The 72,089-nt window shown below is 40.3% G+C and overlaps 2 protein-coding genes across 2 annotated transcripts; both read right to left on the reverse strand.

Moving 5' to 3' along the window:
* Positions 1 to 22,333: 22,333 nt before the first annotated feature.
* On the reverse strand, positions 22,334 to 41,316 carry ubash3ba (ubiquitin associated and SH3 domain containing Ba). Its single transcript, XM_080749021.1, has 14 exons — positions 40,797 to 41,316; positions 32,239 to 32,292; positions 31,363 to 31,549; positions 30,220 to 30,418; positions 28,923 to 29,092; positions 28,123 to 28,331; positions 27,312 to 27,456; positions 26,467 to 26,587; positions 25,580 to 25,702; positions 24,953 to 25,045; positions 24,504 to 24,648; positions 23,633 to 23,739; positions 23,267 to 23,376; positions 22,334 to 23,051 (listed from the first exon to the last, which is right to left on the reverse strand). The coding sequence occupies exons 1-14, from the start codon at positions 40,925 to 40,927 to the stop codon at positions 22,914 to 22,916; spliced, it is 1,932 nt and encodes a 643-aa protein (XP_080605147.1). The 5' UTR covers positions 40,928 to 41,316; the 3' UTR covers positions 22,334 to 22,913.
* A 735-nt stretch (positions 41,317 to 42,051) lies between these two features.
* On the reverse strand, positions 42,052 to 52,670 carry f11r.1 (F11 receptor, tandem duplicate 1). The gene is made up of 10 exons (XM_080748896.1): positions 52,358 to 52,670; positions 49,338 to 49,397; positions 48,796 to 48,912; positions 48,466 to 48,606; positions 48,124 to 48,326; positions 47,891 to 47,993; positions 45,014 to 45,121; positions 44,643 to 44,655; positions 44,452 to 44,515; positions 42,052 to 44,268 (listed from the first exon to the last, which is right to left on the reverse strand). Exons 1-10 carry the CDS (start codon positions 52,407 to 52,409, stop codon positions 44,233 to 44,235), a joined length of 897 nt encoding a protein of 298 aa, XP_080605022.1. The 5' UTR covers positions 52,410 to 52,670; the 3' UTR covers positions 42,052 to 44,232.
* Between the last annotated feature and the right edge of the window lie 19,419 nt (positions 52,671 to 72,089).

Genomic DNA, 72,089 nt, shown 5'->3' on the forward strand with positions numbered 1-72,089 from the left:
TAGGCCATGTAAAAATCTAATGGGCAGATTGTCATGAAACATCCTGAGCACATTCATGCTTCCAGAGGATGGTCCTATGGCGTTTCCTCTAGTCTAAAGCCACCCTATAGGCAGAAATGTTCACTTGCATACAAGATAGAGTATCACAGTATCTCAAAATCTTATAGGGATATTGCAGGATGAACCGACCCCATTCATTTTAGTGGCCCCAAGGCCTTTCCCTATAGTGCATCCTTCAGTTAATAATATACAACTAGACCTTACCCGTTCAAAGATGTGTGCTCCAAAATATACTGTGCAGAGTGTGGGTTGTGGGGAAAGTTACTGTAACTGGTGCGTGCGTGAGAGCATTAGGGGTGTCTTCTAAAAATCGACGAATCGACGCGTCGTTTTAAGCCCCGGGAATCGACGCCAATTGTTTGAGTCGAAGCGAAAATATATATTTTTTTATATCACCAGTTAGCCTACTACTGCCAGTACTGCGGTGCACTGCTGGACTGGTGTGGTGTCATGTACTTCCAATGAGAAGTAGCAATTGGCGAACACGAACAGTTATTTATTGTCTCGCACCAGCGTCGGGTTGAAAGTGAGACGGAACGGCCAGAACGGTTCAGACCGCCGCTTCGTTAAAACATTCAGAGCCGGGACAGTGTTCCGTTAAGAGGAGGGAAGCACGCTGTCAAAATCCCATACTAAATAACCTGCCACAGCACAAACGCGCGTCCACGAAGTAGTAAACAATCTTCTAAAGTCAAATTAACATACACAAGTGTAGGCTACAAGTTACATTTTCTAATTAAAGTGCTTCTGAATTGTTCCAATGTTGTAATCCATGATGAATGATTGTGTTTCGCTCTGTTTGCGTCCATGACATGTCCACACTGCTGGCTCTAACGTAGCCTCGGAAACCCAGACTTTTAGCTCTAACGGGAGCTGTGCCTCCCCCTTTTTATGATCCGTTTCTGAAATGAATCCGTTCTCGACACTGACTCATTACTCTGTCAGTGCTCTGTGTCCCGCGACTGCGGACTGGATCCCATCGTTCATTTAAAAGAGCCGTTCAAGAGAGCGGAATCGTTCGCGAATGTCTCATCTACTGCACGCTGCCGAGAGACGGGGCAGAGTTGAAACAGCGGAGATTTGTTTTAACGGTGTGTTATAACTCTATGGTTGTACACTGCTATGCAGATAACATTTGTGCTCGCGCACCGATATCACCGAAAACACTGTGTATTCAATTCATCTCTTAATGTATTATTCTATTATGTTGACGTGGTTTAAAGCAACACTTTTTTTTCTCTTTTTTTTTTACACAAAGTAGACTATAAAACGATTCGTCGACGCGTCGGATTAACCCCCGCGACTCGAATCGACTTCATAAATCCTGTGTCGAAGACAGCCCTAGAGAGCATCATGTAAGGAGCAGCTCATGGAGGAGTGTATATTTATTTACCCGTTGGAAGATGAGACACACATCAAACGCACCTGGTGAAAGCGTGAGAGAGAGAGATAGAGAGAGAGAGAGAGAGAGAGAGAGAGAGAGCACATTCCTAACTGTGAGAGAGGGAGCTGTGTGTGTGTGTGGGGCTACAGATCCCATGGCCTGGAGGAACAGACCGTAACCCTGGCAACAGACAGTAGAAAACGCTAATAAACAGCTTTAATTTGGGAGAAATGAAATTCGGGCTTCACAGTTATGTCAGGTGTGTTCATATGCTAATGGTGATGCGATTTCAGATCAATTGCTCCAGCCACTGAGGAGAAACGCTGTTACAGACGGACGGACGGACGGACGGACGGACAGACAGACAGACATTCGCAAAATTATATGTTTGATATATGCCACCAAATCAAACTAAATAAATAAACAAACCAAATGTATCATGCACCACAAAACATTAAATGACCAAGTCTTAATTGGCATTGTTAGGGGGAGCAATTGTTGTGTTTTGGGGAGGGAAGCTATGCTAGTGACTGTTAGGGCATGAACGAAAAAGTCGACAAGTCGACTGAGTCGACTTCATTACACAAGTCGACTCCCACCAGAGAAAGTCGAAAGTCAAAGTTGAAAAAATAAATCCTTTGTATTTTTTCTATCATTATTTTTGCTCCATGTGTGCGTCTGTACAGCATTCAAAAAGTAGGATTGCTTATTGTCAAGGACGGAATGATCCAATATTACAGTGCTACATTACATTTGGTATAACATGGTTCTATTGTGAAAATAGCAGATCTACATGCTCACAACGGCGTTGTGAGCATGTAGATCGTCTATTTTCACAATTTCTGCCTCTATATATTTGACAATTTGGAAAATGTTTAATTTGTCATTTTAGAGGTATTAAAAAGTCCTTAAATTGGCACTTTAGAAATGCGAAGATACCCTCGATATACTTAAACTTTATGTTGGTTTGTTTACAGTTGAGTGAGAAAACAATGTTGCAAATTAAGTTAATCATCTGGGGGTCGTAATTTGGGAGGTCGTGTGTGATGTGATGATATCATCAAACGATAAAGTCGACTTCAACTCAACTTTTTACTGAGTCGAGTTGACTTGCAAAAATCACAAGTCGTTAATGCCCTAGTGACTGCTACAAGCTGGGGCGGCGGGGGCGGCGGGTGTTGAATGGGAGGAGGACAGGGCCGCGCTACAGTATATCCTTTCGGTTGCTAAGCTCCTCACTTGCAGGTGAGACAATAGGGTACAATAGAAGTGGCAACACAGAATGAGAGCAAAATGACTAAAATGAGAGAAAAAAGGGGTAAAAAAAAGTATTGGCTTCTATGAATGTATAAATAAACAAAGTCCTTCTTCTCTGCTTACAGAGGGGATGACTGTACCCAGAATGTCACTGTATCGCCCTGACACATGGTTTCTAGACCACTTTCAAGCCAACGAGGCATATACTGTAACATACTGTATAAACAGGGATTATCCATTGAAATATTTTACTACCAGCCACCCTCTCATTGTTTGCCTGTTTATTTAAGGTGAACAAGTGCAAACTTGTTAATGCATGTATAGCCCAAATCTCTACTTGTGGCCTGAGGCATCAGTCACTTTTTGTTCATGCAAATATCTGTTCAAGAGCAGAGATGACGCAGGAGCCAAAACTTGAGATTAGATTTGGAGATATATTCGGATTATTAGAGCAGTCAATATTTGGACAGTCTAATAGCCAAGAGAGTTCTACAAAGAAAGAATGTGCATAGGGAAGATGAGGAGCTGGATCTACATCTCACATACATAATATTTATTACTAGCCCTTACCCGTTCAAAGATATGAGCTCCAAAATGATGTGCAGTGTGTGGGTTATGGGATGTGCACTGTGCATACAGTATATGAGGGATGGAAAGTAACTTTAACTGGTGCTTGCATGATAATATGTAGGAGCATCAATGTAAGAAATACCTGTTTCGTTTAATGGCTACCCCCCCCCCCCCCCCCCCAGCCCGCCCGCCCACCCGCCTGTGCACACACCCGCCTGCCTGCACACACACACACACACACACACACACACACACACACACACACACACACACACACACACACACACACACACACACACACACACACACACACACACACACACACACACACACACACACACACAGAGAGCTGGTTAAACATGTTGCCTCATGCTAGATGCAGAATAGATTAGCCTCAAGCTAGATGCAGAATAGATAGTAGATACACCATAAAAATGCTAATATACAGCATATGATTTGTGAAAGTGACAAACGGGCTTCACAGTTATGTTAGGTGTGTTCATATGCTAATTGTGATGCGATTTCAGATCAATTGCTCCAGCCACTGAGGAGAAACGCTGTTTCAGACACTCAGACAGACATTCGCAAAATTATAGTATAGATGGTAGCCTACATAATGTCACTCATAGTAGGCAACCATGAAAGCGTAACATTAACATTCACTGGATGTACAATAGTCTTCGTAGGTCATTTTACTGTAGCACAAAACATGAGGCAATATCTCATCTAATGACTCACTGAAATTAGTATGGCGCTCCCTGATCATAATATTGGTTTCATACACAGGCCTGGACTTCATATTTGGGCATGCCTGACACAGAACTCCATATATGGGCATAAGACAGACAGACAGACAGACAGACAGACAGACAGACAGACAGACAGACAGACAGACAGACAGACAGGTACAACAGGTGTTGCATAACCATATGTCTTTGTGTCTCCATAAAGAACAAAAGAGGCTGTGAACCATTGCTGATCATAAAGTGATTGGCTTAGGAATGCAACAACAATAAAAAAGTCTCCATAGGGTGAGTAATCAATAGAAAACAAGTCATGTTGGGGTGAAGTAATTAAGGCCCCTTTGTTGTGCAGAAAGGACTTTAAGAGGAACAAGAGTGCTTTCTTTATGTATTTCTGGTAGCTTAACATGTTTACTAAGAAGCACAAAAGGTCTAAAATAATTCCCAAGCAGCTCATTTCTCTCGTTATTTTTAAAAAGAACTGAGGGAACAATACATTACATGCGCTCTGGATTTGTATTATTTATTTATAACGCACAGGCTCGAGGGCGTGAGAGTGAGACCTCAATGCAGATTATCATATCCTGATGTTAATGAGGAGTGTAGGCAGAGATCACTAGGGGGCTATGAGTTAAAGCCCCCCTGCACCCCTTCTCTTATTATCTGAGACAGTGTCTGTTTAAGATCAAGTCCAGCCCCAGAGCTTAGCTCTAGTGGGAGACCTCCTGCTTTTCTAGCTGGCCGACCAAGCTGACTGGAGGGCTGCAGCAGGAACTGGTTGAACGGTGAATACAGACCTGTAATTATGTCTCTCTCTCTCTCATACCTCCAGTGGTGGAAAAAGTACAAAAAGTCTTTACTCAAGTAAAAGTATCAATACTGCAATATACAGTATAATACTCTGTTAGGGTGCACACACTAGGGCATTCGCCAAATATTTGAATGTTTGAATATCAAAGTCACTATTCGACGTTGTTCACCGAAGTCGAATATTCACGTATTTTTTATTTTTTTATATAGTTTTCTCTTTAAAAAATATATAGTTTATAAAGCTTGGCTAGATAGGAAGTCAGAAGAATGAGTTGTCAATGCCCCTGGTGGATGAATTTGTTAATGCTCTATACCAGGGCTTCTCAAACTTTTTTAGGCTGTGACCCACAAAATAAACATATTTGAACTGGGGACCCCCACCCTGACAAACACTTGGAATTGTAGTATTAATGTGACTCAGTTCCACAGATAAATATTGTGAAAATAGCAGATCTACATGCTCACAACGCTTCGCAACGCGAGGCGTTGTGAGCATGTAGATCGGCTTTTTTCACAATGTTCACCTCTTTCTTACTTAATATTTGCCAGTTTGGCCAGTCCTGTCTAATATTCGACTATTCGAATACTTTGAGGTTGAATAATTAGAATACTAAAAATCACTATTCGTGAATGCCCCAGCAAGCGCATTCTGTTCCAAAGCCAGTGCCGCGCCTGTCAGTCACTTCCAGAACCCTCCCCATTCCGCCTTCGACTCACCCGATTGGACAGATGGGAAAAACCGGAGCTCCAGCATAAAGGCAAGGTTGGTGCGGAGATATCCTCCACTGACATGAAAACGCACACTTTCCATTGAAATACATTGGCGGAACGTAGATTCCTGTGTGCACCCTTAGGCTGCATCCACACCAAAGTACCTATGAGCGTGGATTCCCCATTCCACCAATGCATTTCAATGGGAAAGGAGCGGTTTCATGCCTGTAGAGGATTTCTGCCAAAAAAACGCTCCATTCTCATTGAAATACATTGCCGGAATGGGGATTCCACTCTCATAGGTACATTGGTGTGGGTGCAGCCTTACAAGTAAAAGTCCAGAATTCAAAATCTACTTGAGTAAAAGTACGAAAGTATTGGTATCAAAATAGACTTAAAGTACCCAAAGAAAATAGTAGATCTACAAGCTCACAACGTGTCGCAATGCGACGCGTTGTGAGCTTGCTTATCGGCTATTTTCAAATAACCTAGATATAAAATAGGGCTAAAGTGGATTGATGTATGATTTATAATATAATCATTTATATCTGCAAAGTAACTAGTAACTAAAGTTTTCAAAAAGTAAAAGTACAATATTTGGATCCGAGATGTAGTGGAGTAGAAGTAAAAGTACTGAAAATTGGAAATTCTCAAGTCAAGTCAAATATCTCAAACCTTGTACTTAAGTACAGTACTGTAAATAGTACAGTAAATGTCCTTAGTTACATTACACCACTGCTCACCACTACAGTTCTGTCTCACATGTGTTACCTGATGAGCGGTCACGTGTGCTACCTGAAGGGGATCAGGAAGAGAACATCTGGATATGTTCTAAGAGCTGTAATCCTAGGAGCTCTCCAACGCTCCTAATCCCCTCGGTGTACATTGTTTATTTTGGTCCTATTCTCTGGTCAATAGCCAGATTTCTGAGAAGTGCCCACCAGGTTACTGAGGCTGACACTGTGGGGCCCCATGGAAAACAAAGGAAAACCGGGCAAGTGTTTCCACATTACAGCGGCTATAGGCATTTTTACAAACAGCATTTGAGGCTGCATAGACGTTTTGTCCACGCAGCCTCAAATGCTGTGTGTGAAAGAAATGATAAGGTGCCAAAAAGGTTAACCTGTTGAACTACTTCTCATGTTTCAGTAAATGTGAGAATTCAGTCAGTTTGCAAATTGACTGGTACAATTTGAGGAAAAAAATACATTTCAACCACTCGTTTATCCATTCATTTTCCACCAAATTTGAGAGGAGGAATTGTCTAGCCGTTACCGTTAGCTGCTGGTTAGCTTGCCCTAAAAAAACACCTGCAGAAGAGCTGTTGTTTCGAAACAGATAATAAAACGATTACAATCCACCAAGGGGCACCCGCTGGCCTACTGTTCCAGGCGCATACCAATTAGGCATTGCCACATAGGCAATTAGGCATGGATGCCTGGCGGTGTCGTCGGTTCGATTCCTGATCCAGACGACCTTTGTCGTGTGTTACCCCCCATCTCTCCCCCCATTTCCTGTCAGTCTAATGTCCTATCATTGAAGGCATAAAAGCCCCAAAAAATATATAAAAAAAAAGAAAATCCACCAAAGTTTGCCAATTCACAAGGCACGCTAGTCGCTGCTTGAGGCCATCAGCTGTTCGGCGCACCGGCTCAGTGGTTCCGTCACGTCAAGTCTCAGGGCCTCGCTGCCGGCACGACTGCCTTGTTGAAACAAAACGAACGCTCCTCCTCCCACCAGTGTTAGCTTTTTCCTCAAATTGATTAATGCAGTCAGTCAGTTCGCACACTGACAGATTTCTCTCATTTACAGACATATACATTACAAGTTACAACCAAGTGTACCTTTAAGTGTGCCCCACTCCCACATGGGGTCTAAGCCTAACACTGTAGTTTTCTATCTAGTAAGATGCCTCAGGGCGACACGGCAATTCTTGGCCATCTGGCCAGTGATGTACAGTATATCGGACCAGTTACCTATATGGAGACCCCTGGTACCCATATATGGAGATCCATGTACTGTATATGGAGATATGCTGTGAGAGCCCAAACATGCTTACTCAGTTATTCTTTATGTTAAAGTCCTGATGTCTATGACATCTGACATCATACCTTTTTATGCCCATACATGGAGATCCCTGTCTGTAGAACCAGCCGTTAGTGTGGTATGTGGCCGAAGTGGCCTCCATGTATGGGCATTCCCATATGAAGTCCTGTTAGATCTGGGCTTAATATTGATGACATCAGGGAACTCCATATAAGGGCATAAAAGGGATGCTGTTAGTGTGATATCACAGTGAAGCCAGAGCGTGATGTCAGAGCGGCAAACCCAATCTGTTAGAGTGGTTCCCCTGACATCACAGTGACGTCAGAGCATGATGTCAGAGCGACAAACCCATAGAACCACAGTGTCAGGCGTGACAGACAACAAAGATACATACGGACAAGCTGTGACCGTTCACATACATACTAATCTGCGACCTACGGACGCAACAAGACTATAAGAGTGTATAAGCCCTTCTAGCAGTCCATGGTAAACAAAGGGTTTTCAAAGTGGGGACCGCGGCTCCCGTGGCCACCATGGGGTGCCATGTGGGCCAAATGGAAGAGAAAGCAAAATAACTTATAAAAATTGAAATAATAATTATATATATATATATATATATATACACATATTATTTATTTTAACATTAGAAAAAACTGTGCTAGACAGCTTGACCTTCGGCCACACTGTAAAAACAGAGGGGGTTAAAAAGACAAGGGGGGGAAAGCATATTTTACAACTGACAGCAGGCGTGTGGTCTAGCAGGCGGGCCAGGGGGTTAGTTTATTGGAGTTGTTTCGTTTACGAGGGACGGTCCTACCTAAGCAAGTGAGCAGGTTCAGACCAGCCATCTCTATCCAGTATCCACTAGAGACACCAGTAGAGGTCTCTATAAAATGACAATGCTGAATTAGTTGGGGTAGTCCACTGTATGTTCTATGATTTAAAATATGATTAATAACAAGTTGACAAATTGTGTTAATAATCATTCATAACATAGCTGAAATTACTTTAACGCTGCATGCATACATACATACAGTATAGAAAACCTGCATACATGCGTAAAGCCCAACCTGTCCTTATAGCCTAAACTGTCCTTCACACAAATAAGTAGGTAACCAGCAATGGACACAGCTATAACTAGAAGCAGTGCTCTTCCGAGCACAGGTCTCCACCAGGCCAGGCGTCCTGGTGGTGCTACTGTATAATAGGCCAATGTAAAAAGGGTGGCATGTGTTCTTCACCTTAGATCTTTCATGGCAATCCTGCAAACTTTGGAAGCCAATATTAGCCAATCAGGATGGAATATGAAATAGCAGACAGATCGGACTTGATCACATGACTATAGAGATACTGTGTACCGATTTGCGTGATTTTTGGATAAAATCTCAAGGAGTAATATCCAAAAATGTGTTTTACATAAGTCGGCCCAAAGGTGGCGCTATAAAATGCTGATGTGAAAAATGCAGGGCAAAGGTTTATCCTTAGCCTCTAGGGAGTGCGCTTACAAAGTTTGAAACTGATCGGTGGAGTTATAGGTAAAACCACAAATCGGCCTGTTATAGCGCCACCATGAGGCTGATTTAAAAAATGTTAAGTGGCATTTCTTCTTCGACCTAGTGGGAACGTGTGTGCGAAATTTGATGATGATTGCACTTTGCGTTTGGGATTTGAGGCATTTTGTTCCAAACGGCTCAATCCTACAAACTTTGGAAGCCAATCTTAGCCAATCAGGATGGAATATGCAAAATCGGACAGATCCGTGTCGATCACATGACTGTCGAGATACTGCCTACCGATTTGTAGGATTTTTGGACAAAATCTGTAAGAGTAGTGCACCGAAATGTGTTTTGCGAACATCGGCCACTAGGTGGCGCTAGAAAAGGCCCATTTGAAAAATTTAGGGCAGAGGTTCTAGATTGGCATCCAGGGAGTGTGTGTGCTCACTTTGGCAGCATCCGGGCCAACGGCGACTGAGATTAGGTGCTCACAAACTGCGAGGACGCACGGACGGACGGACGGACGGACGGACGCACGGACGGACACACGGACGGACGGAGGGGAAAACATACTCTCCCCCATGCCTTCGGCTGGTGGAGACAATAAGGGGATTTGACCAATCTGCGAAGTAAATCGTTACCAAGAGATTTCTTCACCAATGTGTTTCTAAAGGTGTGTAATAATATGTACTAAAAGGTTGAAATTCAACTCCCGGGGGAGACCTTGTAAAAAAAAACAGATTTGTGTTTTCTTCTTCTGTTTATTAAAAGAGCTGGAGAGACAGGGAGACCCCTGTAAATGAATAAACACCATATAGCAATGCTTCCTATAATAATATAGTGCTTTAACCTGCTTTAAACAAAAAAAACATTGTTTTAACAAAGATATCACTCATCCTACATTTTTTTAACCCTGCATCAAAATAGCCGATCCACAAGGTCACAACGTGTTGCATTGACACATTGAGAGCTAGTAGATCTGCTATTTTCACTTTTATTCATATTTTTTCCCAATTCATCGTAAGCGAGACATTCATTACTACATCATACCAGACAACCGATTATTAAGGTGCTCTCTTTTACTAAGAGCTCTGCCCAACCAAAATGAGATCGACCGCGCTGCGAGCTTGTAGATCCGCTATTTTTGAAAAGTAATGAAAATTTGTGCTAATCTTTGAATTTTTTTAAGCGAACATTTGTAACTCAAATTTTGCTTCTGGGGGGTCCCTGGGACTAAATATTTTGAGATGGCCGTCCGTGGCCAAATACATATCATTTTGGGGGTCCTTGACAAGAAAGGTTTGAGCACCACTGACATAAAAACAACAAAAAGGATTTGATATATTCAGACTTTTCACAAATCTTCAAAAATAGCAGATCTACAAGCTCATAGCGTGAGCTTGTAGATCTGCTATTTTTCAATAGTTAAAGCACAAAATAATGTGTAATAATGCGTTCCCAGTCTAAATGGGTTAAACCCCCTCCCACTATGAAGAACATTCATGGGGGGCCCGCAGTGAATCCTTGTACCCACTACCCAGGGCCCAGAATTTGGTGTGACACCCCTGGTGTCAAATTGTCCATGAGCAAGACACTCAAGCCCAACTGCTCCCCTCCCCGGTTGCTGTTCAACAGTTGCCCAACACTCCTAATTGTTAGGATGAGTTAGGCTGGGTTAAATGCAGAGGACAAATTACAGGTATGTGCAAATGAACTTGGCCAAGCAATGAACAACAACTAAAGGGGCAAATGTATCACTATTTTATGAAATGGAAGAAACATGTATCCACCAAACTGCCAGGCTCTTATTGTCTGAACAAGTGTGTATTCCATGAATACAGATGGATGCATACAGTAGACAATAATGACAGTACAGTATGTACCATCAACATACAAAATGATCTTCTCCTGCTACGACAGACTGTCATACATAAAGGTCATCAATCATACAGGGACACATTAGGATGACAACATCAAATCAGTTGGAGAATATCCCACCAGTGCTATTCTGTGGTAACAGTGACCAGTAGCCATGGCAGTGACCTTCAAGCATGCCTGTAGTTATTTTCCATAGAGGTCAGCAGTTAAGAATGTAAGGCATGCAAAGCCTGAAACATGCCTTTCTCCTCCCAGCAACCCCCCCCCCCCCCCCCCCAACACTTTTTCTTAAGGATCTCTGTCTCACATCTTCTAGTATAGTACCTATATTTTCATTTCTGTTAAAATGTTATCTTTGAGGCCTGGTACTCATGCCCACTCCTGTTTGTTTATCATGAATGCTTACTTTATTTGTTGATGATGTGCCGTATTCGTTTCTCTGTCCAATTAATTTTCTTTCTCCCTTTTTTCATAGTATTATGAACAGGATATTGTAACTAACTGAACAATATGTGTCATATATGTAAAATGGACCTGGGTTGATATTTCCAACAACACCTATCTTTGCAGAGACCTGTGAAAAAAATAGGAGGGCTATTTTAGTCTGTTTCCCTGCAGGATATCCTTGGACAGCAACACAGCATGCATGTTTTCAAACTGTCACACAAGATACACGTACATGAGATACACTAACATGCTTGGATTGATGACTAGCCATTCTGTGGGCACATTAACTTGTTGTTGATGTGGGCAATGGCATGTTGTATTAGGTTAGATTTACACTCAGTAGTAATAGTAGTGCTGATTATCCATATTGTGCAATCTGAAATAATTATGAGCTCAAGAAATCAGATGATGACTGTTTTATTCATTAGTGTTTAACATACTTCATCGCATGAATAGCGAAAATAGCCAATCTTCAGATCACATCGCATTGCGACGTGTTGAGAGCTTGTAGATCATCTATTTTCAATATTTCTGAAAATGTTTAAACTTTTCTTTTAAAGATTCTCCAAAATCTTTGCCTATATAATGACATCCCCAAAATAGGAATGCCAGGTTAAAAGTTATTAACCTCATTGGATAGCTTATATACTGCTGAATAATTGATTTCCACAGAAGGAAAAAAGTTCTGTGTACATAGAAATAACAGCAGACAAAATTCTAAGGTAATCTGTTTTGTCGAGAATAGTTGATAATATGCAGCACCAAAAATGTCTATCTCCATGTTTGACTGTGGCTATAGCCGCTTTATCACACCACTGACATAACCGTGGTAACTGAATTCACATAGGGGTGAAGAACATGTGGACAGGGAACTGGAGAATTTTACTCAAACTGCAACATAAGTTTCATTTCATTTAGAGGACCATACAGGAGGTCTAGCTTGATGTTTATCCCATTGATTACATCTTGGTATAATACTATCTGTATTTGAAATTTTCTAAAACATATCTGTCTTGTTTAATTTTCAGTAAACTATTGCATTCTATTCATTTCAGTACTGCATTAAATCCTCGTCTTTCTCAATCAGCTTGAGAAGAAACATAAGGGTAATCCAACACATTTTGGTCAAAGTTAAGTTATGCATTTGAAAAGGTCTAGGCAAAAATAGTTGCTGGATAACTAACTCATTAAACATCCATGAGTTTTTAAAGAAATGTTGATGGTTGCTGTTGATGCTGGCACCTTGGGTTGCATATTAGATAACTGGGCATTATATAGCCTTGCCTAAATCCAAATGTCACAAAGCAAAGAAATCTGATTATGCCAATATACAGTATATGTATATATTAAAAAAAAAACAATCCTGGCTCCTGGTCCCCATGAATTGGGGAAGGTAAAACGTCACTTTTCAGGTTATATTACCAATGTTGACTTAGGTTCTCTCTAGTGCATTGTTTCTATGGGTATGTGGAGGTACTGCATGAAAAGAAAATGGAAAGACATTGTTATGTTATGTTTAATGACAAAACATTGACCAATGTGTGAACATGTTCAATACAAATTCCATCAAAAACGTGACTGCCACAATTGTTATTGGATAGAAATTATTATTAATAGGTATTTGCACACCATGCCTTATTTTTTAAATTAAATTAAAACTGGACTTACTGAAATGGTATGGACACGGTTTAAAATAAATCTGCTTAGGAGTTACTAATTGCATGCAACACTCACTCTAGGGGTGGGCGATATGGAAAAATACAATGTCACGATATTTTCCCAAGCTGTATCACGATACATGATTTTAACACGATTCTTTATCGCATTGGTTTTTATGGTTATTTTTCAAGTTACTTGACAAAAACTAGACTCTCTGGGTTCCTTTTGGTAGGTCTAAATTGAACTTTACAATATATATAACTCTACGGGTCCATTTGGTTTCATTTGTATACTGTTAGAGCTAAGTGGAGACCTTGACATTTAAAAGTTTGAGAACTACTGATTTAGACCAAAATGCAGGATTAAATTGAATTCTGCAATGAATCTCTGTATTAACGCTTAAACAGGATTTTTTTGTGACGCTTAAAACAGGATTGTATCACGATATATACGATACCTCTGAAAAGGCATATCGTGGATACATTGTATCGTCCCAGGCTAGCGATAATTATCACACTATCGCCCACCCCTAACTCACTCCATTTCTTATTTGAGAGGATATATTCTTCAGAAAGTGGGTAATCATTCTCTCATTCATAGCATCATATGCAAGCTATGGTTCTCTCTTGCAGTTTTCAAAGAACAATTGTTCTGTAGTCACGTAAAGAGGTATTTGGATTCAGAAATCAGGAAAAGGGGAAACTGAAGCCAAAAACCTCTGAGAACCTGTTCTGCTGTAACGAAAACAATAGAATGAATTGTAGCACAGAAGCAACAGACTCATATCATGCCCAGATATATTGCTATACAACCCAAGGTTCAGCGTGTTATATATTGTCAAATCTGTGAATAGACAATGACATGTATGGATGTCAGATATTAGTCGATGAACTTGGTAGCTATAAATCAAAAGTATTATTATAGACAGTGCTATTATTTTTACATTACATTACAGGAATAAAGAAAAGCACCTCGGGCAACATAGTCGTTAAGAATAAATCATATCATATCTGTATTAATATAGCTACAGTCTGCATCTTGCTGAAGCAGCATTGGTATTACAACTTGCAATCTGTGAGCACAAAGTGGCTGTCAAGCTGCCAATTGGACAGTAGTATGACATTGACAGTGTCTTTAATGTGTGCTACAGTATACTGCACAATGAAGAGATCCCTCCCAGGACAAACTTGCTGACAGTTCCATCAAGTTCAAACAGGCTAGTTAGAGCTGACCATCATAGGCCAGCTCTAGGACTGTTTGTGTGATGGTTTTAGGAATAATACAGTATCATTTAATATAACTTGTGTTTTTGTATCCATTTTATGTTCTTTAATTCCTGTATTTTATATTATTATTATTAATGTATTAATATTATTACTGTTTTCCAATTACTAATTTGAATTTAGGACTATACACATAGTGAAACAAAACACCTTGAGCTTTACGTACAAACTCTTCATCAACTTTTAACACTACAGCATTGTCCTGTGCTCCTTCTTGTGTGTGTGTGTGTGTGTGTGTGTGTGTGTGTGTGTGTGTGTGTGTGTGTGTGTGTGTGTGTGTGTGTGTGTGTGTGTGTGTGTGTGTGTGTGTTTCTAAACATGTGACATGTCTGAACATAAAAGACAGGCATATATCCCAGGGCTGAGTGAGTTCAGTCCAAGAGTGAACAGTCAACACAGAAACTGCACTTGCACACTCCTCACGCACTTAAAACTGTCAAAAAGGAAAAACCTACAGAATATTGCTGCACAAATAAAGCATTGCAGAATCGTCTTTTAACTTTGACAACGTTTAACCATGAAGTCCAATGAAAACACTGTCACTTGCAGTAGGTACTAGCTAGCACTAGCAGCCAAACAAACTTACCTTTTTAGACATGCCTTTTCTCCTGTCTGTCAACCTCTGGTTCTTGCCAGTGAAGTTTTGTTCCTCAGATTTCTCTCCTCTCTCAAGATGGAGGCAGAAACTTTCCAAACAGTCCCTCTCTTCCCCAGCACTTTTGGCTATTATTTTTGTTCGTCTTTCAGATCCAGTTCAGCCTGCTTGCAGTGTGAGCTGCTAGCATGACAGCGATGATAAAACAAGACTTGGAATAAAGACAGAGAGACCAGTGAGGGTTACAACACGCAGGTGCATGCATTGCTCACTCTTAGCATAGAAAAACAGTGAAATGAACACAGCTCCTTCTCCCCACTAGCTCCCCTTGTGTGGGACTCCTCAACTCCACCTCCCTCCTCCTGTCTCTGCTGCCTGCAGTGGTGGAAAAAGTACTTAAGTAAAAGTATCAATACTGCAATGTAGAAATACTCTGTTACCAAGTCCGGAATCCAATTTTTTATTTGGGTAAAAGTACAAAAGTATTGGTATCAAAATGTACTTAAAGTAGCCTACCCAAAGTAAAAGTATTTGTGCAGAAAGTGAAAAGGCTTTTGAAAAAGGCTATTTTCAAATGGCTGAAATGTATAGGGCTGAAGTGGTTAATGTGTGTTTTGTAATAATAATCTAAATCTAAAAAGTAACTAGTAATGTTTTCAAATAATTGTAGTGAAGTAAAAGTACAATATTTGCCACTGAGATGTAGTGGAGTAGAGGTAAAAATACTGAAAATTGGGAATACTCAAGTAAAGTAAAAAATATCTCAAAAGTGTACTTGCTAATTTTATCTACTGGAAAAATATGGCACTAAATTATAGGGTTTTAGTAAAATTATGGATTATTGAACTTCATGCACCATGTATGCAAATTCTCCCTTTAAGTTACACCAGTCTCTCTCTCTCTCTCTCTCTCTCTCTCTCTCTCTCTCTCTCTCTCTCTGTGTGTGTGTGTGTGTGTGTGTGTGTGTGTGTGTGTGTGTGTGTGTGTGTGTGTGTGTGTGTGTGTGTGTGTGTGTGCGTGCGTGCGTGCGTGCGTGCGTGCGTGCGTGTGTGTTACAGTAAACAAACTAACATACAGTACATTAGGCCTAATTGCATACAGGGTAGGCCATGTGGCCTATACTGCATCAAAAATGTCAAACAATATTTAATGCCTCAACTCCTACAATTCCAAGTGCTTGTCAGGGTAAGGGGATCCCCGGTCAAATATATTTATTTTGGGTGTCACAGTCTGAAACATTTGAGAACCACTGGCACTGCTATAGTGGAATTAAGATAACCTAGCTTGACAGTTGTGTTCGCTGCTGTCTACACACCCAGGCTACCCATCCCATGGGAACCCCTTTTGGGGTGGTTGTTGCTGTACAGTATATTAGCAACATTTTCTTTTCTTTTTGTAATTTTTTGAATAATTGAAAACATTAGAAGGCATTTTTAGAATCGGCCTCAGGTCTAAATGAGTTAAGATTCTTGGGTCTGATTATCCTGATTTTACAGATTTCTGATATTTTGTCAAATAGAAAAGCCACATTTTATTAAAATGTTTTGCCTATAAATTGATATAGGGACACCAAGCAAGTAGGCCTAGTTAAGAATCGGGACAAATTGGCTGCAATTTCTGTTACTGTCCAAAAGGTCAACTTATTAAGGTCAAAAAGGTAAAATTATTACCAATATATGAGCCAAACCTGTTATATCATCTGGCTCTAAACATGACAGTGTTGTTGGCCCAATTAGCAGCTGTGTCAAACCCTATAGGTCTACAGGATGACTGTTCTTAGAGACAACAGGTTACATCAATGACAAATATAATAAAGCCATCATTAAGTCATATTTTTTCAAATGTTGTATTGTACTAATTGTTTATTTAGACAAAACATAACCAACAGTCACATTATGTCCAAAAACCTCAAACGAATGGAAGTTCAAAAGACCACCACAAACAATAACTGTCCTCTCTCAAGGTTCTCCAGTTCAAAGCTTTGGCAAGTACTGTGCTGCATGCTGAACTTCAAAACATTGGGGAGATTATCTGAAGGAACCCTCAATGAGCTCCCGACAGTATCTTCTCTGAGATGTTTAACGGTTTTATTTTCATATGTCTTTGTCCTGCTTGTTAGTTTGCTGGATAAAATGGATGGTCTGACTTCACAGTAAAGTCCTGTACTGTGTACAGACCCTTATGGTTGTGCAAATCTCCTTGAAGGTAACACCTTATCACAGTGTCTAATTGGTTAATTGGTCACCATGTCACAGTAGAGCACCTGTATATCCAGTATCCACCCCTTCCAAGTTCAGTTAATATACAATCAATTTATGACAGTCACATTGTCTGCAATTAAAACTCATTTCCTATGAACAATTTAAATAATCTTTGACCTATTAAGCCAGCCACTGATTGGATAACTCTACTTTACTCAACTTAATTAATTCACTTTAGTCATTTCATTCAGCATTTGGTGAGAGTAATATTATTGCAAATATGAGTAGCATTATTAATCATAAAGTTGCTTTGTGACAGTAAAATATTGGCTTATTAGCCAAAGGCTACTGTATGAAGGCATGAATGAATGATTTAGGAATGATTTGTGAATCTGATTAGTTGCTTAAAATGGTATAGCCTATGTGAGCTGACCATAAGAGAGAGCAAAGCAAGTAAAGTAAAATTGTGAAATTTGTAATAATAATCATATAAATCAATAGGATAGTGAGAATTAATGATATATGTAACTTCTCCAAATCTTAAAAGCTTTTAACCATTTAAACCCCCTATAGCTGACCAATTTGGCTCTGTATTTGGTCTTGGTCAAATGTTCACCCCAGAATAAGATAGCTGGTTCCTGTGGTTAAATTGTATAAATCTCAATTCACAGAGGCAGACATTTAAGTCACATCACAACTCAACCACATGTGACGTGAGTGTCTCAAGTTCAGAAATCTTCCAAAACAGAGGTTCAGATTCTAATATATTCAGTTTGGATCATCCTTGACATGACAAAAGTGTGTCTCAAACCTTATAAGTCAAGGGACTTGACTGGGGCTATTGTACCATCATATAGCACCACCTTGTGGCACTATGTCTCTCTCTCTCTCTCTCTCTCTCTCTCTCTCTCTCTCTCTCTCTCTCGCTCTCTCTCTCTGTGTGTGTGTGTGTGTGTGTGTGTGTGTGTGTGTGTGTGTGTGTGTGTGTGTGTGTGTGTGTGTGTGTGTGTGTGTGTGTGTGTGTGTGTGTGTGTGTGTGTGTGTGTGTGTGTGTGTGTGCACAACTCTGACTAACTCTCAACTCTGTTCTGCTAACGTTTTGTAGTACATATACACATATATATTCCCAATGGTCATGACAGTGTATATTCTTTTAAAAGACCAATGCATATTTTATTCATGATAAAAAATATTCTGCAATACTTACTGTACAAGTTTGTAGTACAATAATGCTACTTTAAACCAGATTTTTGCTTCATGCTTATAATCAGCTTTTTAATCACTTAGGCCTGATATGTGTCATCATTCGACAAGGTGAAAATAGCAATGTGAGTTTGTAGATCTATATTATCGAAGATTTATTTTGATTTTGGATTTTATTTAATTGTATTGTTTACCCTTTCACATACTGTATCCTACCACAGCCCAAATACACCAGCTTGACAGTGGTTAAATAATGTGAATAACTTAAATAAATGAACATTTTCATTACATTTTCATTTAATTTAATACAACACCAAAACAAGCAATATTATGGGTAAAGATTGTCATTTTTGGAGCATACCGATAATTCAAGCAAAACAGGTAAGAGCAGAGGCACCGTAAAATCCTGAGTATTTATTTAACACTGAGTGTACAAATCAAATTAAATGTACCCATAACTAAGGGTTAAATCAACATTGAGGATTTTACTGTGTGGACACCCTTATGATCAATATCAGTGAAAGGTATTTCTTATCTGTGAGTATCATTTATAGAAAATGTAATCTTTACATACAGCACTATGCTGTATTGCTGCAAACAACTCATTAAATATTAAGTTGCTGTCATGTTAATAACGTTCTCTCACTGAAGATCATCAAATGAGTTCAAATAAGAACAGTGTTGTTACAGAGTGCTATTGTAGCTCAAACTCCACTTCCTTCATCTTACTTCTTCATATAATTTTCCCCCCACACTTTTCAAAGAAAAAAAAAAGTATTGCAACTTGCAAGCATGTTGAAAGACTAACTGAGGAATGGCACATTATCCAATAAGGGTATGGAGGTGAACTGTGACATTGTTAAGAACATGAAATAATATAAAATGTCTTTACATTTCAATCAAACAAAACGAGTTATTTTCAAATAGTTATGTCACCACCAGCATGAACAATATGGGGCCCAAGCAGTGATTGACTCCAGGGCTCAAAGCCCATTTGAGTATGTTAAAGATGTAAGGCTGTCAGAGGTCAATATGTTGTATGGGAATGTTTGGAAGGGGTTTGACAATCACAGAAATGCTGTAGACAGAACAGAACAGAACATTTTGTATTTACACATGTATTTCCACTCAAATTGGCACTCCCTCCTAACCCTGGTCAATTTAGTTTGAAATGTTTGAACTGAGCAGGACATCGCAGGACATAGCAGGACATTTAGCCGCTTAAGTTTTGGACCGTTGGAACACCGTCTCCCATGCTTGACTGCGTGTGTATGTAACTATATATGTAACGTATACCACTGGGTGACCAGTGGCAGGCCTGAGTGGTGTTAAGCAGCCCAGGCGCACACACTCACACTCACACTCCTCACACTCACACATTCCTCTCTCTCACACACACACGCACGCACGCACGCACACACACACACACACACACACACACACACACACACACACACACACACACACACACACACACACACACACACACACACACACACACACACACACACACACACACACGCAGAGTATAGCTTAACAAAATGAACTGCTCAAATCCACTGCTCACTTCAAACTGGGTTTGATTTTTAAATATGAATATTTTTGGGATACAAATAAAAATGTGCAAGTATAAGCCAAGTCTGATTGGTAAGAGATGTATAGCCCTAAATGTTGGATGTGCTTTATGCTTTATCATAAATGCAATCGTGAAACTCTTAGGATAAACAACCTTTTTTATGTCATGTGCCCCTGTACTGTATGTACTTTGCTATGAATGAAGAAGTATACATGATAATAATCATTGTATAACAGCCATAATATCCAGTGGTCTTTGGTGATACAGTGGCCTACTTGACTGCCTTTCATACCAAGCTACATCACTGTCATCACTTAAACCACAAAAAGATTCCCTCTTGGGTATTATTGCTCTATTTTTGGACATTCTCATGCCAATCACAGTTCAGCAAGCTCCTTGTGAGGAAACACAAGATGTGTCCTCAAAACATCATGAAAATATTCAGATATTCAGATCTTAACAGTGCCCATTAAGCTACCCATTTCTGTTTATTTGAAATAAAGCTGTGGGAAATAGTAGGGAATAGCATTCTGATCCCATAGATCACTACTTACAATAAAGTAATGGAAGAATATTTCTAGCAATGTTACCGAACACATGGCACAGGCTGATATGTAAATTATAAAACTGCTCATCATTGCGCCATTTCTGCGATATAGAGTATCATTATTTTGGGAATAATACAATAAAATAAAATAAAACTACAGGTCACCAAAGACCTTGTAACACAATAAAAAAAAAGTAATGCATCAAATATTTGCAAAGCAATGTTACCATACAAGGCTCACAGAGGGTGACAGGATCTAATTACACATACATGGGCATGGGTTGTTGTTTTTTTTAATCAATGAAGATGCAATTTTGCCTAGATTTAAGACTTATTGTGTAACTGTATTCATACTATGTTTCCAACACAGATGTTCTCCCATTTGTCATTCCTCATGGTGGCTACCATAACAACAACCCATCTAACTACCATAAAATACAGCCTGTGCATCATGGCCATTACAGGGGTCTTCAACGTTTTCAGGCCAAGGATCCCTTATCTGAGAGAGAGATGAAGCAGGGACCCCCCTACATATTGTATAAAATTGTGTTGCAGATTAGAAATGTTCATAGATTTCTTAAAACAGCTTAGATTTTGACAGCACTGTCATCATGTTGGAGTAATGTGTATTTTCAGACATTTAACCACTTGAACCGTCAAATACTTTGCAAACCTCTTTGCCAAAAATAGCATATCTACAAGCTTACAACGCCTCGCAGTGCTAGGCGTTGTAAGCTTGTAGATCTGCTATTTTTGGCTAATGTTCCACTCAGAATAGGGATGCTAGGGTTCAAGTGGTTAATGTAGTAACTGTTAATGTAGTAACTGTAGTAACTCTGAGGACCCCCTAGGGGTCCCAGACCCCCTGTTGAAGACCCCTGCTTTACAAGATTGTTAGAAACGGGTTCACAGCCTGCGGGCAGATGAATGTGAACTTAAATAAATCTCTCATGATATGAATTTTAACCTCCCTCCTCCCTTATTAAGGAAAAGCTCTAACTGGTATGATTGTCAAAATTGGTGTTTCTATTGTGCTTTTTTATCTTCTTCTCTCTGTAAGGTTGTATAGGAATAATGAGTCAAACGTAATACTTTCTGGCATGATGAGGCATGAAATATAATTTCTGGGGTGCCACAAGTCTCTTGTCACAGTGAATGTGGAGGCAGTTACACGTCCCCCACAACTCGAAACGCTCGACTCCCAAGCATGAGGATGAGCGCTGCAACTTCTCATATACTGTAGCACAAGACCTGAGTTCAATTTGTTAACTCCTTCAGCAGCCAACAAACGCCAAGAACCATCTCTACATGTGCTGCTGAGATGTTGAACTGGGAGGATGCTGAGCCATGTTGAATTCCATATGAGAGTAAGACTAAAGGCCCATTCCCACTGGGCCAGATAACAGATAAAAAAATCTCTTTCTCCAGATATTTTTCCATTCAAAGTGGATGGTAGCTACAGATAAAAAAAATATTTGCCACAGATAAAAGTATCTGTGGCAAATATCTGTGGTAGATATTTGTTTTATCTGTATCTACCATCCACTTTGAATGGAAAAATATCTGGAGAAAGAGATTTCTTTTATCTGTTATCTGGCCCAGTGGGAATGGGCCTTAAGAAAGTATAATAGCCAGCTGTCTGAAGTTCTTCTGATGCTTTTAATTCATATACGCACGGACAGGCACAGCATACCGGTGCGTATAACAATGCCCATATAGACCTGGAAGGCATCTGTGTCACTTTAGAAGTTAACCACTTGACTTTAACCATTATGTTATACTTTAGCTATTCAAAAATAACAGATATACAAGCTCATAGCGCGGCACCGAGTGCCGCGCTATGAGCTTGTAGATCAGCTACTTTTGAAAAACCTGAAAATGTGGGCAAATCTTTGAATGATGTTGGTCCCTGGAAAAAAATATTTTGAGATGGGGGTCCGTGGTCAAATACATATAATTCTAGGGGTCCTTGTCCTTGACATGAAAAAGTTTGAGCGCCACCGATAAAGAAACATTTTTTTTTTTTTTCATTTTTATCGTCCTCAGGTCTACCAGAAGTACCAGAAGGACTTCGGAGTTCTGGCTATTACTTTCCTACTGTGAATCTTCGTAATCCGTGCACCCGGAAAACTGCATTATATACAGTCTGAGAGTGTTTGTTTTTAGTTTTCTACCGGAATCCCATATGCCACAGCGTAGTTTGACCAGTTAATCACTCTTGCGCCAATCACCATACAGTACCTTCTCAGTCATGAGCAGCGCATTTGAATAGATTTAACTCAATGAACGAGGGATTTCTTCTTTCTTCTTCTTTTACATGGCATTAGTGATGGAAGCCAGACATTTCATTTGGATTGGATTTAAAGCAGTGGGAAGAGAATAAATATTTGTTCAGCAGTTCAGGGCCAGTTTAGGGCCAGGCGACGGAGGGCCGCAGGGCACATGCCTCAGTCCTGCTGGAGCATTTCCCTCCAGTTGAAGCTGTGATTGGGTCCATGGGTCAGAGGCAAGATGGGTGGATCGACCAGCTGCCACACCCCTGTCTCTCCCACTTCCTCGCAAGCACAGAAACCCAGGTAGGGGATCTACAGATGTAAATACAGGAGGTAGATGTATTGTACATAATTCAGAGATATATATCAGAGAGAGAGAGAGAGAGAGAGAGAGAGATAGAGAGAGAGAGAGAGAGAGAGAGAGAGAGACAGACAGCATAAAGACAGGCCGCGGGGGCGAAATGTACAGGCAAGATGAGAAAACATGTCTGGAGTGTCTAGAGATAAATAAGGATCAGCTGACTGACCTTTCGAACAACTTGGACGAAGTCCTTGGAGTTCTGAGGGCTGAGGCCTTGCATCTGCCGAGTACAGGCCTCCAAGGAGGAAGCATGGGCCACGATCAGGACTGAGTTTCCTGTGTGAGGGAAGTAGACACAAAGGCACCACACACACACACACACACACACACACACACACACACACACACACACACACACACACACACACACACACACACACACACACACACACACACACACACACACACACACACACACACTGTTGGCTTACACTATATATAGAATCCTAACTAAACTGGGAACTTGCAGCACTGTTTTTCTTCACACATATTTTCATACAAAAAAAAGATGAGGATAGTAAGTGTGGATTACCGAGGTTTTTGCATTCGGCTAGGATGTCTCGCGTCACCTGGAAGCTCCTGCTGATGTATGTGTCGTAGGACTCTGACACTGCTAACTTACTGGCAGGGATATGAGGTCTTCGGGAGGGGAGAGAGTAGACAGCATCAGTAAACATCTGTTCACGTACAGCTGAAACAACTGAAACCCTTGAACCTTGAAGCAGAGATTCTTAACTTTTTAAAGTTTCAAGGATTGCCCCCGTAAGCCATGGACCACCATTTGATAATATTTTGTATCACCTTATTCTACCAGTAAACTGTAAAATCCAGTGTTCATGGAACTAGGAGTTATTCTCCATTTTTACACAGACCAATAAGGGTTCCTAACTATCAAATACTCAAGTAAAAGTACTCAAGAGTAATCCTTTTGAGGATCTGTACTTTTAAAGTAATTTTTAAATGCTCTACTTTTACTGTTACTTTGAGTAATTTAAATAGTAAATACTCTACTCTTACTTTGAGTAAAAAGAAAATGGACAATGAGTAATGAGTAAATGAAATTCAGGTTTTTGACATATGAATGCATTGGGACTGCTGCTCGCTAACCCCAGCAGGTGGCAGTAGTGCAGGAATTATGTGTCAGACCATGAATATTTGGTTGAGGTTGTTTTAGAACAAAGTCTCTACTTTGGTTACCTTACCTCTCAGCTGGGAATGTAGCTAATGCCCAGATGTAGAGCGGTCTATCTAGTTCAGAGTTATGGATGGGACCCATATAGACTCTTACGTTGATGCTGCAACCAGAATCTGCGTGGAGAATTTATCCACGAGAACCAGTGCCTTAAAGTCTATAGATATTATAATGAAAAGTTATCTTCACTGTTCTGATTGAGTTGGTTTACCGGTAGGTTGTGTCCACACTCAGGTTAGCAGCAGCTAGCTCAGCTGCAGGGATCCAGATAGGTAGTGCTGTGCCTGAAACCCACTTGGTCCACTCAAACAATCCAGGCTCTAATCGGATTGTTGTCTTCCCCTCCAGCTGGAGACCTGATAAATATTGTCTTTTAGTTTCATGTGAATGTTATTTCTGGACAAGAATAAGATCACAAATACACGTCACACCCCATAAACTTGAGATTGGGTCATGTGTCATCTGTATAATAGCAGGTGGGACTTGTATCTATCAAATCTCAAATGGATTTAACAACAAAGAGAGTGAAAGTGGCTAAAATGGCTAAAAAATTAAAAATGCTGGAGGGTAATTTGTTCAAAAGAAATAAAGAAAAGCTCCTAGAGCCCACAAAGAGAAAGAGTGGCAAACATGATGGTGGTTAAGACAATCAGATCCTACCTTGCAGAATATTCTGAGCAGTTTGAACACAGCGTAGTGAGGGAGAGCAGTAAACAAAGTCTATTTTTGTGTGGCTCTCCAATAAGGCTTCACCTGCGAGGAGCACATGATAACAAATACATATATTATTCATGATGAAAGCATTGCAAATGAAAAACAATTGCCATATCAAAATCCCATGAAAGAAATTCAATTGAATTCCTTACATAGTCTCTCCTGTAGCTATGCATGTATAGATTGATTAATGAATACGTTTTCAAGAGAGTCATTTGTTGTGTTTTAAGGTATCTTCATTACTGGCAACGGCATGCAAGTATGTTTTTCAGATTCGAATGCACCAGTGACTTACATCATTTTCCAGTATAGCCCAACCGTTGGGGTTGGGCTATGCTGGAAAATGATGTAAGTCACTGGTGCATTAATGAATTCCTTTCATTTGTAAGATGGAAAGTGAGGAAAGAAATCCTCCACTACCAGACCAAAGCTGGGTTTCCTGTTTTTTCTTGTTATTATATTTAACTAGAAACATTGTTTGCAGCATGTTGAAGCAGTAGATTCCACGCACACACACCCTATTTCCAGGTGTCATACCTAAATAGAAATTATTTAAAATGAAGAACTACCAACCTACAAGACGGGCCTGGGTGCAGCCAAACACAGTAATCGGACAATCTTTATCATAGTCCCGGTATCCTCCACTCCGTACTGGCAGACTGGGGGGCATGTTTAGATTAGAGCGAACATATCGGCCTGCACAAATAAGGAGACACACAAGACGAGAGATAAAGAGAGAGAGTGAGAGAGAGACAGACATAACATTTTACTTTACTAAGTAAAAGCATACAGACCAAGGAACAAAAAGGAGGATTGCCACTAATAAACAAGAACAAATGACATAAATGTCAATTATGACTGTGATAACAGTCTGAAAACAGGGCGGTCCCTCAAACTCCCCAGAAGGCGTTTTTTTCGTGCCCAGGCCGGCCAGGGATGTGCCTCGAAAGCCCGGATCCAACGAGCTGACCCCTGTCCCGGTAAGACCCACTGCCGGAAAGTATAGATCTACAAGCACCGAAAAGCCACCCGTGTCCTCTCTGAGGAGCACAGTGGGCTGCTAGGTTATATGGTAGCACACTAGCAATAACTAAAGCTATACAAGCACATATACATGAAATATACAAAGTTTTTGAAGGCTTGCAGATGATCTTCTAACATTGTTTCTGTTATTATCCTGTTCAGTGAAATGTGTGATTTCTAAGGTCACAGCACTCTGTCTGCCATATCGAAATCTGTGAGCGGCCCTCCAGAGCATCAAGCCATTCCGAACTAATAATCAAAAAGTCCTGCGACACGCCCAAATTATTAAGAAACACCCTTTTTTCGTGAAGAAACACAATTCTTCCACCAGCTAAATGTAGGACTGGTTACCCCAAATGTAAGATGAGAATATTCATTTTCACATTAATGTTTAATTTATCGATTTTATTTGTAAACAGAATTATGGTCAGACCCACCTTTGGAGTCAAAGCACTGAGCCACCCAATGTTTCCCAAACACCACGTCCATCCTCTCACCATGGCGACACACAAACAGACTCCTCTTCGGCAGGGAGGACTGGCTACTTGGCCTCAACATCTAAGAAAAAGAATAGAACCTTTGTTATTGCTACAGGTAGCCGTCAGATCACTGTAATAGCTTTTCTACATACTGTACCATATAGGGGAAGGAATATCATACAAAGATAGCACTTTGAACGGATTTGGTGTTCAGGACAATACCCATGGTGCATCTTGTGAACAGCCAGAGCAGGATAAGTTCAGGCATCAGTTTGTTTACAGATGCACAATTTATGCGTTTGGTGTGGTTATTATGGTTTAGGGCAGTGGTTCTCAAACTTGGGGTCCCCAAATTATTTTGGGGGGTCCCCAAAGTGTATAAAGGGTATCTGCACATTTATAAAGTGACAATTTAAGGACTTTCAAGACCGTTTAAATACCAAACTGGCCAAACTGTCAAATATTAAGTAAGCAAGAGTCGAACATTGTGAAAATAGCCGATCTACATGCTCACAACGCCTCGCAACGTGATGCGTTCCGAGCATGCAGATCGGCAATTAGATCTTCTATTTTTCATTAAATGTAACACCTACAATTCCAAGTGCTTGTCCCCAGTTCAAATATGTTTATTTTGGGGGTCACGGCCAAAAAAGGTTTGAGAACCCCTGGTTTAGGGTAATGATCAGAATCGAGATTGTGCTTCACTCAGCTTCACTTACTGTATAGCTCAAATGCATGCTGGGTATCGTCCTGCTAACCTACCTAACCTAACCTAATGTCTACCCTTACACACTGCACTGTACCTGGAGTGGTGGACAGAGAACAGTAAGGCTGGGTGGATCTCCAGGGTTCTCCAGGAGACCACCATCCTGCTGTCCATCAAATAACAGTCCAGCCACAGGACTGGCAGCGTTGGATGGAGAGGCACAGTTGAGAAAGGAGTGAGACCTGAGAATGAGACGCACACACAACTGAGCTCAGAGTGAAACGCTTAACCACTTAAGCCCTATGTAATACTTCTACAAGCTTGTCTACAAGCTATGCATTATTGTGAGCTTGTAGATCTGCTATTTTTGAACATTGCTGATCGTTTTCACCCATAATGGACAAGCTCAAAACAGGGATGACAGGTTCAAAGCTGTTCATGAAAATGTATAATCTTTATTATTACATTTAAAAGATTTGTATTGTCAAAGAGAGTGCCAAACTAAGCTGACGGGCTAATGAGGAACCAGTGTTCATTTAGACTGTGTTCATCGACTACCTTTTTTCACTAGTGAAAATTAAATAAAAACCAAGACTAAATATATAGACAAAATGTTATGGAGGGACTAGTGGAGAAGAGATCCAGTAGAACTAAAAGTCAAGTCGTTTTATGTTTGCTTGCACTCGGGTGTTGCACTCACTCAAATAACAGATCTAATAGTACAAGGTCACAACACGTGAGCATGCAACCACGTGTAAAATCAGCCAAAATACCATTAATTTTCGTCTACAAAATAAACTGTAGATTTAGTCGACTGAAACTAGACTAAAACTAAAAGCTTTCAGATGACTAAAACTAAATCCAAATCTGCTGTCAAAATGACCACTGTGTGGAAGGAGTGTCCTTACCCGTGGACCACCCAGGTGTCGCACTCGTCGGCACGGCTGACGTAGTTCTCAGGCAGGAGGCCAGACAGGCCGGTGGCCAGGGAGGTCCCGTACACCCAGCCCTCGCTGGCCGTGCCCTGCTCCACTGGGGACATGAAGATGAAGTCCCCCTGCAGCAGCTCCAGCTCATCCTCATTCTGAGGCGCGTACGGGTACATCACTTGGAGCGTCTGGAGAAGGACAGAGTGTCACCCGGTGGTCGGAACGCGAGAGTTGATGTACAAAGTAACCAACTGCTTAGGACAACTTTGTTTTTTCTTTACAACAAGGGTTCGTGTTTTAGATCAGTGGTTCTCAACCTGTGGGTCAGGACCCCCAGGGAGGTCCCCAAATTATTTTGGGGGGTCCCCAGCTGATTAACTTAATGTGCAACATTGTTTTCTCACTCAACAGTAAACAAACCAAAATAACGTTTAAGTTTATAGAGGGTATCTGCACAATCCTAAAGTGACAATTTAAGGACTTTTTAATACCTCTAAAATGAGAAATTAAACATTGGCCAAATTGTCAAATATTGGAGGCAGAAATTGTGAAAATAGCAGATCTACATGCTCACAACGCCTCGCAACGCGAGGCGATGTGAGCATGTAGATCTGCAATTTTTCACAATAGAACCATGTTATACAAAATGTAATGCCTCAACTCTTAGTGCTCGTCAGGGTGGTGGGGGATCCCCAGTTAAAATGTGATTATTTTGGGGGTTGCGGCCTGAAAAGGTTGAGAACCACTGTTTTAGATAGCATTGGTGCAAAACCTTTTACCTCATGATTAGCAAAGCGAATATCCCGGGAGAAGAGCACGGCCAGCCAATCAGAGCCCAAAGAGACATCGATGCTCTTGGCCAACTTCTCCAACACCGTCAGGTGACTGGTCTGGAAATGGTAAGCCAACGTGAGATGGAATTGCTTTTTATTGAGTTCCACATGAACATCTAGACAAAAGGAGAAATGGAGACAGGGAGTCATATAGAGGCATTTTAATGCTATAAATACATACATTTATGCCACACGTAATAACACATGCAGGGGAACACACTATTCTTCCCAGTTCAGGACCCAGACTGAACAGGCATGGTGAGCAACCTGTAGGAATCGCTATACGACAGAGATCTCCCTCCCTGCCCCTCTCCTTAGCCTGGGATCCCGTCACTTTTTGGGGTTTGATCCGGTCGGCAGCAGAAACCACTCTATGTCATGTTGTAGTCCTCAAAGGACTACAATTTGTCCAGAAAGATCAAACCGGATTCAGTTTTAACCCAAAATAATTCCCCTGCGCTCAAGGACATACTTTTAGGGCCTACCTAATAAACCCCTTGATGCGAGGTAGTTTTGCTTTTGGGAAATTCGTTTGGTATATGCATCTTTTAGTCCAACTCGTAGCAACTGGCAAGACTACACTACTTAGGCTACTTGAGCATTTTAATAGGGATTGGGGAAACAAACGGGGTAACCAAAACAAAGCTCGTGGTTTCCGCCTAGACCGGATCAAGCATCTCATAAGCGCAGGATAATGCACTGTGGGCTGTACTTAAAATTTAAGTACAGCACACAGTGCATTATCCTGCATTTAATGGTGTAAATGTAACACGTTTTTCTATAATTTCTATTATTTTCTCAATACTGACTTCCTCCCAGCGCATTATCCCTTCTGTAGCACCCACGTACCTATTTTGGGCATGTCATATTAGGCGAAATGATGTCCAAACATTTCAACAGTTTTCCAACGTTTACCAAATGTACAAGCTCGCAACACATTTTGCAACGCATTATAACGTCACTGTCGGGCAGAAACCTTGTATCTCCAAGTTTCAAATTTGTAGTTTTTTTTTTGTAAAGTAAGCCCTGCTTCATCATACAAGACTGTCGCACAAAACTAGTGAAAATAGCAGATCTACAACGGTGCCAAGGCGTTGTGTGCTTGTAGATCGGCTATTTTCACTATAATTCATTTTCAAAATGTTAAATACAAAACAAACGTTTTTGGACATTTTCACCCGACAACGAAGATAAGCTTGTAGATGGGCTATATTTCCATATTTTTTTAAATTGGGGCTCAAACCTGCTTTAGCAGCCGCCTCAGTGGCAAAGTCAGCAGCGAAGGTCTGCAGCACCTCGGCCACTTGCTCCTCCACAAAGAGGCCGATGAAGTTTGAGGAGGTGTAGAGCTCCAGGGGGAGGGGGACGGGGAAGCGGCCCCTCCACTTTGCCACGGTGGTCTGGAGAGCCTCACACAGAGCCTCTACCTTGGCATCTGCACACTGACCACAGGGGAGGGAAGAGAAACAAGCAGAGAGTCAGTCAGTCAGTATGAACATATTCCAACGGTTAAAATATCGCTGTTGTCGGGTGGAAACCGTGTACCGGACCCGGTATGTCCAAAACCGTTCATTTTGTATTCACGATCGATTAACCTAGTAATTGATAAGCAGCGTTTTTTAGGCCCAAATGGAAAACCGAAAATGAGAGCAGAAACATAATTGCCTTGATGTATATAACATTAACGAGCTTCAGCTGGACACAGACACACACACACCTCCCCTTTGCAGTGCTCTATGGCAGAGGTTCTCAACCTTTTCCAGTTGTGACCCCCAAAATAATCATAATCAAAATAATAATTTGGGGACCCCCCCATGGGGGAAACTTGGAGATACAAGGTTTCTGCCGACAGTGACGATATGTCAATATAACTATGTGATAGCTGGATTACTGCTCTTTAGAAGTATATTCGTCATTTTGCAATGTTAGTCACTCTCTCTCTCTCTCAATGGATCTGGCTTCTTGGACCATCTGATGTTTATGATAAGAATGAGAACCATGTTGGATTGACTAACATGGCAACTTTACTTTCTCAAAATAATACTCAGATCCAGGACTGAAATGAAAACAAACTCTGGGACATGACATTATGGGCCCTATTTTCTTCCATGCCTTACTCCTTATCCCTAAACTTCTTTGCCTTTTTGAACTATTTTGATATATTTTTTTAAATAGTTCAAATAGCTGATCTACAAGCTCACAGCGTGTCGATGTACAGTAGATCACATGAGGCATGGACGAAAATATAGCTCTATGTGTATAACCCTGGAGCATGCAACAGCCTAATTATCCTATATATACCAAATCATATACAGTATATCAATATAAAGGTACCAACAAAGTGATACTAATTCAGTTAGAGAGAGAGAGCAAGACTGAGACTGACCATGAAGAACTGGCAGATGGTGATGTGAGGGAAGATGTTGTGGGCCTTGTTCTTGCCACAGCTGAGGCGGGACTGCTGCCAGAACTGTGTGAGCTGTTGGAGCAGTGGTCCACTGGGCCGCAGATACAGGACATACTCCCTGGGCAATGGGTCATCCAGGAATGGGTCGTCCACATGGGAGAAGAGCCTGGACCAATGGACAGGACATGTAAATGTGTCATTGAATAGGGAGGAAAATGGGTCCAGCAGAGGGCATCAATGCTATACAGCTAGTTTAGTTACACCTGAACCAATAGATCAGGGGTCTTCAACGTTTCCAGGCCAAGGACCCCTTAGTCGAGAGAGAGCTGAAGCAGGGACCCCCACAACCTGTTCATAGATTCCATATAGTTTCATTGTTTGAGAGCACAATCATCAGTGTATTTTGGATTCATGTCAATTTGTGTTGTCAGATAGTATTTTTAACCACTTGAACCGTCAATACATAACTTGACATTTCACTCTGTACTTAGTCTGCACTTTTCCCCCTCTACACCAAACGTCTTTGCCGAAAATAGCCGCTCTACAAGCTCACAACGCCTCGCAGCGTTGTGAGCTATTAGATCTGCTATTTTTGGCTAAAGTTCTCAGAATATGGATGCTAGGGTTCAAGTGGTTAATATTAAAAAGGAGAAAAAAAGTTTCTATTCACATAAAGATTTGGAGGACCCCCTGTAATAACCCTGAGGACCCCCTAGGGTTCCCGGACCCCCTGTTGAAGACCCTTGCAATAGATTGAATGATTACCATTTTGACAAACGTGTAATATTGCACTTCATTCATGTATAAATAATATACAGTTATACACGACTGTGTGAGATGTCTGTGTGTTCTCACCAATCACACGCCGCCTGAACGTTTTTGCTTCCTGTGGACACCAGAGCTTTCAGCCTGCAGAGAGAACAGAGAGCCATCAAAACACTGCACAAAATCAATGGTTACGGTGTCCTTTCACAATAAAGAAAACCACTGCCCATGTCTTCTAAAAACACAATTTAAAAATACTACTACTGGACCAAATGATCATTTTAATCCCTCTCATATTATCTCTAAATAATATGATAACGTGAGCCGCCACTGCCACCACTGTTGCCACCAGGAGGTACACTGGTTCCCAGTTCGATCCCTGGCTCCCCCTGAGTTTGTTTTAAATGTCCTTGAGCAAGTCACTGAACCCCTATGCTGCTGCCAATGGACAGGTTAGTGATTTGCATGGTTTCCTCTGCTGTCGGTGTGTGCATGTGTGTGTGAATGTAATGCACATAGTAATGTGCTTTGGATAACAGCACCATATACTGTAAAGGTATTATTTACCATTTCACCATATTACTGGCTTTAGAGGAATTGTTGCAAAATAGGTATTATTTAAAATGAGGTAACTGCAGGCCTATGTGTTTCTAAATAATGCTGACAATAATATGATTATCAGATATGTTTGTAAAAGGAATTTGGCTTGTCGAGGTTGGTGCATTACACTGAAGCAACAGTATAGAAGAAACATTTAAAATGTTTACAACTATTTACTCAAAATGTTCAAGCATCATGAGGAAGTGAAACCATATTTACATTCCACATAGCAGTATACACATACCTTCCCTTGTATATGTTTGGTGTATGGGGGCCAGTGGGGTATGCCTTCAGATATTCAAAAGTAGACAATATACAAGATTGGTCTGTCTTGTAGACAGGCAATTTTCAAAACATAAAAAATGTAGAAAAAGTGTGAAAACTTTTGAATGATTTTGAAACGTTTCAACATGAATATTCTTATATTTTCCGTGGCCAAATACATATACATTTGGGGGTCCTTGACACGAAAATGTTGGAGAACCATTGGGACAATAATCTCTCGAGAAGAGACTTATCTATGAAAAGGAACAAAACAGCGAGGGCGTTCCCTTTGATTTGACGATGGTTAGCCAGATTGCTGGGACAATGACTGAAAGTGCAGTTTATCCATTATCTTCTCAAGTGTCTGTCAGTAGGTTTACAAACAATAACAAATTACATAAGTAATGTCATCGTGACTGGTATACCAGGTTAATTACACCAACGTTGTTTCATTTTGTGTAAGCGAGCCCATCTGGCCAGGCACATAGCTCGGCATACAGGAAATGCTGTTAAAATGTAGCCTATACCACATTGCTGAATGTATTTGTTCCACATTATACATTAATTTACTAACTAACCAGTAAGCTACTGCTCCTGTTAACACTAGTTATTCTATTAGTGACACGCACAGCAACTCTTTTCATATGTGTAATTCTTTTCTTTTTTACCTTTATTTATATAAAGTTGAAAATCCCACTGAGATCAAGATCTCTTTTACGAGGGAGACCTGTTCTGGAGCTTTCTTTCCTGAAACAAGGAAGAACTGATTACAGTATTCTTAAGTGCTCAAAAACGAATTAGTGTCTTTTTATAAAACCTCTGAAACCATGGGCTGCCTCTTAAGGGACTTACTGATAAGACAGCTCTGACATGATTTGATATCCCAGAGTATTATGGCATTCAGGCCTTCTGAAACACACCCTGGCCCACTGACCTTCTCATAATTCTGTGGTTCTCCAACTTTTTTATGCAAGGGAATCCCCAAATTGAGGTGATGAAAGTCGGGGGGACGGAGATACACCTAAACCTAACCTTAACCCCAACCTCAGTAAACTAACGCTGGTGAAGGCTAACCTGGTGAAATGCTAACCTGCCGACGCTGGTGAATGCTAACGTGGTGAATGTTAAACTGGTCGGACCAACGGTGCTTAACCCTGTTGCTTTTTTGATACACTCGGACTGAAATACCTGCAAAAAACACTCTCCCGATAGCTTAAGTGGTGTTGTTAAAGTAAAGTGTCAGTTGTACTCTGCAAGCCAAAGAGTACATCTTCATGATGTCACTGATCACATGACCCCACAATCAATCCTCCACTTCTAGGCAACACAGAATGGGGCGACTTAAAAAAGAAATAGAATATACATATATATATATATATATATATATATATATATATATATATATATATATATATATATTATATATATATATATATATATATATATATATATATATATATATATATATATATATATATATATATATATATATATATATTATATTACATTTGTAAACTGCAGCCAGCGGTATTTGTCACCAACAGACCAAATGCAGCACTCCAATTGGCTATAACGTCCCCCAGTCCAGGGGATCTTAACGTCCGCCCAGCCCATGGATCTGTAACCCTACACCAGCCCATACAACAAGCCTGCACCAGCCTGCAAGCAGCTGTTGTCACGGTTACGCTCCACCCAGCCCACGCTGGCCACTCCCAGCCCACTCAGCCCACTCAATCTCAGAGGCAGCTGATCCACACAAGAAAGATTTGCGGACAACACCGGAAGTGCGTCCGGCGGTCAAATATGTCCGACCGGAAATGTGCGCTGCGGCACAATAGTTCCGCCACAATAGTTCCCCCCCATTTTTTTTTTTTTTTATTAATTTTTTTTTTTTTTATTATTTTATATACATTTTAAAACAAACAAACAAATCTGTTGGAATCTGTTGGAACAAATCTGAAATTCCATAAATAAAAATGTATAATTAAGAAGTAAGGAAAATAGCCGATCTACAAGCTCACAACGTGCTTAGATCTGCTGTTTTCACTCGTTTGGGTCCCAGGCAAATGTCTCATTTCTCTTTGGGGTCTCGGGCTAAAACGTTTGGGAACCACTGGCCTAACTGACGGATGGCTCACAGCTTGCTAAACTCCCTCACCTCAACCAACTTTTTGGCAGACAAGCTAGCTTGCTAAACGCCCTCACCTCAACCAACCTTTTCTTGCATACCTTTAATGGCATATATAAGCTTTAGTCTGTGAACCAAAAGAGAAGAATATGATTGCCACTCCTGTTCAATTGAAATATTTTATAAATAGACCGCTCCATGCAAAGTCAAGCTAAAATGAATAACTGTACTGGACTTTATGATATTACTGTATTCCTGGGCCTGTGTTTCTCAAAACCTTTGTATATGTACTATTAAGGGACAACGATGTTCACCGGTCACCAGCAGACCTCCATCAGAGAGGAGAGAACTGTGAGTGTTGTGCCACTCTTGATGTTCACATTGAATGAGCTATTTTTAAATCTACCCCACTGACAGGGCCCTAGATACGGCAAAGTCTGCTAACCCTGGGGCACTGCGCCCTGCTAGAGCTACACATGTTAGCTAGGAAAGCCCTGGCTTCAACACCCGACCAGATGGCTCACCCAATTTCACACAATGCAAAAATAACACCCATATGCAGGCCACACTTTAATAATAAGGCCACAATACACACGTTCAAATGACAGACTTTTCAAAATTCTGGTGCAAATCTGCAGATTTCTTTTTAAATGGGAACATTTTTAAATTCACTTTATTATCCATAATCTCTATCATGCCAGATTATAGACACTAAAGTCTAGAGAAGAGGAAAAGTAGCTGATATTATTTAATAAAGCATTGTAGGATTTACCAGAATACAGCTGTGACTAACATCAAAAGACTGTATTATAAGATTGGATTGCTTGCAGTACATACTGTAAATACTATAAATATAGTAGACATACAACAAATATAATACTTTGATAGCCTAGCCGAGATAGGCCGTCCAGCCATTGAGAAACCATGAAATACATGAGAAACAGTGATGGACAAACTGCCCTAAATAAGTATGTGTCTAACCCATAGGCCTCTCCTTGGCTCTAAGCATCTGAATGATTTATTTATAAACTGCATTTCCTGTTCAAGGCTAACCAAGGATAAAATGTTTGGAGAGTGAATGATGCGAGGGAAATCTCTCTGGATTAGGAATAACTCTAAAGCCTTTCTTATGATTTTGGAAGGGGGGGGCATTATGCTTAAAACTTCAACTACAAAACAATGGCCATTTTATTTGTTTCAACAAATGACAATGACCGTCAAAAGACTAAGGCTTCTATTTAATCTGTAAGCCATTACTGAAGCCTTTATTTCACCTGCTCATCATAACTGCTAACAGGCTCTTGTTTCAACATCAAATTGTACCTTTGTCATCATGACTGTCTGATGCATGTTTCAAAGTTTGAATGTTTAAAAGCAGTGTAATCTCTTTACTAGTTTCTTATTACACTGTTAAAGGGTGCATTCTGTTACCCAAGGCAATGTTTTTTAGTTAAACATTGTTTACGCAATCAGCATAAACCTAACATAGTTTGATTTCACTGTACCCTATCAATATCTGCTACACAAATTACTACGCTTTCACTACTAGACATTGATTGAATTCATAGATTACCCTAGTAAAAACAACAGCAATGCCAATGTGGTAGATTGTCTGCACTGAATTCAACCATAGACCACCCCAATAGAGCAACACTCATGTGCACATTTTGACTGCATGTATGCAACAACACACACAGCTCCCGAAGGCCCCTCCTCTACTCAGCTCTATGGGGAAATACACACTTCCTGTTTACAAGCCGACAGCAAGCACACATCACTAACCACTTATCACACTAACAGTATACAGCGAGACCCGCTAGTGTGCAACACTGAACTGGACCTTACACTCTCAGGAGAGGCCTTTCAGCAGAGGAAACACTGGTCTCAACCCAGTCTGGTCAGCTATAAATGGGCCTGGTGAACTCACTCAGAGCCAAAGGGAAGGCAAGGCACTTCTTCCACTATTTGTGGGTCTTTTCAATGACTAAGTGAGATCAGCCTAAACTGGCTATGAATAACACAGGACTGCTCTCTGACTGTATGGTCAATATTATATGATCCCTCATATAATTGTACTCAGCTTTTTTACTTTACAGCTTCAAGCAAAATAGGCTTTGAATTGGTCTAGTTGCATATCCCAAGCAGGTCCAGATGAGCGAGTTGTTGTGGCCCCTTTCCATTGCATAGTCCTGACTTGGCAAGTCACGGCTCTAGTCTAGACAGTTTTTTGCCTTTCCCATTAGTACCTGGAAATAGGTACCAGGTCATTTGAGGTCATTTTTAGTGGTGTTGTGCCAAAAGTTCCAAGCAAGTCAAGTGGGGCTAAGCTTAATAGGGATTTGTAACACTGCTGACTACTGAATAATCCTCATTAGTATCACACAGACATGGTCATGGATGGTCATGCTTTCTATTTCCTCTGAATGGCAAGGTAATAGTGACCCAAAGATTGTTGCAAGAAACAAGACTATAGACCCAAGAAGAGAGAGCTACAGTATGTAGATCTATTATAGATATATTATAACATTGTATACATTCATGAGAATTTCTGTAATGTGCATTTATGTTGTGTTGCATCTTTATTCTACTAATGGCTACTGTAACAAATTAATTTCCAATAAGGGATCAAATGTAATGGACTAATTACAATTTTAAGAGGAAGAAGAAGACCTTAGATCTACTGTATGAACTGTTGTTACCTACTGCAGGACTGTCTTCAAATATAATAAAGAAACAGGATCATCTGCAATAACACAGTATGTATGTCTACTACTGCGGCCCACAGTATCCCAGCGACTGAATTGGCTTTCCCAACAAACAGTATGTAGTTCGATTTATTTTTTAAAGTTAGAGTTTGCGGACCCTAATGCTGGATAGGAGGGAGTGGAGGGCGGTGATCCAGGAGTCCCGAGTTGGTGTCGGCTAGCCTGTATCCTTACATTGCATTGCATGTTTACATGTTTGATAGCACACAAAAGACAACTTTGAGTATGGAGTATAGTAACTTTAGAGCATATTTATCATATTAAATCAAAATAAACTGTATTCAGAAACAGTTCATGAATGTTTTTATGTATAAAACACAGTTACTCTCTAGGCAGAGAGAGGCGGCTATATCATATACACTAAGTATAGGTATCATCAAACTCTTCACAGAATAAGTGATGGATTGTTTTTAAATTTCTGATTAAAGATAAACACAAACAGTTAACTATGTTCTGCTTGCATTTCACAAACAAGTTTGTCATCACCCCAGACTAAGATGTTCATTTTTATCTCATGACCATCTTCTCACCACACTCTATAAACAACTATAGAATATACAGCTTACATCAGACCACTGAACAGGAAATGAAAACAAGAGGCATTGAACAACTTCAGCCTTCGATTGAATCATTTGTCATGTTCTCCGCTGGATTCAGGCTAATCTATACTTCAGCAAGTGTGCATCATGGTTGCGAAGAAATGTAAATTAGTTTTACGTTTCCAACCTGCCTCAAACCACAACATCCTACACAACAATCCCTCCAGCAGCACAGGGAGGGATCAGCGACTATCTAGCTGGCTCCCATCTGATTAGACCGGTCAATTCCTGAATGATTCAGCAGGAATTCCTCCCATACAACAGAAGGGCTTTTCAGATTCATGGTTCCTATGGTTCAGGCAATCCCCAAACACAATGTGACTCTTGTCCCCTGGAGCTATGACAAGCCAAGCCTCTGATATTCCTTATCTCAAACTGTGTAGAAAGTGAAGTTCAGTTTGCCTCTGTGAGCGTGTGTTATGAAAAGAATGTTATGCCTAAACACACTCTGAAAATGCTGTCTTAACTGATTGCAGATTACCTGTACAGTTATAAACGATTAACTTGTTATTAATAACACGTAAGCGACAGCGACTGATTAATTGTAGTTGTTACTTGCTTGATGACTATGGTTCCTCTTTGTTTAAACCTGAGTTGTTTTAATGCAAGCATACTGATATGGCAGCCACTATGGCTTGACATGTATATGCAGTTGTATTAACAAGTTTGTAGATGATCAATGTCATTTTTCTAATACTGTTAATTATTTGATATTTAAAAATCCAATATGCAATACATTGGTTAAAATGACATTGTATTGAAAATAATGTTGGTTTTATTGCTACCAGAAAATTATGACTACTGAGCACACTTTGCTGTCATCTTCACAAATATTGTTCTTTAAGTATGAACAGCATGCACTATTTATTATCACAAAGCTCCTTTTATTTGTCAATTAATATTATAATATTGGTGCCCATCAAATGTCTATTGTATTGATATAGCAAGTGTAATAAAAGTGATAAAGAGATACAAATCATAGTGTTGTGACTTGTGAAATCAATTAAGCAGAGGGACATTTTTATATTTGTTCTTCTTCATATCTCACCTGAATGGTGCTGCTGTCTTTCGGTAATTTTTTGTAGCTGCCAATACGGTAGTTGCCAATTCTATTTCCGCAGGCCACCCTTCATGTCCAACCACAGGGTCGGCCACAGCTCTCAAGTTTTAGTATTTGCACAACACTTCAACAAAACTGACACAATAGTCTTCTGGTTGGAGCAATATTTCTCTACCACACTGCCACTGACTTATAGCAGTTAAGACACTGACATAGTTACTTCTAGAGACTCATGCAATTGTTTGACAGCCACTATAAAGTATGCACAACCAAGGTCGAGTTATTGTATTCAATGTGCCAGTCACAGTTCCTAGTACAGGAAAAGATGATTCAGACATGAGGCTGAGCACTGGAACAGGATTCAGTTGAGCTCAGTCGGTCCCTTCCCAACTTTGTTTGGAATAACTATCAAGAAACAGAAAGGTTTGTTCATCATCATCCAACCTGGTTTCTCTCGATGTCATATGATGAAACCATCTGTTGAGTTTGTGAACATCCTGTGCAGGGTCCAGGTTTTATCTTGCATGGGTAGCAAAAGTAGTAGGTAATATAAAGACGTGCTTTGTAATATAGCACAATGGAAAATAAAAAAAATCCTTGATTCACCAACACACAAACACCACAATGACATCAGTGTTAAGTTAACATTATTATTAGGCTATTATTATTATATTTTGAAACTAAGTTGTTGTTGTTAATGCAGCACTAGGCAAAATGTGAGGATTCTATGCTTATTATAAATATGAAGCCACTTCAGGCAGCCCTATATGTGTGTGTGTGTGTGTGTGTGTGTGTGTGTGTGTGTGTGTGTGTGTGTGTGTGTGTGTGTGTGTGTGTGTGTGCGCGTGTGCGTGTGTGTGTGTGTGTGTGTGTGTGTGTGTGTGTTTTGCAACGCGTTGTGAGCTTGTAGATCTGCTTTTCAAACGTGTTTTATACATGTTATACATTTGAAAACTTGTGAAACAGGACATTCTACACAATGAGTACTTTCTACTTTTGGTACTTTAAGTAGGCTACATTTTATACCAATACCTTTGTACTTTTATTCAAGTAAAGTTTCATTCCTGACTTTTACTTGTAACAGAGCATTTCTACATTGCAGTATTGATAGTTATACTTGTGTACTTTTCCCACCACTGCTATGAGCGTCGGCAGCTGGATCCACTGTTGACTTGAGACAGTAATAGCATCATAATAGCACCGGTAGGAAAGAGAGACAGGCTCATACTCACGCCCTGGTCTTTGGGAAGCCCATGGACAGCAGCACGTCCAGCGCAGACCCATGTTTGATGGTACCTGGTCGGTTCTGACGCTGCCTCCGAGGAGTCACTTTGGAGTACAGATCTTCTTGTTTAGCTGCCATAATAATAACTCAGATGTCCAGTGGCATGTCACTCTTCTTCGGATCCACTTATATAAAATATGGAAGCAGAAAAGAATTCAATACGTGCTTATTTGGCGTGTTATTATTATTAAGCGGAAGAATCTACCACACACACACGCCAACCCCTGGGAAGAGAAGAACATGTTTTTTCTTTGCCAAAAGGTCTGAACATAAATAAGCTGCCTCCTTCAGATGACTCGCACATTACAGCCAGAACCATTAGAAGGGGGTCAGCCATCGGAAGTCACTTTTGCTCTTTCACCCATCATCGGCCCGATTCACATTCCCCGACCGAGAGACGAAAATGCACGGTTCCTACTGGTCCCTGGCATCCGGTATTCCGAACTAAATGGTCAGATGTAACCATACTTCCCTTTATCCTCGAGAATGTCTTATTTATGAATGGATTTTTTTTTTGAGTGAACGACGATTCAGCCCGTAAAAGGTTGCAGTGCCGAACAGCCGCTGCCCCACCCCCTTTATTTAAAGAGACAGTATCCTGTCTACTCTGTACCATAGGTCTGTTACTCTGTAGCGATGCAGTGGGACGATGGAGGGAGATCAGACACATTTAAGTCATCATGTAGATAGAAGAACTGAAGTCATCTTATACAACACAGTTAACAATCTTTTAGTGTGAGTTTAGGCAAATGTTGTGGAAAAAATTGCGTCTGTTTTTATTGTCCAAACTTCCTGTCTGTGTGGGCGTTCACCCTTCCGCATGTGTCGTCCCCATCAGGGTGGGCTGGGCTCCACGAACACTGGAAGAACCAGAGTAGATGGTGAGCGAGCCTACTCCACGCGACTGCCTGTTACCATAGAAACCAATAGGCGAAACTCATTCTTGCACAATATGCTCTGGTGAAAGTGAAGGGGTGGTGTATTTGACACTAATCAGTAAGCCCTGCTTTGAGCATCCCATGAACTCTTTTTGAATGGCCATCCACTGAATGTGTCAATGAGTAAGCCAGGTTTCGTGCAGGTGAATGACACTGACACATTGAAGAAACATTATGGTAAAGTCAAGGTAACACTTATTGTCTGTGAGAAAGAGCAGAGATAATACTGAGTGTTTATGTAGAAATGAAAAACAATAATTAAACAACACAATTTTATTATAAAAAAAAAACGTCAAAGTTAAATGTACAATCAGAATCAATCAAAAAAAAGTAAGCAAATCTATACAGGCAAGATGTGTACAGCAGTGCAGAAAAGTCATTCATTGGACAGCAACCTCCTGATTACTATTTCCTTAAAGATTATATGAATTTGTCGTAGGCCTATCTATACATTTGTATCTCAACCTTAGTGTTTTTGGAACACACAGTAAACTGTGTGCCTTTTGGTTTAGTTACAAATAACCAATATGAGAACCCTCATCCAGGGGTTGGGAGCTGAGGGGGAATGAAAACCCAGTGTCTTTATGACAGTAACAACACCATCATTGATGAACAACCATAAACAATAGTTACAGACAGGTTATCATGCAGAACACTGTCACAGGACATTGTTAGGCTGGAAACAAAACAGGTTCTCCATTGACTTATTTTCTCAAAGCATACCATCAGCTTAATCTGCTGTCCTACTGGCTATATATAGCATTTGATTTTCAAGTTAGTGGACTGATGCTTTTATGTACAGCACATATTGATTACCATTTGTGTAAGATATTTTACAATATCTCCCACTGGAGGTGAACATACTATATTTATAGGAAAATTACTAGAAATTATTAGAAAATTAGTTTTTTCCACAGGCACGTTCAAATAGCTAGCAAACAATGCATTTAGTCACCCACCATCTATGGAGACACATAAAAACAATTGCTCTTAAGCCGCAGTCCGCACCAATGTTTTGTAACACAACAACTTGCAACCACTCCACTTGCAACATTATTCAAAAATTGTGCAATTTCAGACTGATGCCAGTTGTGAATCATTGATGTGCACTGGGCTTTACTCCATTAGCTAAAATTCATGTGTACATTTCCATAAAAACACAAAAAAGGGGGAGATTGAAAACATGATTTGTGACAACAAAAATAAGTTGCAACAATAACTGTATGTCTACCGTCATAACCCACACACTGCAGTAACAAACAGCATGTATGGCTATATAGAGTTCCATAAACAACAGCTTCACACTACTTAATTTACACTGACCAAGTTCATGACCATGGAATGTTTAATTTTTTTTTGTTCTTTTTTTTGTATTTTAGAAAAAACAGCTTTCTAATAGGTGTGAGAATTCTAAAACAGCCATGGCTGAAATAAATTTACTTTAGAATTTTGTATAAATAAAAATGAGTCAAGCAGATGTGCAAAGTAAATAAAAACAAGCATTAGAGAAACATAAAATACCTTTCAGAAACACACTCAATCATCTATGCTGGCTATACATGCACTGCACTCAAAGTGATTACATTTTGGATCTTCACAAGGATAAGTTATGGGACCATTGCAGGGGAAGTGCTGCAATGGTTGTCAATCACATTCTGCCTGAGCTAGTCAATAAGCCAAAAATACATATTTCAGGAATGTAGTTTCTCGTGTTAATCACTGGTAAAATATAATGAGGAATGTGGGAGTGTAAAAAAGAGCTTGTCTGAAGGACCAATTATTTAAAATGTGTTAACATTGGATATCAAAGCTGACACAGTTACCTGAAATTGCAACACGTTTACATATTGTTCAATTCAATTGTCATTTAAATTGAACAATGTGATGGGAATTATCATGCATATAAATCTCCTATTAAAAAGACCATCATATTTTTTGTTAAAGTTTCAAATTATGTTTAGCAAACTATGTTACCGAAATCAATTTCTTGATTACATCACATGTAACATACTTTTAATTAAAAAGATCTAATACAAAAAAGGGCAAGTCAATTTTAATTAAACAACTAGGACAAATATAGGAAGCAGGATTTCAAAGGCTAAAATGAAACCTAGGTGGCCATTTATCACTGCTTGTTATACTAATAAATCTTCCAGGTGCAATAAAAACATGGATTGATATTATGCTACTGTATGTACAATACTAACCATAACATTGCAATTTTGTACCCCTACAATGTTCAGTATTTATGGCAACAAATCGTGTGAATGAGAAAAGGCCACCTAAATGAATCATAAAGGTCTATGAAAACTGCCTGTTAAAATCAAATCATAAACAAAAACAAAAAAACATCTGCAATGAGTTGAAGGACAGGCACAAAAAGAAGAGTTCCCACATCACAAACGTTGCTAGAGATATTTGATGCACTCTTGACCTTTTGGCAGGCTATACCACAAAAGATGACTTCTGTCTGAATTCCCCCTAAGACAGAAAAAGATCAAATGTCATAATGTGGACATCATTTTTGCTGCAAACATTGACCTCAAATACATACTGTAAAACTGGTCTGGACACTGTACCAGCTAAATTGACATATCAGAGAAAATAAAATATATAGTATAAACGACAAAAACAAAGCACATTGATAGACAGGGCCAGACTTACATCTTCTTCCTCTTCACCACCGTACACGGATGGAGGCTGGTAGACCATAGAGGGTTTTGATTTGCTGTGGAGAAGGGGGGAACAAAAATGTAATTCTGTAAACAGGTAATGAAGGGAACATGTAATTTTCGTAATGAAAAGTGGAGATAAAGACCAATCTGCAAATACATTGTTTTGAATGAAACTCTTACCTTTCGCTCCTCTCTGTGAAGGGGGGGAGAGGAACAAAAATCAGTAAATCAAGTATCTTTTATATCCTGCAGAAACTTCATGTGTATCTAGGCACATGTCAATATCCTGCAGAAACCTCATGTCTATTTTTGTTCTTAACTGTAACTGATAGCCATGTGTAGGATGTACAATCTAAGCTATTTCATGATCCTCGGGGCCACACCATTGATGATGTTATGGCATTTCTGGCACCCAAGATGATCAATCTCATATAAAGATTGTGAAAGACAACATGAACAAAAATAACAACTAGATTATCTGTTCACAGACTCACAGGATTGAGAACATAATCCTATGCATTGAATGAATGAATATTGAGATTTGTACTCACTAGGCAGGTATCCTTTCTTGTTGGCATACCAAAGTCCAAATGCCAATAGGACCAGCAGGAGGATGGCCACGATCACTCCAGCAACAATGCCTCCAGTATTAATATCACCTTAAAACAGTGGACATGAAACATAAGTAGGGCTGTCACGATTATGACATTTTACATGACGATTATTTGTCACTCAAATAATTGCGATTAACGATTTAATTGTGTCTTTGTCGTTGACAATGACATTTATGTTTGGCTTTTAGGCTTTGAAGTTGCACATGGTAGATATGACACATAACCTAAATATACAAAGAAATTACTGACATATTTGACAACTTTATACTTAAAAAGGAACATTGATAGTGGAAATAGCCGATCTACAAGCTCACAACGCGTCGCGATGCGACGCGTTGTGAGCTTGTAAATCAGCTATTTCCACTATTTTTGCAAATGTTTGAAAATATGAACATTGTTCAACATGTAAACGATTATGACGATTGACAAAATAATCACGATTATGTCAAATAATGGCGATTAGACGATTATGTAATAATTGTGACAGCCCTAAACATAAGATTACCACATACTGAGATAATTATTGTTAAACAGCAGCATAGTTATCTCAATTTAGGAATTGATTTTCTTCAAATACATCAATACTAATAATCTTTATAATGTAAAAGTGCTGTATTTGAAGATAATAAATTCCTACAATGAGATTGCATCGGTTTGATCAATACAGACCATTCTCTTTAAGGCAAGTTAACCACTTATACCCTAAATCATTGACTGTATTCCCATGTGGTCTATACTTGGTCCACTCCTTTTCTCGCTCTGCATCAAATCCCTTCACAAAAATAGTTGATCTACAAGCTCTTGTGACACCTTATATACAGTACGTATATACAGTATATTATACTATATTCACAGAATGTTCGCCTATTATGACATGCCCAGAATAGTGATTAACTTAATGCCACAGAGGCCTCTGTCGGTGCCAATCTCTCTACTATTGGCCTTGGTAATATTCTTGGTAATATTATTATTAATATAACAGTTCAAGTTTAATGCTGTAACATTAAGTGTACAGCAACAATTGTGTTTGATTAATTAAAAGACCAGTATTTTCAGGACAAGTTTCAGCATTGTCTCTATCTGGTTACATCCCGCCACTCCGACATGTCTCCTTTCCGACATGTCTCCATTCCGACACTAACCCCATCTCTAACCCTAACCTTGACCCCTATGGGAGTGTCGCCACTCCGACAATAAGAAGTCAATTTCGGAGTGGCGACATGTCGGAATGGAGAGAGACTACCGGTGCTACTAATATACACAAGGTTTGTGGTAGTAATATTTAATACTATTTACTTGAGTTAACGCTTAAAAGCATAAATCTAAACATTTTAACACAACAGGCAAACAATAAGAACCGTTATCGATAAGCAGAATCGATACCCATCTTTACTTTGGTGTCCGCTCTCCATTCCGACATGCTACCATTCCGACATTGACTTCTAATTGTCGGAGTGGCGGCACTTCCACAGAGGTTAGGGATAGGGTTAGTGTCGGAATGGGGGGGGATGTCGAAAAGGGGGGAATGCACTCCTTTACTTCTGACAGACATGGGAGTCACCAGCAGTTTCCTTTCACTAAAAGGTGTTTCAGATATGATATGAACAGATCTAATCAACCAGCAGGGGTCCCCACTCCCCAGTGCTGCGAAACAGACGGTCCCTTGTCAGCTTGCCTCCCCTAGTGCATTCCACCAAGCTGCAAGCACCACAGCCAGGTATTCAACTGGTTTTCCCTCTACACCACCTCAACACCACCCAGCTTTGCTTAACTGCGGTACAACAGCTTAGCTAAAAACACTGTAGAAACACTGTAGAGCTCAAGACCCTGATGTTAGATAGGAAGTGTGGAGGGCAGCAATCCAGGAGTCCCGAGTTGGTGTTGGCTAGACCACACTCTCGCATAGCATCATCGCACCACCAAGACACTCCAATCAACAGACGATTATAAAGCAAGTTTTCAACAAGTGTTCACAAGTTAATTAGGGGCATAGAATCATTAAAAGAGAACTCTCTTCCGCTCTGATTTTTAATGCTGTGTTGCAGAATTTTGTTCTACTGACCTTTATCATGACAAGAACAATCACAAAAGTTCAAACAATGTGCTTCTCTTGATAAAGGTCAGAAGACCAAAATGTCAACAATGATGAATTCAGGTAACACGTGTACAGGAATTTCTTTCACTCATCGATGAACTCGATTTTACAGGGATATACGATTTCCAGCTCCACGATAAGAAGATAGTAATGTGTATGTTATTGAGCTGACTATGTTCATTAAGTTGTTTTTTTGCCCCAACACTACCACTAAGATGATATTTGGTGTGTGTGCATGTTACTCTACTCTTCAATTGATTGACACTTTAACAGCTTTAACTTTCTACAACAATTCTTTAAGTCAAATTAAGGATTTCTGAATGTTCCTGCCAACATGTTAAGCCAAACTGGTTTACTGAATACTGTAATAACAAATTAACTCATGTGTCTTTGTGACGGCACTAAAGACTCCAATTTGTTTGTCACGACACCTATTCAGTGGAAAGGCGAACTTGGATATTATATGTAGCGTGGACCCCCATGTGTTAGACTCTTTTGATGAAACTCCTTGTTGGCTGGTGATAAGCGTCCAATGGCGACTCCTTGTGTATTGGAGGAAGCATGTGGTAGTCTACTCTACAACCTCCCCATGCAAACAGTGGGGGTTAGCAGCAACAGGGGCTGCAGAACACATGGGGAATTGGCAACAACATTGGGAGAAAATGGAGGACAAAACAGCCAAAAGACACATTTGTGCACTGCAAGAAACAAATACTTACGGATTTCCATTTTTTGAGCTTTACTGCGCTGAGGAGGGCCAGCTTCATTGACAGCCTCACAGGAATAGCTTCCAGTGTCTGCCTTGGACACAGCGGGAAATTCCTGGGAAGGGGAGTCACAAACAGCGCATTTGAAATATCTGCTTGTGAAGAACTTGACTGAAAAAGGCACTTCAGCGAGTGCCATTGTCTATGCCTGCTGGTGTGAATGGGGATGATGAACATTAACTGACTAGATTGCCATTGGCTGGATTCATCTTGTAGGTGAAATTTTTGAAGGCAGAAAACTGGCTGGGATTCTCAGGCAGGAGCGTTCCATCTTTGTACCACTTGTAGGTCGGAGGAGGTGAACCATCACTATCATGGCATGTCAACAGGGCAGTCTTGCCAGTTGTCACCGTCTGAGGGATTCTGACCAGGGGTGGAGATGGTGGGACTGTTAGGGACAACAAGAACATACATTTAGCTCATAGTAAACTCACATACACACACTACCTTTTGATACAATGATTCTTTTATTAATTATACATTTAAAGAATTTTAAATGGCAGAATTTAGGTAGTTCACAATCTTACCTAGAACAGTAAGCTTCACTTTCACTTCCCCAAACTTGGCACTGCCAGATACCGCACAATCATATTCTCCATTATCCTTGCGGGTCACTTTGTTGAATCTCAAATTACTGCCGAAAACGGTGACTTTGTCCCTATATTGAGCTGTGGAAGAAACGTACAATTACCAATTCATTCCCATGTAATTATTTGAAATAAATGGGTCACGTGAGGCATACATGACCTATTTGGCTCCCATGAAAAATGTGGACACATAATATTCTAAAACAACAAGTATCATTCTAACACTAGACAGAGATGAGGTGTTTTGCATGTATTCACTATTTCACTTACCTGTGATTTGCCCACTATAATAAACATATGTCGTTGAGCCTTTCTTGTCTACAAACTTCCACTCAATTCTTGCATCTGAACCAAAGTCAGCCGAGTAAGAACATGTAAGATCAGCACCTGAAAAGAAAAACGCAATCAGAGCAGACAAAATAATGCTGTGTCACAAATCCTGTAAGCTCACAATTGGCCCCATGACAAGAGGCTTGTATCAAGAGCTGAGTATTACAAATAAAGGTGGCTACATTTGGCCAGTGTTAATAGCCCTAAAATGTGACATCTGTTAAGGCTACGCTTAACAAAATTGTATTATTACAACAATTGCATAAGTGAAGTCTGATAAGAATTACAGGAATTTAAACAGATTGTGTACATTTGTTGTAATTACTGTATAAAAGTGTAAAGTCGCTAGTGCAGTATAAGGTGTAAAGTTTCCAGGGGTTTGTGCTGTATGTGCTTGTTATCTTTCTGTGTTTTGTCTTGTAAACTGTGAATTCTGTACAAGGCATAAGCATTCTGTCTAATCTTCTTTCAGGAGGACTCACCTTCACCTTCCTTGGCACGTACATTTGCATTTGAGGTTGTCACTGTAAAACCACTTGCACCTGGAAGGGTGAGAGTCAAAGGAATCACGTCAAAGTGTATTATAAGGATTAGGAACATCAAATCTAATGCAGTCATGAGGGCAGTACCTAAATATTAAATGACCTAAAACAACATACAATAAAATATAAGACTGGATGAAATTAACAGATCAATATACAGAAACACGGACAGAAATGCCATGGGCCAACAAGAACAGACCTAGCCTAGCACAGCTAAACAATCCACCCATGTTAAAACAAGGCAGTTAGTTAGCTGCATTAGTATATAGTCAGCTATGCCAGGCTAGAGCAGACCTGTGTCTTGGTTAACATTTCCCTGTCAGAGATCAAAGCCAAACAAAAACAACTAACAAACACGCCCTAAAACTTTGAGCAACAGCCAACCAGCACACCCTCAAGCCTGAGGGTTTAGGCTTTTTTTAGGGTGTACACAACCAAAGTGGTTTTCTGCTGACACACAACACTTCCAATGAAACCCTTAATGACCAACACTGGGTTATAACCGCCTGAGAACAGCAACAACCGTCAATAAGTAAACAACTAAACATTCACTGCAAGAGACCAGTCAGTCAGTCAGTGTTCGTAAAATTATAGGATGCTACACTGTTGTTAAGGATTTGCCTGTTAGGGTCAGCTTTAAAATTACTACTTGGTAGTCTAGTAACCCACTATAATCCAGAATAGCCACTACAAATTCAACTACAGAAACCAACAGCAGTCAACTGCCAGTCACTGTCTGAGTCTAAGACAGATTTTCCCATAAAAGAAACTAAAGACAGAGCCTCTACGTTTTGCATTTGGCCTGTTATTGTTTAAAATACGATATACATTAAATGTATTTATTATCACATACTGTTCTATTGTCTGGCTGATGCTTTTTGTTAAATGTTTTGCCTAAATGTGTTTATATGGTTAACTTCATTGTATTTGAGGCCTCCCCTGAAAATAAGATGCTACATCTCAAGGGATTATTGCTAGTAAACAATTTAAATGATACACACATAATACACATGGCAACCGCGTTATAGGCAGTGAAGTGTAGAAAACAAATCAAATAAATTAAGATAAATTTGAATTAAATTAAGATAAATTTGAATTAAAGCATAGAAAAGGTAAAAAGCCATGCACACATATCAATCTGAATCTATATCTCTATCTCTATAACTCTTTAAAGTAAACAGTGTGTGCATCTCCTTTTTTACTGTGGCTGAGGTGGCACGTTAAAAGTGATGGGAAGTTTAACTAATGGCAGAGACGTGTTAGCATTGCTTGTTGGCTTTTTCTGTGGGTGGAATCTGCGACAAACAGCAAGATAAGGTGGCACGGTCATAGTTTTGGTTTGACCTGATAAAGGTTTGTGGGAAAAGAAACTCTAGTGTAAAATGACACCAGAAGTCCATGACTTCCTTATTTGTGTGGCTGTCATTGGAGTTTCTGAGGTGGGGGGATTAAATCAATAAATAAATAAAGGGCTTGTGTTGTGAATACTGAACAGCCATCCAACAATACACACAGGCTTGAAAGACACCAGGCTATTGAAACAATCAACTTCTCTCTTCAATCATGAAACAGGTTTCAGAGGAAGTAATGATCCACAGACAAAAACTTGATATGTGATGAATGGTATCAGCCAGTGGTGTAAAGTAACTAAGTAGATTCACTTAAGTACTTTACTCGATTATTTACAATTTACAATACTTTTACTTCTGCCCCACTACATCTAGGATCCAAATATTGTACTTTTACTCCACTACATTTATTTGAAAACTTTAGTTACTAGTTACTTTTCAGATATCAATTAATAGGCTATTTTAAAACATACATTAACCATATTGTATACCTAGGCCGTTTGAAAATAGCAGATGCGACGCGTTGTGAGCTTGTAGATCTGCTATTTTCAAACATTTTGTACTTTTACTTTTGGTGCTTAAAGTACATTTTAATGCCAATACTTTCGTACTCTTACCCAAGTACATTTCAAAATCCAGACTTTTACTTGTAACAGAGTTCTATATTGCAGTATTTTTATACTTTACTTAAGTAAAGAATGTGAGTACCTTTTCCACCACTGGTATCAGCTATAGCTGTACCTGTACCTGTGTTTTGATAATTTGTTCCCAAAAGCAATGCTAACAAGATTCAAGTGGACATTTCCCAGTAACTGTAGTGCTGATTAAAAAGGGTGTTTCAACTATTTGACCTGTACTGGTCAGGAGAAGTGCGATATCAAACCAAATTAAAATTCAGAACTAACCATTTCATTTGAGGGAGCTCATCAAGTGAATCTCATGTCTGTGTCAAAACATGTTCCAAACATGAAACACCTATTTAGATCTCCATGACAATAATTACATGAAGTAAAGTTTCTCTCTGTGAAAGGGGTTATAGGCCGATTGTTTTTATTTTCTTCTCATATCTTGTAGCAGTTAATTGCATTGCAACATTGCAACTTAGAAATACTTAACATACCATTTGAAATGCATTGTTAGGTAGAACAGCCCTGCATTCAAACTTTAATATCTATGGTTACAAAGAAACCACCTTATTTGACAACGTAAAAGACTACTCTATCGTGTAGGCCCAAGTGTGTCAAGTAAAATGAAAATACTGATATGATGTTATGTGTCAGGTTGCTGGTAGCCTTTATGCAGACCATCTCACATTTCTAATATAATGACAATAACTTTTCCAAACAAAGTAAAGTGCCCTGCTCCTCCTGCTGCACTAAACATAACATAAGCCTAGCTGCTACACTGTGGCCTACGACAGGTGTGGCTCTGCTGGTATCCTGCAGACCTGATACTGTACCCGGGTTTCAGTGAAACAGAAACTGCACGCTTATTTTATAATAATTAAGAGTCAAACTAATCCAGCTCTACGTTAAAACTCTGCCTGGATACCAGAAACACTTCAAATACATCACAGGTAAGAAGTTTGAGGCCTACACTTGACTCACTCACCTGTTATGGCGAAAATGAAGAGAGACACCGAAACCAAGCCGCTAACAAACATGTCGGTGCTCCTGTCGTGTCCTTTGTGTTTACCAGGGAGACCCGGAGTTTACTTTAGTCGAGGCCTCTTTCAGTAAACAAAACGCAAATGTTTAAAACTTCTTCAGTGTCGTGTTTGTGAGCAGAAAAAAATGGTAATCCCCCTTTCCTTTCGAATAAATAGACGCAGCTAGGATCAACTTGGCCCTGCAGTCGACACCTGTACAGTAGAGGAGGTGGAACCGAGGTAGTGAACTAAAGTAAACTAAACGACCAGTGCGTGTCTTCCGCTTCCACTGGCTGGCACTACCTGCATGACGTCAGCATGGCTCAGCCCCAAGCAGACAAACAGGTTGGACTGGTTTGCAAAGAATTTACATACAGTATTATCATGTGTAGCCTACTTAACTATACAGTACACACTACACACAGCTAGCTGCTGCAGCGAATACATTTTATATGTGACATATGAGTAGTCTGCGTTTAACTTAAGTATAGTCCTACCATTTATTTAGCAAGCATTCACAATTAATTATTGACAATTTTAACGTTTGCTCAGAGGGAAGTGCTTACAGGTTAAAATACTATTTTGAGAGGGTTCATGGTGAGGACATTGATGGACTCTTGTGCATCAGGTTCTGTGAAGAGAACCAAACAGGTAAGCCATATAGCCCATTTTCCACTGGCCCAACTCCACACCACTCCACACACCACACCGCCCACTTGTGCCAGGTTTTCCACTACAAGGACCTGGGTAGAGTGGTGTGAAAGTGGTACTAAACAGGGTACTAAAAAGTATCCACTCTAGAGTAGGTCTGAGCTAGGCCAAACAGGGCCAAACACTTCATAATGACTGCACTCACTGACTTTTCATTTAGACCACCAGGATATAGTTGTAATACATGATAATAGATTCTATTGTGTTATAACCACTATTATAATCTATTATAGTGTATTTTATCATAGTAATACATACATTAATACTTTATAATGTATTATAATCACAGTTATAATCCATTATAGTGTATTATAATTAGGATAGTTGTAATACAAATGTATATTGTATTATAATCACAGTTAAAAGGGTCAATTTGTTTCTTACCGATAGGGGTACTTTTTTGTAATGGAAAATGTAGATATTTGTGGTGCGGTGTGGTGTGGTGTGGTGTGGTGTGGTGTAGTGTGGTGTGGTGTGGTGCTAAAACTGCAGTCGAAAAGGGGCATACTGACCCAACAAGAACTCATACATTCTACATTAATTTTCACTGCATGTTGTTGATGGACTGCTAGCAAATCAGTAAAAACACAAACTTTGAACAGGCATAACCCATGCCCCAACATGACATGTATTACATCTATGCCTCTCCTCATTAGAAATAGCCACTTCACAGGACTCATACATCATGGATGGATATATGGACCATTGATTGATTGATTGAAGACTTTATTAGAAGTTTGCATAGGAAAAGGTACAGTTTCATGACGGTACAGTTCACTGGTATAAGGTCTACTAAAAGGAGATCCATGAAAAGACTAAGCTTATTTCCACAGGAATCCATTTAAGTATCTCATATAACATTGAATGACAGACGAATAGAACACAGTACTATGCAGTAGATATGTAAATAAAATAAAATGAAAGAACAAAAAAATGGAAAACAGTTAGTCTAAACAAACAGAAAGTATATACAAAGAAGGGGCAGGGGAGGGTAGGGCTGGGCTAGGTTTGTTTTTTTACCAGTTGCGAACGGCTGCTGCCTGTAAGGTTTTTCAGGGCAATTTTAAAGAATGCTAGTGATCCACACTCCTTTATGGCCTTCGGTAAGGCTTTCCACAGTCCAGTGACAGTCCAGTGACCCTTGAATACTCGGGTCCCCTGGGCCACTTGGCCCATCGAACATTTACTTAAATATAAATATAGATTTACATATTTAAATAATTCTCCAAATGTGGGCCACTACAGTACAAGTCCTCTCCTACATCCCCCTGACCAACATGACTAAATATGTAAATACCATGTAATAAATATCATGTAATATCATGTAATATGCAGGTTAAATACTGTAAATCCCACTGCAATAAAATGTCTACAAATTATTTCTTGACCCACACATGCCTTACAACTCCTGCCTGTGTTGGGTAGCATGGAGTCAGGGGGCTTAAAGATAATTGGCCCAGGCCAGGGGCCTCCTTGAGTCTTAATACAACAACAACAACAACAACAACAACAACAACAACAACAACAACATAACAATCTTCCATGAATCTTTCTCAGAAAAAGCCTAAGTGAGTCAATGAATATTGTAGAGGACGTGGCTTTTCACAAAAAGAAAAATCAAACCTCGGTTCGAAGTGAAGCGGTGAACTTTTATTCTATGTGTTCTAGAGCTATGAACTCTGTGATCTATACATTCATCCAATTCTGAATGAATGAATGATTTTATCTGGAGGGCCGAATTGTCATGTGAAGGTTGACCAATCCTCAAAGTATGGTCTCATTGGACATTTTTAATCATCCAATCATCAGACCGGGACGGACGTTACACACATATTCTGGATGTACGGGACAGATAAAACCTGTTCATTCTGGACTTGAATGACCATATATGGACATGAACGGGACACACAAAGCCACTCCTTGGAAGCGGTTTTCACCGCTTAAAAAATCACTCAAAAAGCTAATTTCCAGTTTATGCCTAATGGCTATGCTGTTTGCTGAAACTTATGGTAGAAAGGCACCCCTAATGACAGCTTGGTGAATATGAATCAGATTGACCACAATCTGTTGCTATGCTGTATTGCATGTCTCCAGGGATCAATATGGCTTATTTTTTCTTATCTTAACTTATTTTATCTATAATTAGCTACAATATGAAAATCGTCCCTTGGTTTCTTTTCTTAAATATATTATTATTTGGGGGGGGGGTTCTGCCTTTATTGATATAGTACAACATAGAGAGAGACAGGAAACATCTAGAAAGAGAGAGAGAGTCGTGGAGTGACACGCAGCAAATGTTGTGGGCCCGGGAATCAAACCTGCAACTTTCTGTCAGGCTACATTAGAGCTTATATGTGGTATGTGCCTTAACCGCTAGGCCAGAAGCGCCTCGTCCCCTGGTTTCTCTACGTGTAAAGGCTGCTGCAGGTGCTCGAAGCAGACCTATTGAAACTATTCGATCATTATAACTAAATGTAGAGCTACAGTAGTGGATAATAACTAAAGATGATACTTGTACTTCAGTATTGAGTATTATTTATGCATTCAACCAATATATACTAGCTACTGACCATTGTTCAACAACATAAATGGAATCAGAAATCAAGAATAACAAATCAATAAGGTTTATTTGTCACTCAAGCAGCAAAATGCTTAAAGGGGCACTCCACCACTTTTCAACCTATGTTCATATAATTGGTCCTCACTCAAAAATAGCTTTTCTTTTTTTTTTTTTTCTTTTTTCTCAGAGGAGGGCTGTGGGCTGGTCAGAAACCCATAGTCTTGTGACATCATCGATTACCAATCCAGCTTATAGAAACTGCAGGCTTTCTATTCCTGAAAAGTTGCAATTTTAAAGTGGAAGCCATTGTTCTCGCGATATTAAAAATCTAAATATTTTTTTCAAAAATATTGATTAAATTTTTTTTTGGGAAAATGATGATGTCACAAGACTATGGATTCTGAACTTCCCACAGCTCTCCTAGGAGACTTGGACTGAGTAGAAAAGAATTGTGATATTTTACCATGAACATTAGTGAGGACCTATTATATGAAGACAGGTTGAAAAGTGGTGAACTACTCCTTTAACTATTTACATTTTTGAGAGCAGGGAAATTAAACAAAATAGCATTGAAAGTATTTTTCAGAGAAATTGGCTGATGACAGGCGTGGTCTAATGAAAAGAGGGTAGTAAATAAACCAGTCATAAATGTGACATAAATACAGTCATGGGAAAAGATGAGTGAGAATCCTCTACTGCCCTCTGTTGCTCCAACCGTAGCAATGCAAGCAAATCAGGATGACAATGCATTGTGTTTGGCTGCAAACAGATTCCATCTCTCTGCAGGGTCTACACGAGTGTACAACTGGAGTGTGTCAGTGTGCCATCCAAGCTAAATCAGAGGCTGACGAAATCTGTGAATAGCACATGTTACTAAAACCCAAACGGTATGACGAACAAATCACCTGGAGAAAGGTGCGTGTGATATCCTGAAATATTAACAAGGCATCCATGATGTATGTATAAACCAGACTTCAGATTTCCCAGTGGCTCCAAAATGCAATTAGTTCCAGACTTTTCTAGTTGTGTATATTGTAATGTCTGTCACAGTGGCATTTATGCTATTCATCCTTTACAGTATTTGGTAAATGCTTTTTATAACTGTTTAGCAACATGCCTCAGAAATCTCAGAGAGATCTGATATGCAAAGGTTATGAGGAGGCCAGTACATGCTAGTGAAACATGATCTCAAATCAATCTTTACTGGTATTAATTCTGGACCTCAAACTACTTTGTTTATTTATACATTCTTATGGCCAAGGGCAAGGGTTTGTTTTGATTTAACAGCAACTCACATAGCATATAATACTGATTATATATAATATATAATAATATGATAATGTTTTTGATGCATCTAAGAAGATACATTTTAGCTTTATTGGAGTAAATGGGACTTGTGAAGTAAACATACATTACAACTCTGGGATAACTACAGTGCATTGTCTGACTAAAATACAACAAAAATTACAAAAACAAAACAAACAAACAAACAAATAGATCTGTACCCGTTTTCATCGCACATGGATGACATTTTCCTTTAATAAAGCTGCCTTCAAGGACAGTAGTATATCCTTTAATCTTAAAAGATGTTTCACATCCAATTATGTTCAAATGTGAACAGGTTTCACTGCATGCCTTCACTGTTCCATGTGATTCAGCTTAAAGAAAACAAATACTTGCGAGTGAGACACGGGTGTAACAGCAAATGAAGGGAAATCGTCTATGTATATTCTATTCTATCATATTTCTATACAGTAGTTCATCCTGGAGAATGAGTGAAAAAGAAGAGCGCAATCGCATACTCATACTCAAGTAAGGGTACAAAATGAAACCATTTTATTTACCTGGAGCAAGATTACCATAATACAATCATAAATATATGTTGTCCTAAGCACCAACATTACATAAAATATAGTGCTTTAATAATACTTTCTCTCTGAAAAATCACTTTGCCCACTAGCCTGGTTGAGCATAGTAAGTCGGCGATCCATTCACCCCCAATACATTTAAACACTTAAACCCTATGTAGCCTAAACCCTTAATCCATATATAGCCTAGTTGACCAGAGTCCCCCAGGGCTCTATAGGGCCCCTCCTGTTTTCACTCTACATTAAATATCTTCACTGAAAATAGCCTATCTACAAGCTCAGAAAGCGTCTGATCACCCCAGAATAGGGATGCTAGGGTTCAAGTGGTTAAACTCTACATTTTATATTAGACAAGATTTATGCAACAGTAGAGTATATACAGAGTATTCAATATTGAGTGCAATAGTACATACTGTATGCATAGTATTGTGTGCACAGTGCAGAGTATGCAGCACTGTGGCATACTATAATATTTTTGGTAGTTTGTATACATTCAAGTCACTGCAGTTATTCTGTTAGGCACAACACTGAAGATAGTGCAATGATATTAGTCTCATGATTATGGATGCGTTGGTTATTGTGTAAAAGAAGCCTTATTTCCTTTTTGTTATTCACAGCCAGTGAATCCCCAGCAGCGCAGGGAGTGTCATCAAGGTCAACAGCAGTCCACTGCAGCTCTGAAACAGGACACTCAGAGCCGAGCAGGGGAGAAGGAGCTCTGCAAAGAGACGGACAATGCACGGTGAGGCGTGTTCGTCCTTTGTCTACGGTGTCAAGCTTATCACAGGGGACAAATTACGGGAAGAAAGAAGCCAATCGGAAAGATATACTGTATGTGTGATGTCAGTGCAGCAGTATTCTCAGGGTGTTCAGAACGCTCTGTCAGTGTTAAATGAACACTCAGGGGTTTATGGTCTAGGGAGGGTGACGGTTAGCAGCAACTTACTTTTTTCCACACTCGCGGATTTAGGCTTTGACGTCTCGGTCTGTTTAACCATGCAGGTGAAATTGGTCCTTCCCTCAGAGAGGTTATTATAGCGGAGGCGACAGATATTGCCAGGGTAGATGCGGACTTTGGCTTTGTTCTTGTAGGCATTATCCTGCTCTTCCTCTGGGTCCGTGGTGTCAATGATTCTTTCACCTTGTGTAAACTTGCACATTACATCTGGTGACTCAGCAGGAACCTCATACATGCAATCAACCCTTAGATGAGTCTTATCTATCCCACAGTAGCTCATCCGAGTCACCTTTTGGGCTGAGGCAAAGCCTATACAGTATAAAACAAAGATATTGTCAGACATTTGCTGTTCCAAAGCCATTAGAACATTAGTCTAACAGTTTGGGGGCATCAATGCAATTGATCTCAAAACATAATGTAAATACCTGTGAAATGTAAATGTTTTACAGTGTGTTTGATCCTACAACACTTAGTTATCTTACCTAAAAGGCAAATCATGGCAAGGAGGATCATTGTCTCAACTTATCTAAAAATGATCAAATAAAACAGAGATAGTTAATATCTCCCAGCCTATAATCACAGAACATAACAGTCAGAATCTTTGTGCATTTTGTTATAATTTCTTAACATTATCTTGGATTCAGGCAAACAAATCTGTAAAAATGGTGGGGAGAGATGCATCCATCATAATATTAAAAAGCCCAGTACTGTCTAACTACCCACACTGCATCGAGGAGAAATGGAAACATAGCCAACAATGGCATACTGTTGCAGTTCAGATTAAACATCCCTAAACAGCTTATAGATAAAGTATTAGCATGTGTACAATGTATTGTGTATATATTTACATGAATTAACAGCAAAAGTTATGGTTATTTAAAAAGAAAAATACATATGGCCCCTTATAATGTACATTATACTGTATGGTCAATCTACGTGGATTAAAACATCTGTTTCATTTATTCTTAATCTAAACATTTACTTTAAAGTTTGTATAGGTCTAAAACGAATCATCATGAATGATCATTCAGAGTAATATGAATGAGAACACGTTTGAGCATCACACAGCGCCACATGGTGCCATGATTTGCTACAGCTCTTCATTAGCAAGTAATAGCATGTTAAATCATCCTCACCTTCTGTGATGCCGTTGGAGTTTTCCTCTGTGCTCAGCAGTGTGATGTCAGGGGTAGATTAAGGCTGGCTTTCGGAGAGGGAGAGAGAGAGGGGGGGGACCAGGAAAGAGGGGGGGGGGGCAACCAGGAGAGAGAAGAGAGAGAGAGAGAGAGAGAGAGAGAGAGAGAGAGAGAGAGAGAGAGAGAGAGAGAGAGACACACACACACACACACACACACACACACACACACACACACACACACACACACACACACACACACACACACACGAAGAGAGATATTTAGAGAGTGACAGAGTGAGTATATCATTATACCATATAGGGGCACTATGTTTTCTTGGTTCGTTAACCATGATGACTCACCATTACAATTCTCATAGCTGGAGATTCAAACCAGCATCCAACAATCAATGTGCAATCACTGCTATCACAAACTCTCACCATCTGCAAGTAGTCACACCTGGAATCCCTGTACTAAACCTACAGAACAGCGGATGAGAGAGAGAGACAGAGAGAGAGAGAGAGAGAGAGAGAGAGAGAGAGAGAGAGAGAGAGAGAGACACAGGCAGGCAGACAGACAGACAGACAGACAGACAGACAGACAGACAGACAGACAGACAGACAGACAGACAGACAGACAGACAGACAGACAGGGAGAGATTAGACAGATGCTATAGGTTCATTGTTTACCTGCCTCTTGAGGTACTACACTGTGCTCTCTGCATTCTGATGTATGTATGCGGTTATTTATCTTGCTTATTGTCAGTCGTTCTGGATAAGAGCCTCTGCTAACTACCTAAATTGAGAGACAGAGAGAGAGAGAGAGAGAGAGAGAGAGAGAGAGAGAGGGGTGGGTTGTGGGAAGCAGGTCCATATCTCAGTTTTGTTTTGGAATGGTGACAGTTTTTTACCCTGTGTTGTTGCACCAGAAGACATCAGTTATTACATAAGTCTATGCCCTAATGCGCTTGTTAAGACATGGTTTTGTCAATATTTGTCCACAAAATAAAATAAATGTTCAATAGATGTAAATTTACTGTATATTATTTTGAATGTTTTATTTTGGATCTGTCTTTTTCTGCATATACTTGATTAAACTAATAACTGAGCCTCTGCAGGATCTTTTGGAAAGAATTTGGATACATTGGGAGCCGAGGTATTTCGATTAAAAAAAAATCTGCTGAGGCAATGAATAAAGCTCCCAGAGGTGGATACATAGAAAACTGCTGCAGAGGTAGAGAGCCATCACTGGTGATGCATTATAAAACTAAACAAACAGGATGTCTTTTATATTAGGGACCGAGTTGGTTGGCAAGAGAAACACCAGGAGACTTGTGTAGTCTCTTTAAAATGTCTGATAATTAATAAGGCCAAAAACAACATCGTGGAACTGGGTGATCAGTCCACTCTTAACAAAAGGGGAATAGACAAAGATTAACAATTAAACAGACTAGGCTACTGATAACTACAACATAGCCCACTGCAGCACTAACTCAATTAACTAATGAAATTACAATACAACTGAAATATCATAATAAATGTCTTCAAAATCGTAATAATAAATTCAAACTCATAAACCTGCCACTTCCCATATGCAAAGGGGACATGGTGCAGTCCAAGTTCCTTATAAGTAGATCTGAAGCATGCTGCTGCTTCTCTCCTTGGCCAGCCAAATAAACTCCAGCACTCATCTGATTCAGAACTGACAACTCAAGAAAACTAACTAAACTTAAAGGTAGGGTAAGTGATTTCATTTAAATCAAATAATAACAAAATGGGTCTATGTTCTGATAGTACTAGTTACTATTGAGTGTTTGGTCCATATTTGGTCTTCAGCCTTATCCCCATATCACCAAAAAACATTTTCAGTTGCTCCACCAAAACTGTTGGGTGACAGGTTTTCCTCCAATCAGGATAGAGTGGGAGCTTCCTCCAATCATGGTCGAGTGGTGGCGGGTCAGCGGGTCTTACGTGCACCAACACCTGCCCCCACTTGATCACAAACCTGCATGGCAGCATCTACTTCCATTTGATTTACTAGAAGCTGGGCCGCCCGGCCAACTCGGAACAACGTAAATAGGGAATGAATGCCCCGCCCTTTAATGCAAACCCCATTATACCTGTTGTCATAGGACCCGTTTTGACCATCTGTTTGCCTGTGTCCATTTATGCCCATATATGGAGATATCTGTTATCTGTCTGTCTGTCAGCGTCCATTTTATGTCCATATATGGAGATCACTGCAGATATAGTTCTGGGTCCATTTTATGCCCATATATGCCCATATATGGAGATATCTGTCTATTTGCGTCCATTTCACGCCCATATATGGAGATCTCTGAATCTGTCTGTCTGTGTCCCTTTATGCCCGTATATGGAGATCTTTGTGATTCTGCGTAAATTTTATGCCCATATATGCCATTTGCGTCCATTTTATGCCCATTTATGGAGATCTCTGTATCCGTCTGTCTGTGTGTCTGTCTGTGTCCCTTTATGCCGTATGAGATCTCTGAATCTGTCTGTCTGTGTCCCTTTATCCATTTTATGCCCATATATGGGGGCATTCATTTTATGCCCATATATGGAGAACGCACGTGCCCGTGGGACGAACGGTTCTCATATGGGGGCATTCATTTTATGCCCATATATGGAGAACGCGCGTGCCCGTGGGACGAACGGTTCTCGAGATACGCGGATTACCTACATACATACACACTCACAGAGATTTTTTGTTGACTCATGTGGCGTACGTCTGCCCATATATGCCCATATATGGAGATATCTGTCTATTTGCGTCCATTTCACGCCCATATATGGAGATCTCTGAATCTGTCTGTCTGTGTCCCTTTATCCATTTTATGCCCATATATGGGGGCATTCATTTTATGCCCATATATGGAGAACGCGCGTGCCCGTGGGACGGAACGCGCGTGCCCGTGGGACGAACGGTTCTCGGAGATCTCTGAATCTGTCTGTCTGTGTCCCTTTATCCATTTTATGCCCATATATGGGGGCATTCATTTTATGCCCATATATGGAGAACGCGCGTGCCCGTGGGACGGAACGCGCGTGCCCGTGGGACGAACGGTTCTCATATGGGGGCATTCATTTTATGCCCATATGGAGAACGCGCGTGCCCGTGGGACGAACGGTTCTCGAGATACGTGGATTACCTACATACATACACACTCACAGAGATTTTTTGTTGACTCATGTGGCGTACGTGATGTCAGAGCCTTTTATGAAGTGATGTCACAATGAGTCAGAGCTTTCGCCGATTTCCTCAGAAACAGCCTGATGTCAACAATCAACCCCGCATAAGGAGATTCCGAACGTTTCGCGCCGGTTTGGGAAAACCGCGCGTCGGGTCGGGTCGAGACCCGGCACTGCACTCCGTGCCGTGGCCATATATGGGGGCATTCATTTTATGCCCATATATGGAGAACGCGTGTGCCCGTGGGACGGAACGCGCGTGCCCGTGGGACGAACGGTTCTCGGAGATCTCTGAATCTGTCTGTCTGTGTCCCTTTATCCATTTTATGCCCATATATGGGGGCATTCATTTTATGCCCATATATGGAGAACGCGCGTGCCCGTGGGACGGAACGCGCGTGCCCGTGGGACGAACGGTTCTCATATGGGGGCATTCATTTTATGCCCATATGGAGAACGCGCGTGCCCGTGGGACGAACGGTTCTCGAGATACGTGGATTACCTACATACATACACACTCACAGAGATTTTTTGTTGACTCATGTGGCGTACGTGATGTCAGAGCCTTTTATGAAGTGATGTCACAATGAGTCAGAGCTTTCGCCGATTTCCTCAGAAACAGCCTGATGTCAACAATCAACCCCGCATAAGGAGATTCCGAACGTTTCGCGCCGGTTTGGGAAAACCGCGCGTCGGGTCGGGTCGAGACCCGGCACTGCACTCCGTGCCGCGGCGGGGAACGCGCGTGCCGAATCTGAAGCCGGTGGGACGAACGGTTCTCGAGATACGCGGATTACAAACACACACACACGCACGCAGAGACTTCTCGCATTTATAGATAGATGATGATTTGCTATCATACCATTATCTACATATACTGTACATAGAGTATGAGTCACAGATTCATCTATGACAGTGGTTCTCAAAGTGGTGTCTGGGGACCACCAAGGGTTCTTGAGGGGGATTCAGGGGGGCTCTAAATAGGTTAAGCTGCACTATGTAACTTTTCGTCTTCTACCCCGGATTTGAACATGAGAATCACTTACTCCAGATAGTCTCCCCCTTATTTCTCTTTTGTCGCATTTTGTCTTTACACTTCTACACTAACTCTGCCAGATGGTGGCATATTGAGTTCCTCATACAGCGTCTATCTGGAACCGCTCAGAGATCGAACCCGGTTCGAACCAATCAGCGGCAGCTACGGGCGGGACCTGAGCGAGACCGGGTATGACGCGATGGAGAAGCACCTGTTGCAGTTGCACTGTAGTTCTTTCACTATAAGCTGCTACAAGCCTCTTTTTTCAAACGCACTTCATGTCGCTGTACCCGCGCCCGCCTCGATCCCCATCGGGGGAACGCGACGTGAAATGCGTTTGTAAAAATAGGCTTGCGTTTAGTGTTTACTTTTCTGCCGGCGCAGCTATTATACGTCATGCAGACACGTCAATATGAGGGGTTGGAGAACTTGGAGTTAGCATGCCCAGACTGTAATATAAGACGGTCCCATTCAATCACCTGCCAAATAGCTTGAAAAGGGGGACGGCCTTCTTCAGCGGCTGGTCCTGAGCGGTTCCAGATGGAGGCTGTATGAGGAACAAGCAGCCCAAATCAAGTTATAAAGTTGGCATTAACTGAAGTTTCATTCAAATAGGTGCTGCTTGATCAAATGTCAAGTGGACTGTAGTGGTTTGGAAGAAGTCTCACGTCTCCAAAAGTCTCCAAAGTTTGGCATTTGAAGTGACGTTCTCTCAAACTGAGAAAAGCACATATTAATGCTTGTTGTTCTCAAGGTTTAGCATTGTGAGGTGGGAGCTGATCACATCTTCCAAAGCATTCACATTGAAAGGTTGAAGCTATATTCAATACTTGCGACATACTTAATGTAATAAGCTAGCAGTATCATGGCTGTTTCCTGTTTGGAACACAGAGCTGCTAGTGTGTCCTTTTTTTTCAGTCAAGAACTTCACTTTGTGGGGAACAGAAGATATACTGTACCAGTTAATGGGGTGGCCTTGGGGGCCTTATTTTGTCCCTTTATCTGCCTAATAAAGTGAAGCGATGGTAATTCTGACTCATGGTAGAACTGTCACTGTCACTGTCAATATACTTTTCAGCTGTTTATTGCAATTATAAATGCACAGAAGAGCAGAGGCGATAACAGGCATTAGTCTCTTGGTGGAGGTGTGTAAGTGCTATGTGCGGGTGGGTGCATGTGTGCAACAAGCAGATGACGGTAGACAAATAGACAAATAGATTTTTTATTCTACGCAATTATCGACTTAAACCACACCAGAACCTTCACATAAAGAATACAATTATCATGGGGAAACGGGAGAGAGATGTCAATTACCAGCATTATCCCTCAAATCTCGCATGATACTATCAAATAGAATACAATTATAGCTAACCACATGATATATTTAAATTATAATACACTGCCCGTTTTGTTCTAACATATAATGGGGAAAACATACACTCTGCAACTCCCCCAAACCCTCGCAGTCCACAACGACCTCCAGAGGCACCTGTACAAAATGAAACATGTTATAGCAATACTTTAATGTTTATAGATGCACACAAATCCAACTGAAGAGCACTACTTGACAGATAGTGGAGAATAATATCAGCACTGGTAGGAGAGGATGAAATATAGGTTACCAAGGCCACTTTCTGACTGGCTCTTCCATTGAAGGAATGAACCTGATTTATTATAAAATAATATAGAAACGGTGTTAACAATTATGATACAGTACAAATTTAGGTCCAGAGTGAGGGATATAATAATCTTTCATATTCAATTCATGAGAGAAGTTATGTTCCAGTAGATCCAGCATTGTGAAAAAGCCACCTGTAACTTTCACAATATCACCAAGGTGAGTCAATGGCAAATACAGTTATGAACTGGCATGTGCAACCACTTGCACTAGATCTTAAAGTACTTGTAAGTTCCCAGTGGACATTCAAACAGAGCCGATAGGTCCCTCATTTCCAACTTTTATTGGGTTACTTTGTTAGAGTGACTTTTGTTTTGTTTGAACAAATGTCTTTATCAGTGTTGTGTTGTCTTTCAGAATTCTAAAATGTAACATTTAATTCAGTGCTCGATCCTAACCAGGAGTTGAGTCTGTTGCTGAAAATATATATCATTGCTATTATTAAGGGACGAAGACCGTAGTGCCTTGGATCCTTTCTTGTTGTCTCCGCCTGGCCGAAAGGCATAGCCGAGACTATGTTTTGCACCCTGTCCATATGTCTGTGTATCCGTCTGTGAACAGCTAATCTCTGGCACCTTTGGCATGATGGCAGTGCACGCACACTCCCTGGGTGCCAGAGCAGAACCTCTGCCCCAGATCTTTCACATGGGCCTGTTATAGCACCACCAGGAGGCAGATTTTTGCAAACCACATTTTCTAGACAGTACTCCTACAGATTTTGTCCAAACATCACACAAATCGGTACACAGTATCTCTAGGCCTAGTCATTGAACAAAACATGTCTTTCAGATGCATGCACAGCTATTTAAAATGCTAATTTGTTAATTGCACGGTCTCCTTTCTCTCTCAAGTTCAATATGTTTCTATGGCCTATTGTCTCCACCAGGCCAAAGCCATGGGGAGAGAGTATGTTTTGCACCCTGTCCGTCCGTCCGTGCATACGTCCTTTGTTACCAGCTAATCTCTGGCACCGTAAGCCCAGTCTTGGCCAAACTGTGCACACACAGTCCCTGGATGCCAATTCAGAACCTCTGCCCCACACTTGTCACATGGCCCTGTTCTAGCGCCACCATGAGGTGTTTTTGCAAAACACATTTTTTGACAGTACTCCTACAGATTTTGTCCAAAGATCACGCTAAACGGTAGACATTATCTCTATAGTCATGTGATCGAAATGGATCTGTCTGATTTTCCATATTCCATCCTGATTTGCTAAGATTGGCTTCCAAAGTTTGCAGGATTGGGCCGTTTGGAAGAAAATGCTTCAAATCATGAATGCAGCTTGCGATTTGAGTGACAATTTGCCAAGGCAAGGAACAATTGCCACCCTTTTCACATTGGCCTGATATAGCGCCACCAGCAGGTACACTTTTGCTAAACACATTTAGCACATTTGGAACAAAATGCCTCAAATCATGCATGCAGCATCTGATTGTTGTGAAAGACCAAAGAACACATGGCACCCTTTTCACATTGGCTTATTAGCGCCACCAGGAGGCCACAATAACCTACCTGACCTGGCAGAGACCTGTGCTTGGAAGAGCACTGATTCTAGTTTTTATTTGATTTCTTTTCCCACTTTTCCTACTTTTTTCCCTTTCGCTTTTTCCTGCTTGGCCACTTTATCGCTGCTTGCAGCTATATTTATTATTATTATTAGGAGGCCTATTATTATTATTATTAAATTATTATCATCAGCATCAGTTTTATTTTAAATGGTATTTTAATGATGTAAATGATGATTATTTTTGACATCCTTAACCTACTTGATTTTATAGTTTGTTATCTTTTCGAAAAAAAGGTATATTGTTATGCTTTTTTATGAGCTAATTCTGCAGATGAAGGAATGTCTAAAATAAATTAATTAATTCGGGTATTCATCAAGGAGGACTCCGGTCATAATCATCCCTGTTAAAAAGAAAGAAGAAAAGTTAGAATTATGTTTCCATTATATTTTGCATGAGTTGCTGCAACCTGTTTTGGAATGTTGCAGTTTCACACAGCGATGCCTCCCAGCCGGTAATGGGTGAGATACTGCTGTAGCATTTGCTCCTTAAATATAGGACGGCACGGATATAAAGGAACGAACAAACAGGTAAGAACATCTGTTTGAAATCATATTTAGCTGGGCATATAGATAGCTAATTTCGTTTTTATTTGTGTCTGCCATTTAGCCACACATTTCAGATGCACACTGTGTCAAGTGCAGTTTGAGCTAGGCTAAACAGAAATGTGCATGAGAAAAAGGATGCTTATTGTAGCCCCAGAACATGACGGTCGTATCTCACGATTGTCATGGATCGACCTCAACCTGGTGTTGAGCAGTTTAGCCAATTTGCCACGTACGTCTACACAAACGTTCAGATTTCAAAAATAAAGTGCTTACTGAAAGTTCACAGATGTCATAATATGGTACACTTAAGCAGAATTACTCGTATTTTCCGTATTGTTTAATAAGAAGCATTTTAATTCGATTGGTGGCCATTTTCTAAAACGGTGTGAATGTGTCAGCGTGCAGTACACCTCCCAACCGATAGGGTCGCGTAATTGAGAAAAATCCGAGAACATGGTGACCGATCAGATTTAAATGCTTCTTATTAAACAATACAGAAGATACAGGTAGTTCCGCTTAAGCGTAGCATATTTTGACATCCCTGAGCATTCAGTAAGCGCTTTATTTTTTATATCTGAACGTTTGTGCAGACGTACGTGGCAAATTGGATAAACTACTCAACACCAGGATGAGGTCAACCCATGACGATGACAGTCGTGAGACATGTTTCAGGGCTAGGATGCTTGGTGCAGTGGAGCCAGCCTACTGCACCGCAAGGGCGTAGTCTGTAGTCTCCCGTTTAAGGCGCTCTACAGACGGACAGCGGTTGCCGCCGGGGCTCCCGCTTGGATCTGCGAGGACCGCGCCGCGGTGATACACAAACACACTCGCTCTTTGAGTAAACGCTGCGCGGTATTTCACAAAGATGAACACAATCCATCTCTCACCGCCCGCGTACGCATGCACAAACGAGCACGCTCGCGGGGATTTTCACGGGACTGCGCCCGCTCGCCTCGCCGCCCCAAAACTTCGCTGCGCGGCTGAAAAAGCCGCCCGCCTCCCGTTGAAAATGAATTGCTAGGAGGCGGTGACCGCGTACCGTGTGCAATCCCCTTAAAAGTGCGCGATACCAAAGTAGGCTCCTTCAGAATCTGGAGTCCGGTCCGGACTATCTATCTCGTTTATAACTTGGGGTAGGCCAAGGTCATATTCGTTCGCGACCATTTCTTTACGAATTTTACGATTCTCCAAATGACTGAGCGCAGATCACGCAGTTAAGTTGCCTATTGATGTCCCATGTTATCCTTTGCCGCAGGTAGCTGGCCGGACAGAAAGCACATCAGTCGCAATGGAGCCGCATCTGCACTACGCCACGGCGACGTGCCTCTTGTTTGGTAGGCTATTCTGCCCTGCACAAATCAGACGCGGTGGTAATAGCCTATAGAGGTGGATCTCCTTCACCTGGTAAAGTTGATTTGAGATTTTATCAAACCACTTTACCTCGGCTTTTAACCATTGATCATTCGTGACAAACCTTTTCACTTTAAAATGTAGTTTATCTGTCTATTTATGTTTAAGCCTAGTCTTATATTGGAGATTAATTTAAATGATTTGACATTTAATTAAATCCTATCATAGGTAGGCTAAAGCATTTAAATTACTAGCAGATGTTTCCAAATAGGCTATTTTAACTGTTTGTGTGTGTGTGGGAGGAATCAATGCAACTGCATAGCCTGACTATGTTATTCACTTGCATTTGAGAAGCAGAGGAATATAGCATGTCTTGAATACTTTTAATTTTTTCCAACCATTTGGCCTACACATTCATCTTTAATAAAGATGGATGTGAATTCTTCTTTATGATTATTTATGAATGCAAGATTCTTTGTGATAGCAAAATTACATGTGTTTCTTATGTCCACACACAGATAGATGTCCAAAAAGCAGGGTGGTTTAATTTCTTATTTCTGAACACAAAGATAATTAGCAAAATTTGAGTGACACCAGATGGCCCATATATAGGCCTATACAGAATTCAAAATGTTTGGGGAAACTATAGGCATACTTATTTTGCGTGACTTGCTCAAAAAAGTAATTTGTCTAAGAGACTATTCCTGTATGCATGTGCATTGGAATGGAAAGCTATTGTAATTGTTGGATTAATTAGGCCTATTATTTTCAATAAGGATAAAATAAATAGGCTTACCTACTTGTGTTTTTGACAATCGACTTTATAGATCGCAAATGCTGATGACAGAGAAGAAAACATTTCCAATATGAAATTGTCCTATTGTCAACAGTCTAGCTGTATAATTCAAGAGGAATTCTCCATTGTCACACATTAACAGACAGTGCTGTCTGGTTGTCATTAAGCAGATCTGTTACATGTATAGGCATCATTCCTTTCTTGTGTGCTGTTTCAGTCACCACAGTCTCTGGGTTCCTCTTCACTCCGCGCGGTCCTCAGATGTATCCCTGCATTACCTATATGGAGAAGAATTTGAGAGTGGACTGTGACTTCCCACCCACCTACCAGCACCCTGGACCTTACTGTGAGTACAGGCAGGACAGCCGGCTGGTGGGAACCACATATCCCAACATGGTGACCTATGTGTCCATAGACGACCGCCGGAGGTCCAACGTAAGCCTGGTCACTCCCTCCCTCTGCCGCCTCACCTGGGCTCCGCTACTTGATGATAAGCCCTACACCTTCACCTGCAGGGTGTATCAGGGCAGCGACTGGAAGGAGAACAGTATGGCTGTGCATCAAAGTGAGTATAGCATTATGGAAAGGCAGTGACATTTTTGTATGGTCATGTGATTATGAATCAAAAGTTAAATCCATATTTTCTTTATTTATTTTTTTCACTGACCAAATAAATATTACAGGGCAAAGAATGAAATTCACTGAAATAGGTATTGAGCACTTAAATTGACACTGCACTCCTTGCTGTCTTTTAGCATACCTCACATAATCGACACTGTGTAGTGTGAAGGGAAGTAGAATTCAAATCCTTTTTAACATGATCATTACGATGATCAAGGGAGAAATAATTATTTCTACAATTTCTCCTCTAATGTTTTTTATTTTATTTTATTTGACCTGCCGTTGACCTGCCGTTATATCCCTTGGCTATGCAAAGACCATGTCAGCCTGTTGGCTGGCGTTGATGTCAGCCTGTTGGCTGGCGTTGATACTTTTTGTATGGTCAATCATGTGATTATGAATCAAAAGTTGAATCCATATTTTTTTTTTTTTTTGCAGGGCTCCTGCCAATTTGCTCTGCAATCAGCGTGATGTTCCAATCTGCCCCGTGGTTTCTGTCACTGGTGATGTCACTTCCTGTGGCTGTGGGTCTTTTGAGTCCATAACCTCTCAGTTGTATACAGGTTAACACGCTTTTCACTCAAGTTAAGATTCACTTACGTTGTTCCTATTATAGGCAGTGAAAGTCCAATCAACATTTGTAAATAATTTCAAATCCTCTCCCAAGGTTTTAGAAGCCAGAAAACCAAGCCCTTGACCAATGGTGCCATACTGAAGTACAGCCAAGAGCAGCTGCACTGACAAATATGAGAGACTATCTTTATGGATTCAAAGACTGTTTACTTGTTCCTATACATCTGAACGAGATTTAGTACAGTGGTGCTATGATATCAGTTCAGAGCAGGATCATTCATCAATGATTTTATGCCTAAAGATCTTCCTGGGTACTTTTACAGTCATCGTTTTCCTTCATGTATTGTCCATGGAGCTGTACATTGGTGTGACATCAGAAACAGTGGGCTGTACTGTCTCATGTTTGGCTTTAGGGAACAGTAATGCTTACTAATAAAGCCCAAATTGGCTTTGTGCATAACAACATAAAAACACTAAATTCCCCTCAAAATGCATTGTGCTGTTATGCATGGTCATAAGTGTTATATCTTATGGATTATATTTTTGTAAAGAAATTATACCCATTTAAAAGATCACCAGACTAAACAATAATGAGTCAACACTGTGTACTTTATCTTTGCCTCATCTCATAGCTAACTATATAGAAATTCAGGAAATTATTATTATCTGTTGATTTTGTGCTAATTAATTATGTACTGCGTATTATTTCATGTTTTTTTTTCTACCTGTCTACCAATACATGTTTGACGTCATTTGCACTGACCAAATAAATATTACAGGGCAAAGAATGAAATTCACTGAAATAGGTATTGAGCACTTAACACTGCACTCCTTGCTGTCTTTTAGCATACCTCACATAATCGACACTGTGTAGTGTGAAGGGAAGAGTAACCACAAATAATTCAAATCCCTTTTAACATGATCATTACGATGATCAAGGGAGAAATAATTATTTCTACAATTTCCTCTAATGTTTTTTATTTTATTTTATTTGACCTCTGCCGTTATATCCCTTGGATATGCAAAGGCCATGTCAGCCTGTTGGCTGGCGTTGATACTTAGGATTTAGGAGAGGAAAGTATA

Source organism: Nannobrachium achirus, assembly GCF_963921795.1.
Source record: "Nannobrachium achirus genome assembly, chromosome: 19".
NCBI lineage: Eukaryota > Metazoa > Chordata > Actinopteri > Myctophiformes > Myctophidae > Nannobrachium > Nannobrachium achirus.

Bases quoted from the DNA above. Each gene is read 5' to 3' on its own strand.
- ubash3ba (XM_080749021.1), bottom strand. From the start codon at position 40,927: ATGGCAGCTAAACAAGAAGATCTGTACTCCAAAGTGACTCCTCGGAGG. The intron at 32,293-40,796 runs GTGAGTATGAGC...TTCTCTCTGCAG, and splicing joins GGCTTCCCAAAGACCAGGGC to GCTGAAAGCTCTGGTGTCCA. The intron at 25,046-25,579 runs GTTGGTAGTTCT...TGCTCCTCGCAG, and splicing joins CACCCAGGCCCGTCTTGTAG to GTGAAGCCTTATTGGAGAGC.
- f11r.1 (XM_080748896.1), bottom strand. From the start codon at position 52,409: ATGTTTGTTAGCGGCTTGGTTTCGGTGTCTCTCTTCATTTTCGCCATA. The intron at 47,994-48,123 runs GTCAGTTAATGT...TCCCCTTCCCAG, and splicing joins ATCCAGCCAATGGCAATCTA to GAATTTCCCGCTGTGTCCAA. The intron at 45,122-47,890 runs GTAAGTATTTGT...CACTGTTTTAAG, and splicing joins AGCTCAAAAAATGGAAATCC to GTGATATTAATACTGGAGGC.